Raw genomic sequence first — 63,236 nt, forward strand, 5'->3', positions numbered from 1 at the left:
AGCAGAAGCTCCTGCCTTGTTGGTGCCAGCCAGTTATGCTGTTTGGTAAGGTTGGGGGTTTTTTTGCTGCAACTCTTGCAAGTTTAGCATACAGCTGCAGTTAAGCAGTATTTTCAAAGGATGTCTTGCTTGGTGGTAGCTCTCCTTTTCCTCTTTTACGAACTGGGACAGGAATAGTTACTGCAGCTCCTCTCTGAGTATGTTTACGGTCCCTCAGTGTTCAGTCAGGGCTCAAGTACAAAGGATCCAGGGTCACTTCAATCTTTTCACCACCAATGCAGAAATAAAGCAATTTATTTTTGATAAAATTGTCATTAGTGCAATACATCTTAAAACAGAAGAATGAAATGAAAGTATTTACACATAACTTAAGCAACATAACCAACTGTGGTCTGAGGTCATTTTAGTATTTTTTAAAGTAAAAATAAGGCAAATAAAAACTCCTTCAGTGTTCTTTATCCAAACTAATCAAACTTAAAAATTAACGATTGTCTACACAGACTGTTAAAAAGTACATGGTTTTCCAGACAAGCTCAGACATTTCACAGCAGAAAAAAAATTCCAGAGTTACAGAATTGCTCTTTTCTTAAGTAACACATAGATATTTTCAGAAGGCTGACAGACTTCCATTTCTCCTGGCTGAGAGACTCTCCGTGGATTGTATTTCACCTAGACAGGCAGAACTTTCTTCCTCGTGATTAAAGCAGTCATATGTGCTCAGCAAAGTACCATTTGCCTCTCTGTCATCCTTCCGCAAAGAGACAGGCAGATTTGCTAGGGTGAAATTAACATCTTTGAAGGCATGCAATAAAAAGATCCCCACAATGATAGTCAGGAAGCCACTGAAGGTGCCAATAATGTCATCAGCCGCCATGTGTTGCCATTCCTTGAAAAGGATGGCAGAACAAGTTAAAACAGATGTTGTAAAGATCACATAATAGATTGGAGTCACTATCGAAGTGTTGAATATATCCAGAGCCCTGTTTAAATAGTTGATCTGTGTGCTCACACAAACAATAAGGCTTAGCAGCAGAATCCAAGACAAGGGATGTTTCAGCACTGGTTTTCCTGCAAGAAGTTCCTTTATAGCGATGCCCAAACCTTTTACACAGGAGACTGATAATGCTCCAATTACAGAGCAAATTGTTATGTACACGAGAATGTTGGTCTGTCCATGGCGAGGTCCCACCACAAATATTAGAATTAAAGACACAATGACAACAAGAGTTGCGAAGACCACAAAACCTGTGGTTGGCAGGGGGAAAAAAAAAAATCTTGTTACTTATGTATACTTATGTGTATCAAAAGCATCCCTGAGGTACCAAGAAAACATTAACAATGTGATCGGCTCAGCTTAAACAGAAGAGTTCAGGATGTTTCTCATTTGATGTTTCTCCAACATCAAAGTTAAAATGGTTTTAGAGTGAATTAGCTAAATCAAAGAATGAAACTCTGACATATCATATTACCTTTACCAGTCCATCAGCAAGATGACTACAGGATGAGATTCCTATATTGCCTGCCACACAGACCTGCTGAGGTGTAGATGTCACTGGATCCAGGCTTGTGTCTGAATGCTCTTTAGGGAGGTACAGTTTGGCAGGCTGCTACATTCAGTGGCAGATTTCCAATAATAGGGTCATTCCTTAAAATCAGCTTTTAATCTCTGTGCTGGCTATTTCCTTGAGTTTAAAATGGGATTTGTCTTTGCATATATAGTATTATGCAGATGTATTTGTGAGTGCCTCATCTAGAAGAGCTTGTCTCCAGGATTACACTTCTCAGCAGACACTTATCACATCATCTCCTTTTTCATTTTAAGGATAGCTCAAAGGGGGGGGCTTAGAGACTGACACACTTCAATGAAAACTGTTATTATAGAAGGTGCTGCTGCATTTGTTTAAACTGTCATCTCAGTGGTTCACATCAAGACATCTGTTCAAGGCCAGACAAGTTCACTGGCAGCATGCAAAGCTCCCTATGGAACTATGTCACAGAACTCGAATCTCTACTTTGTTTTGGCACCATGAAGCAGGCATGGGCTATCTTCCTGGAACTTGAAAGAAGCGGTAATGAAACTATAATAAAGAAATTATGGGCTGCCTACAGATCAAGCCAGCATTTTTCTTACCTGGATCACCTAGTTTGTGGGACATTTCGCTCAAAGTTTCTACTTCCTCCTCTTGTGGAGCATGAATTACCATCACAGTTGATCCCAGTATACTTAGCAAACACCCTATTTTTCCATGTAGATTAAGTTTTTCATTTAAAAAGAAGGATGACAGAATGGCACTAAGAAGAAAAAAATGCACCAGCAAACATGGAATTAGTAATATCTTATTCATTTGCTCATCAACTTCCCGGTTGCTTTGACTGTACAGGTCACTAGCATACACAGTGTGCAGCTTTTGGTGAGCAAGAACACATATTAAAGGTCCATAAATCCGTTATGATGAATCTACTAATTAAGCATTTACTTAGAATAGCTACATAGTTGATTTTCTATCTCAAGATACTTGCCATGGACAGAACTACCTGTTAATATTTGGCATCTTTCTCCAAAACCCCTTCTTTATGCTGCCTCCCCCAAAACTCTGTATCTAAGCACTTGTAAAAATAATTTTTAAAAGACAAAAATCTTATCTCGAATTAGGAATTAAAATACTACTCTGTTGAAATGCAGCAGATGACAACTTTTCACAGATCAAGGTGTAGATGCATTGCTAGAACGCTGTTAGAGCATAGTCGCTTCACATCTGGAGAAACTTAAAGGTACTCCTGAGGTTTATAAGCAGACTTTATGTATAGTTAAGAACAAACCACATCTGTTACAGCATAATTCAGCGACACATTTCTAAAGAAATATTTTACTTCTCTCTCTGACATCACATTGCTGTTTGTTAATTTTTCTTACCTTACAAGAACACTGAGAGCCCCTAAAGGAGTCACTAGCGTAGCTGGTGCAAAAGCATAGGCAGCAAAGTTAGCTACTTCGCCAGCTCCCACTGCAGAGTAATAAATAGTAATAAAAAAGGAGTTATACTGTCTTGCGTAACAAACCTGTGAATCAGTGCAAGTGTTCTTGTAGACACAAACATGCAGTAAGGAAACAATGGAAAATTCTAATTATAGCGTTCAGCTAACAGTACTAGACCACCACAAACCCCCCATTACTATATCTTAAAAACAGGCCAGGGGACCAAAACAGGTATTAACATTAATTCAGCCAAATTAGAAGGTGTTTTATTTTGATGTCTATGTCGTAGCTCCCCAACCTGCCAACTTCAGTCATGAACTTCTGCACGGAGAAATCTGCAATAGCAGGATACAGAGCAATGCATACATTAAGCCATAGTTACCTGAACACAGCCAGTAAGTCCAGAGTTTAAGCAATGAAAAAAAAAAAAAGTTTAGAAAATAGACATCATCCCAAAATATGCTTCCCTCTAAACAATCTTGTGTATCTAAGCAGGTCTCTGCTAAGACAAAAACCAGAATGCATATGCTAGTGAAGAGAACCAGGAAGTCTGAAGTCTACCTTGTTCCACTGCCCAAAGAGGAAAATTAAGTTAATGAAAGAACTTCTGGTGTGAGAGATGTTATATTAAATCATTAGAGTTGCACCCATCAAATCACCAGACAGCAAGCATTACCATACATCACAGAATCCCCATCTTGCTCATTTTTTTGTAACCATTGTGCCACCTGTGGCACAGTCATTTAATGAAATTATATAAAGCAGATTATATTTATGATACTTACTTGAAAGAAGTCCAGCCCACCACAGCCACTCCTTAAGGTACGCATGACCACCTTGACCTAAAATTGAAAGAATGTTTGCTACTCCATTAAAAACATACATCGACAAAGAGTCGATGACATCACCCTGTCACTGATGACATCACCAAAATAATTTTTGCAGCTCATGCCCTTAAAAACATGGGCAACCTTTTGATACTTAGGCTTTATAGTTAGAGGGGCTGAAATAAAATCTTCACATTTCTGATGTGTATGTCTCTTACAGCCTACTCTAAAACTAGTTATTTTATTTCTTTTGTATTAGAAATGGCACTACATCTGTATTACCCTGAAAAGCAGATCTTTCAACTCATTGTAATGACATGAAAAGCCAAGTTTTATGTCTCTTATGAGAATGCTACTTTGTGGAAATCGTGTGTGGCTTATGTGGTTGATTACATGTACAAACCAGGGAGCATGAATTATTTATCTTGAGATCAACCATCTTTTAGAACCAGAGATGACAGGTACTGAATTAAAAATACTCAGATTCAACACTCTGAATCATCTGAGGATGCTGCAACTGTCCCATCTAAATCTATCTTCTTTCAGTTTAAAGTCATTGCCCCTTGTCCTGTCACTACAGGCCTTGGTAGAAAGTCTCTCTCCACTTTTGAGTCTCCTCCAAGTATTGGAAGGCCGCTATAAGGTCTCCCTGGAGCCTTCTCTTCTCCAGGCTGAACCACCCCAACTCTCTCAGCCTGTCCTCACAGGAGAGGTGCTCCATCCCACTGACCATTTTCACGGCCTCCTCTGGACCTGCTCGAGCAGGTCCATGTCCCTCTTATGTTGGGGGCCCCACAGCTGAACACAGTACTGCAGGTGGGGTCTCACGAGAGCAGAGTAGAGGGGGAGAATCACCTCCCTCAACCTGCTGGCCACACTCCTCTCTATGCAGCCCAGGATACAGTTGGCTTTCTGGGCTGCAAGTGCACATTGCTGGCTCATGTCCAGTTTTTCATCCACCAGTTACCCCCAAGTCCTTCTCTGCAGGGCTGCTCTCAATCCCTTCATCCACCAGTCTGCATGATCCTGGGGATTGCCCCAACCATGTGCAGGACCTCGCACTTGGCCTTGCTGAACTTCATGAGGTTTGCACGGGCCCGCTCCCTGAGCCTGTCCAGGTCCCTCTGGATGGCGTCTCTTCCCTCCAGTGAATCAGCTGCACCACTGAGCTTGGTGTCATCAGCAAACTTGCTGGGGGTGCACTCAGTCCCACTCTCTATGTCATTGATGAGGATATTAAATAGTACTGGTTCCAGTATGAACCACTGAAGAACTCTATTTGTTACATGTGACCATTACATGTGATTTTATTTTTTCTAAAACAATCTCCTGACACTCAAACACAGTTAACATTCTCCCAGATTCACTCATTCAGGAGAACAGATGTAGTTAGGAGTGCTGGTTCCAAGTTCAATCTGCAAGTACAATTCAGATTTAACTGACATGTGAAGGAATCAGCAAGTGTCCCTAGAGGGCATTACATGCAAATTAAATAGTATGTATCACACACAGAGTGTATGACACCAGAGAAAAAACATATCAGCTATATGTTTTAGGTTTCAAATACCTTGAACAAACAAAAAAAGTCAAAACAAGATCGTAAGTTTAGTAATCTTCTGTTAAACAGCAAACTTAACTATCAGCAAGTTTCTTAAACATGTATTTACCTGCTCTCATGGAACCTTTCCTAGCTAACCGGAGAAGGCCCTTCTTTTTCAGGATGAAACTTCCTCCAATGAAAATGCTGGAGCTCATAGCCAACACCAGACCAATACAGAAGTCATATCTCCCACGAGTTTGGCTCATCGCGTAAACTACGAAAGACTCTCACATTGATCAATGAACAGTAGAACTTCTGTTACTCAACACAAGATGATGCAACACTGAAACCTGAGCAAAATAAACACATCAGAATTAAACTGGGAGAAACACATACTGTAGGAAGGAGGAAAATCCTCAACAGCTCATCTGACTAGTTCTCCTGTGAATGTTCTCTGATATGAATGTTTAAAAAAAAAAAAAAAAGGCAATCTTTGAAGCATGTGTAAGCTTGAACCATGGAAGAGTGACTAACAAGTCTGAACACAGAAGGAAGGATTTCTGACCTGGCATATAAAAACTGAAACCCAAACAAGTAAAAGTTCTTTGAAAAAAGTTAAGGAAAACTTAAAGATGTGTGATTTATTTAATTTATTTTTGTGATTTATTACTTTTCATTAAGTACACAAATCTATGTCTGGCACACCATGTAACAGACAATACTTACATGGAAATCAGTTAGCAAGAGTTTTAGAACAGCCACAGCATTTCTTCCATATAAACTCACTAGAAAAATGAAAGACAAGGTTAGAATTGGTGTTTAATCATATAGTAATTTCCCTAAAACAAACAAACTTGTGATGCATGCACATGCACTTATCCTCTAACCAACAGGCAAATCTGGAACAAGAAATAAGGCATCTGTTTGTTGATATATTTTAGTTTCTTATACCTGTACAAAGCATCTTTTCAGCTTAGCTACAGTAATTATTACGAGTTTACAGTTTAAGAGCCTTCACCTAGACTGCCAAGACTTCAAATTTAGTTAGGCAAGACTTTCAACAACAGCTTAGCAGAAGATGATAATTTTTAGGCTAGAAATCAAGATTTTACATATTCAACCTCCAGCTTAACATGAAAATTTATCTCAGTGCATCTTTTCTCCTCTTACCAGCTGCAATGAGGATATCCTGGATTCCATCTAACACACAAGATTTTGAATTTAAGGTACCTCTACAAATAACTTTGAAGAAAAAAAGCTCGAAGTATTTTCAAGGTGATTAACCTCTCTATAGTATGAAGGGAAATTAAAACTATTTTTAGGCTTTGATTTCAAGACAACTGATAATTATGACAGTACAGAGAACTGTTCTAAAGGAAGAAAACACCCATAGATAAAACATTTTTTATTTTCTGGAAACACCAATCAGAGATGTGCCAAGAATAGCATTTAATTCCCTAAGCAATTATTTTCCAGATACTCGGAAGCATGGCATATGACGTAAGTTGCATTAACAAGCTTTGATTTAAAAGTAAAAAGGGGGAAAGAAGAGGATAAAACGTTTCCATTTCAGTGCTTACTGGAATCTGAATTCCACAGCTTTGATGTTGAGATACAGCTTCCCCAAGCAGGGGTACAACGCTGGTGTCAAGGCACTGCAATGTCCAGCACCCTCTTTCATGCTCAGGCAGAGATGGACGCACCCACTGGGAGTCCAGGACTAAATAAAATCATATTCCGATCTGCCATGGGAGTTCACAGTTCCAATTCCTGCACCTGTTTCTTCAAAACCTGTTTTCGTCCAAAACTACCCCTCCCTGTATGTTCCTGCTTCCGACTTTGATTAATTTGCTACACGCCTAGGAAAAACCTAGCAGAGAGCTACAGGTAGGTTAACATTAAAACTGAACACAGATCCTCTAACTTGCATTCAGTTACGCTGTGAACAAGTATAGGAAAACAGTCCCATTTAATAAGCACTCAACACGACACCATTCAAAATGCTGCAAGATCCACAGTGCAAAATTCTCAAATCCTCTTCCCTTAATCCTTGCAAAGTAATTTTTAGTATTTTATTTTGTAGGAAAAATTTAAGCAAATGAAGTGCAAGGGTCTGCTTTAATTTTCTAGCAACTTTTAAAAATAAGTAGATTCTTGCATGATACAAAATCACTTATCAAACAAAACCAAAAAAGACAAATCAGTGTGGGAGACAGATGGGAGACAGACCGGAACGAGGCACCTTACTAACTGTATCAAATAGTTCGCTGGTTTTGAATTCAAAGCAAGACTTTCAGTCCCCTGAAGGGTAAAGGCATTTTTTTAATGCAAGGAAAAGACATCAAGGGACTTTTGCAACCATTCACTCTATCATCTTTTCTAGCAGTTGTAAGTCACGCTGTTCAGGTAACCAAGCTAAGAGTTTTCTTCCAGCTCCAGCTGATGCTAAATGTGATGCTGGTGTAGCATCACCTGCAGGAGGGGGGCTTCTTTTGTTGAGTTTGTGTTTTCAACAGTTGCTACTATGGTCATATTACTAATGGGAATATTTTTACTAGTGCAGCTTTTTGCTAAAACAGAACTCACCGTACTGGAAAACCACTTTTTCTTCTCTCCCTGGCTTGCATAGCTTCCTCTACATTTAAACATTTCTGACAGAGGTGAAGAGCATCAGTTAGTCCCGTCCTGACACCCTTCATTTCAGAGACAAGGGAAGAAGCACAGACTGCTTTTCTTCAGAGTAGAGGAAGAATTTGATTGCAGAAGAATAGCGAAAACTTGCAATCTAACAGGCAATTTTCTGAATGTAGACTTAAAAACACCCTAAGGATGTTACACTTCAAAACTAGTAGTTCTACTCTCCCCCGTGGCCCAAATACATTAGAGGAGTTGATTCCCTGTCGACCACTTTGTTAATCTTGTAAACAACTCAAATCTTAACTGCTTCTTCACATAAATTACTCCTAGCTCTTCTTGCCAACTTTATTTGTCCTCACAGACACGGCCAGTCCCATTTCTGCTTGGGCTGGACTGCCATACTTCCATCTAAGGTTTATACAGATGTCTGCATTTGCTGACCATTTCTGCCACACAGTCATGGTGAACCCAACTTCTCTCTGAAGAGATTTGGTTCACTCTGCATACAGTGCAGATGTAATTTGTATGTGTAGAAATTACACGTACAGCTTCAAAGTCAAAGCAATAGCAGGCACAGGAAGTTCTACCCTTCAGGAAATCAGTAGTTTAACTCTAAGACTTAGTAAAATAAGAGGAACTAATACGTCTTCATAAATATCATCAAGAAAAATTATCATCTTTGGAAATAAGAAAATGCCACAAAATGAGCAGTTTCTGGAATAAATACTCCTCTCAAGTTTCAGCTTTGGGACGTGCCAAAGCTGCCCCATTCCAGCACCCAGAGCCAGTACTAAGTTATAAACAGGAGAGAAGCTAGAAAATGTAGGAGTTAAAGCTAGCAGTGGTTTTAGCTGTATTTGGTGTAGTTCTGCAAAGGTTCTTTAATCAAGTTCACAGCTGATTTTAACACAGAGAATATCTCATCCATCCAAGACTAGCAGTTTCATGGAGGAATACTAGTTTGCTGCTCTGATTTCAGAGATGTAATGAGGGGATAAGACTCTCCTATCCACAGAAGCTACAACATTTACAATGCCTTGAAGAGCCACTCATTTATGAACTTCCTGTGGATCTTCTAGTATCATGAGTCATAACTCTCAGTGTGCAACAGTACGATGACAGACAACACAGGAAACGTATATGAGTTTGAAGGTTATCAGACAGGGAGAGATGGAGAAAAAGCTTTCTGAAAAAAACAGCAGGACATAAGCAAGTCCAGATTAGTCACAAAGTTTGTTTGCTTATTTCTAAGATATAATCAAGAAGTATCACAAATGCTGATAAGACACAGTCTCTCTGGCCTAAAACACAAGGAAAGACTTCTTCGTGTCTTTGCTCAAAAGTCCTTTTTTCCCAAAAGCAACACACACACAGAGCTCAAAAGATGTTAAGTATTTATTGTAACAATAAGCTATCTAAATACTCAAAACCACTAAAAGTAGTGTCATGAGATGAAATAATATTTTATATTTAAAAGCAGATAAGCATAAGTAGGAGGGAGTTATCAGCCAAAGAAAATTAGTATCACTTCCACAAGTCGTACATTGTATGGAAGCAATAATTACAGTCAGTGAAAGTTAATACGGTGGGTTGTTCCAACTTTGCCTACTTGGCCACCAGTCCTCAAGAGTTCAGTAGACAGCCTTTTCTCCTAGAAGTAATCTAAATATATGCTAAAAGATTTAAATGTTAGAATTCATGATTTTCTTGTCTAAAACTGATCTTAACTGTGAAAAAGATGATGTCACTAAGCTAAAAAGGACTTAACAGGCCATTTACTTCAACCCTTTGCCATGTGCTGCTCCTCATTACAGACAATTCAGCCAAGCTTCTCCCAGGAAAGAGTTATGAAGGAAACTTCACAAACACTGCAGACATGCTTTGATCCTGTTCGGAACTCTTCATTATCTAATGATCTACTTCTAGATTTTCACTTTTACCACCAAATGTTTGTCCACCCTGGACCTGGAAAAGATACAACTCCCTCTACCTTTACACCCACATCTTAACATTACTCTGCAAGTTAGGTGCTTGGCTTCTCCTGCCCTGCCACCCTCTGGGTCCTTTCCCCAATAGTAGACCGTTTTTTTATGAAGTGCAACTCCCAGAGCTGCATACTGTATTTCAGCTGAGTTATTAATGCTTCCGCAACACAGTGGAAGACTATACTTCTTTTCATACAACCCAAACCGGGTGGTTTTCTTTGCCCTTCCTGAGCAATCATCTACTATTGATTCTCCAACTTCTCTCTTGGTATAACCTCTGAATTCTTTTCTACAGAACTACTGTTCTCTAAACTGTATTTGTATAGCAAATTATTCCTGCCTGGGTGTAATAACTTTCATTTACTCCTATAAAAAGCATCTCTTTTTTCCGGAAATGTTTCCTGAAAATATTCATCTGAGTTTACACACTGGTGACCCTTCCCTGCTCGATGCCCTTATTTCTTTGTCCTTTCAGCCAGATCACTAATACTAAACAGCACAAGATTCAGGCATGATTCACACGGAAGGATTTTTAAACAAAGGTCTGTTTTGACAAGACATTAGTAATATTTACTCCAGGTACAGCCATTCAGCATCTTTTGAACTGCTCTGTGGTATTTTATTTTCAATTCTGCTTATTTACAAGAGCTCCATGAGAAGTTTTATGTTTCTAACATTGAAATAGCACCTATTTGATGCCCTTCTAGCTATAAAGCTTTTAATGAAAGAAAAAGGGGTTGAATCAAGTTGCTTTTAACAAATGCATGCTGACTATTACATGTCACATTGACTATTACATGTTCCCTTCTTCCCTTCCACAGACATAAAGCCACAGGAAACAGAAACACTCCCTAACAACAAAAATGCAAATGTTCAGTGATGAGTCTTTCAAAGGCTCGTTATACATACCAATTTTGTTCCAAAATCCAGAGGCGTTCGCTTCTTAAATATTTCAGTGTTAGGTTTCTAAAATGTAAGTTAAAATTATTAATTGGCATTTTAAGAATTCAGCTAAAAAAATGATGTCCATCATTTCAAGTTAATCTCATTTTCATGCATGACACACAAAACTGCACATTGTCTCACCTGTGCTTTAAAACGGGAATTTTTGTTTTAAAAAAACACCTGAATGATGAAGCAGTGTGATTTTAAATTTGATCTTCCTTAGGTACGTCTCACCTGAAGCGTTACAGTTATTTCAGCCCTTTGCATTTCACTTCATTTATCAAAGAAACCGACTTGCGATCTAAGCTATTCTTGAGAAGGTAGCATGCTAAAGTTAAACTGAAATACTATCCAAGTCCTTTCAGTTTTGTTCTGTAAATTAGGTGCTAAGGCACTTTCATTACAAAAACTAACACAAAATTTTAATTACTGGCTTCGGTACAGTGAGTTTTTAGAAGATGTTTATATACAGAACTCCAGGGTGGCAGGCAAATAGTCTCAGTAAGATTACTAAAATCCCCAAAATACAGCTAACTTTAATCGAAGTCTTTTTCCTCAGTTATGTTCTGTCAACTCATGAGCATATCTTTTAAAACAGAGGTATAGAGAGAACACTGAAAGGGCAGATATAGTATAGCATTAAGATAAAAGAGCTGCTGGTTCGAAACTTAGTCACACATCTTTAAAAAGCCAAGATGCATGCATACTGTACCCAAAGATTCTATGTACATTTTTTAGGAAAAAATACCTTCAGTTTTGCACTGCAAGTCTATCCAAATACAGATGTAGTTTTCCAGCTTTATTGAAGTTAAACAAGTGGGCAAACTTATATTTACATTTTACACCAGCAAAGTAAAAAAAAATTTGTTTATAAAAGATAACGTTATGTATATGCATATATATAATATAATGTTAGAGGCACTAGCACAAGTACTCAGAAAGCAAAACATACGTTAACAGTTCTAAAGCTACCTATTTTAAAAGCTTTAGTTAAACTGTAGTGAAACTTATCCTTTATAGCAGATTTCTATTAATAATGCAAAAGCAACAAGCATTCCATTTTAAGAAACTGGGAAAAAAAAAGAAAAATGCCACACTAAAAATTTTTGTACATCTTATTCTTTGTATTTGCTATTTGTAGTTATTATCCTCTATAAAAACGTGACCTTCAATTAAAGCATTTTCACATAAAACTAAAAAGTATCTTCACTAAAAGAGAGTGCTATTCATTAACTAAACACAAACTACAGACAGTGCTTTACAGCTGATACTGCACTGACTGTATTTCCTAGGAGTCTATCAAAATAGACTCAAGATAAGAGCAGATTACATGACTTGCTTCATCTTTGCTGTACCTAGTACATTAGCTCCACTCTCAGCAGCATGAGTCACCAGTGCAAGTTCATGGAAGTTCTAACTTTAGTATTTAAGACAGGTAGTTTCAAATTTTAAATAATAAGTTAAAAGTTAATCTGCTATAACCCACTTTCTATTTGTCAGGATTTTATCCTGAGAATTAATAACTAATGAAAGCAGAACCAGTGAGACACTGGTTTCTAACTACAATGATTCTGATGAAGACTTACGCAATAATTTCCTATCAACAAACTTGTTACCTTTCAGGGGAAAAAACCCTTACTGTACACAGTGAGGCACATCAAAAGCAGTCAGAAATAGCCACGATAACTTATGTTTATTATGTTTTAATGGAAAAGAATGTTAAAGATATTGCTGGAAAATGGTAAAGTTGACTGGTTGAAAAAGATCAGAAAAAAACCCGGGAATTAAAAGCGTCAGACCCAGCCAGTATCTTCACAGTATGAGAACGAACACAAATCATCATTGTGAACTACAATGCAAAGCTAAAGTTACTTTTTTCCACCTCAAAATGCTGCCAGGGCTCCTAAGTTCTGCTGAATTAGATCTGGAACCAAGCTGCACAACCCTCAACCGCGGCTAAACTCAATCCTGAACCAAACCGAAGACAAACTGGTTTAGCTCCTTGACTAGCAGCACGCACGCTCCATTAAGAAGTACAACACCTCCGGTAGAACGAGCGGACCATCACTCCCCAACCTGCCCAGCTAGAGCGCCTAACAAATACCTCGATTTGTATTTTTAATCTCGGCCTGCAGAGCCCAAATCACAGCACGCTTCCCACTACGGAAAAACCGACACGGCGAAGGTCTCCCTGGGTTTCTGCAGTCAAGGTGCAACACCCGGCGCCGTGACTGCCAGGCCAGCCCCCACCCGCCCGGGGGAAGCACGGCCCGCCCCGGCCCGCGCCCTCCTCACCCGCAGCCCCAACCGCCGAAGACCCTGCGCGGTTCGGGGGCGGGGAGCCGAGGCGGGGCGAGAGGCGCCCGGGCACCGGCGCTCCCCAGGCAGCCTCAGGAAGGCGGGCGGGCGGCAGCCGGAACCACAGCGGGGGCCCCGGGCGGCGGGACCCTCGCCCCGGCCGGACACGCCTCGCGCCCGCAGGGACCGCCCTCCCCCAACGTCCCGAGCGCCCCCCTCCCCGCCCCGCCCCCCGAGGGGCCGGCCGGGCCCGCCGCCGCCCCCGCCCCTCAGCCAGCCCGCGCACGGCCGGGCCCCCTCCCCCCGGCGAGCCCGCCCGCCTCTTCCCGGTTACCTGCGGTCGCCGCCCCTCACATCCCCGCCGAGAGGGGCCCCGCGGCCGCCGCCGCGCGCGGACAAAGCGGAGGAGAGGAGGGAGGGGGAGGCCGGAGCGGGCGGTGGGAGGGGCCGGTGCCCGCGCGCTCCGCCGCCATGAGGGGAGGGTGGGGAACGGCAGCGGGGCGCGGCGGGCAACAACGACGGGAGGCGAGGGCCGGCGGTGTCCCGAGGGCGGGCGGTGTCCCGGGCCCGGCCGCCCCCTGCCCGCTGGTTCCGGCAGCGCCCGCCGGAAGGGGCGCGGCCCGGCCAGAGCGAGGCAGGGGCGGGGCGGGCCCGGGCGCCCCGCCCGCCCCGGTGACGTGACCCCTCCCCCAGCCCCGCCCCCTCCCCGCGGGGAGCGCGGGAGTCGCCGCCGCCGTTAAAGGCCGGCAGCCACTTCCCCGCAGCGCCCCCCAGCGGCCCGCCGGGGCCCCGCCACCGCCGCGGGTAGGGCGGGCCAGCGCCTCCGCTCCCCCCGGGACGGCGAGCAGCGGGCCGCGGAAGCGGCTCTACCTGATCCAGCGGCAGCGGCGGCTTTTCACCACCCCGCAGCGGGGGGCGGACGGTCTCCGGGCGACGCCGCTTCCCTGCGGCCCGGCCTAGTTCATTCGCGCGTCTTGCCCCAGGCCCTGCCGCCACAATCCACGTTACCCGGTTTTTACACTCTCACAAAAAAGAAATACTTACACTTACAAACCATATGCAAGAGGGGAAAGAGACGTTTCAGGGATGGGAAAATGGCGTGGTTTATTCTATTGAATTCAGGTCCCACGTTCTTAACTGCATGTTTTACAACCAAAAATACTTCAGTCTCGTATGAAGTAGAATTGATCTGTATGTCTAGACAAGTATTTCTCCTCAGCTTATAGTGAGACAATCGTAACAAGCTTCAGATTCAGAGGGCTGTTCAGTTTCTTCAAGACTAAATAGGCTTTACACAGCTGCCTTGTAACATTAGGTTTAGATAAACCAACCCTGCCAGAATACCTGCGATACCTCCACATGGAAGACAACTCTGCCTTTTTCAAATCGGACAAGACTGTTTTGTCATGTCCCTTAGTGACAACAGTTTCTACTTCTTTATCCTCCTTGCCTCAGGATTTCTGATGACGTTATCATGGTCTGCAGCTTCATTTTTGCTAAACTTGGAAACAAAACCAGAGAAGCAACCTTGGCTTTCCCTCATTGGATACCCATAACAAAGCTATGCCTCATCACATTACCTGCTGTGTGCTTCCTCATTAAAAATGGTCCCTCTGTCACCAAAAAAAAAATTCTACACCACTCTAAGCAAACGGATAAACTTCAGGCCTATTTCATTCTCTAAGGCAACATTCCATTCCCCAATTTAAAACTAGTCTAGTATTCATAACACAAACTTTGCACTTATGATGTAGCTTTATATATATGTGTGTATATAAAAATATATTTTTAATATATAAAACCCACTAAGCAATATGGAATTATTACCTATGTAACTACACAGTAGGAAGCTGGCTTTTCTGAGTTTTATGAGATACCAAAACTGTGAAGTCTTTGAAAAAGTTCAACAGCTAGTGAAAAGGGTTCCTCAAATGCATTAAAAAAAATAAAATTAACTGTACCACCTAAAAAGTACAGTATAAACAGGAGCATCTAAGTACCAATACATAAAACAGTACAAAGTTTAAAGGAGCTAAAGAAATTAATGTGCCTGTGATCATGCCAAATGCCAGAAACACATTGCCAAGTTAATCAGTAACAACGGCTGAAGTGAGTGAGTTTAGTTTTCTCCTTCCACTCTGCACTCCTTCTACACTCCTTCCTTCAAAACCACCTCTCAACCAACCTAAAGCAATAATGAAGGGAATAAACACCTGAAAATACTAACTGGACTCATTTAACCATTACACACTCTTTGTGGGACTTCAGTCATCTGTTAAGTCTCTTCCTCATGTTTCTTCAACTGCAGTTCTGCTTATCATACTGTCATCTGTTCACACAAAATACGAGTTTTAAGTGCTCTCAATTCACCACAAATCATTAAATCTTCAAAGCTAGGGGTTGTGCTCAGTAGCACAAATACTCAAAGCATCTCTGAATAATTTACCACAGCATGGTATTTCAGCCATGTTTGCTGAGTATCTGGAAAGAACTCCCAAGTATCAGAACAGCGGTAACCTGCCTAACCTAACCCATTCTTGTAGGGTAACTCAGCAGCGCAAGCCGTCTTTGTGCTCAATGAATTTCACAAGAGAGGTCAGCTAGCGTAGCTACTTTTCCAAGGCTATGGACAGGGTTTTTCAGGGCTTAATGTCTACTACATGTATAAACAGCTCATAAGGTTTAAAAGAACAAAGAACAAAAATACCACCCATACAACTTCAGGAAACATTACCAGGTGAGCAGGTAGTCTAGCTTGCGTTGCATACCAACGGACGGACTCTTGTGCAGTAATTTCCAACCGCGTGCGCACAGTGCAGGGGTTGTGAAGAAAGCCAGCACACGCCAGCTCCCAGAGCTGCTCTCTGATACACAGTCCCCCAGCAGAATGGTGCCAGCTGGCAGGGTTTTAACGCATCCCACCAGGGTGGTAAATCCAGTGATCTCTATACCTCGCAGAAAATTGGTTAGGGAACCAGGCAGCTGTAACAGGGTCTCTGGTGGCCACATCCCTGCTACATTTCACAAAGACAGCTGAGCAGAACAAAGAAACCATGTCTGTGAGTCTACTCATACAACAGTTGCACTGTCACATACAAGGAACCTAGGAGACTCTACTTAAGCTCTTAGAATAAACCTCAGAAAAACCAATGAGAATTTTTTTTTTTTCTTTTGGCACTATCAGATTCTGGTCTTCCAACACTTCCCATATGAACTGTGTTGTGGACACACATATGCTCAGGATTGGTTATGTCCCAGACATTCAACAATAACAGTGGTGTAAATGGCATAACTGCCCTTTCTACAATGCTGCCTTGGAGGCCTAACTCCAGAGATGCATGAGAACAGAGAGTTTAATTTTCCTGCTAAAAATGTGTTCTCAAAATACATACTTCCTTATCCTATTTACTTAAAATCAGAGAGCTGAATGTAGAAGGGAAAACCTCTCTAGTTTTCTGGCCTATCTTTGTACATTGCATTAACATCAACACCTTTAAAAATAAAAATGCAATAACGTACCCAGTAAAGAATCCATGCCAATCTTTTTCACTGCATACAATATTTTATATTGGAGAGGAGCTAATTTCCTTGTTTAAAAATAACTTTCAATTTTGACCAGCAGTAATACTGATGCATTCCCTAAAATATAAGCACAAAGACTGAAAGAGTTCTTAATCATAAATCCCACCATTTAAAACAAAACCAAACCCTCCCCATGCCTGTAAGTCATGTATTTGCCAGTACCTGATACAAGGAGATAGGAATTTACGATGAAGGATTGGATGGGCAGCCACTGTAATTTTCCAAGTGATTCTTTCTGCAGGAAGCTCTTGTGACAGTAAATTAGACTGGTGACACAGACTTCCTTACAGCTGTTGCCACTCGATGCACACTCAACTGTGGAGTAGTAGATCTTGAAATAAAAGCTCTAGCAAGTAGCTAATGTACAGCAATGAATGAACAGAGCACGTGATAACCCTTAAAACACAGTTTGAAGTGACTCGGGCCCCAACAAACATTTCTGCCAGAGAAGTGTTCATTTTACCTGTGAGCAAACTTCACTACAATGAAGACATTAAGACTACAGCTTGCTGGTAGACACCACTATATGACAACTGAGCCCTTTGTGTGGTAACTGATCTGCACCCAAAAGCAAGGCTGCTATTTTGTGAAAGTGTAATGAAAATAGTTTGGGCTTATGAATTGGGATTAGGCTGTACAGCAGCTAGAGGTGTGGGAAACTGATTGCCCCCCCCCCCCCCCCCCCCGTGATAAAGAAGAGTCACAAAACAAGCATTGAGCTAGAAATAAATCATTTATTTTAAAACAATACAGGTTAATAAATAGATTAGTTATCAGAAAACTTAATAAATAGCCTTTTATAATTTACACAAGGCAAATACAACATGCCTATAACTATTTTTTAAAAAGCAAAGAGAGTAAGCTTGACTTGTAAGCCATTAACAAATCTATATATACATTATTTGGAAGCTAATAAAATAAACCATTTTTATGTAATTTGTAGTAACTATATTGCAATAGCATTGAAGCAACCAAACCTGACACTGTATGTTTGTTGCCATCCACCTTTTCCCCATATTCCATTAGAACTATTTTTTACATTCCAGGAAAAAACCCCAAACAAGTAAAAAAACCAAAAAAAACCCAAACAAGAGAAAGTTCCACAGTTGAAAAAAGATTTAACTTAAAAATAACCCTTTTGTGTAATATTTTCCACTCTGTAGAGCAACAGTTTGAAGCTTTTTAAAAAGATTTCTTAATCCCTAATATTTCAACACTGCTGTCTGAAACACTTGGGCACTAGTAATAACAACTGTTGACATCATTGGTGCCTAACACGGTACACGCTAAAATTCTGCATCACTTAAGCCCATATTCAGTAGCACCAAAGAGTTATTACAAAGACTAATCTCTGTAAAGAAAAGGTAACAGGTAATAGATAAACATTTGATAACATCTGATTTAACAGTAAAACTTCAGCAGTTACACCATCTCAAGATGACTGAGGAAGATCTGTAGAACCCTTGATATTTTATATTTATGAAACAAGAAAGTGAGAGGGGTACAACATGCAAACAACTGCCCATTTAAAGCACCCCGTATTTATTAACCCCAAATCTTCCTTCAAATACAAACCCTCTAATTTTTTACATAAAAAGGAAAGCTAAACCTTAGTTTCTAGTGTTTTAACAAATTAATCCAGTGTTTTCATTTTTCAGTGCTAGTTACTTCAGAAAAATACATGTTCAATGTAAACCAAGATTATTATTAGGAAGCCTCACTTGTCAAACTGTGATATGACAGGTTCTTATTAATGTTAGTTGCAGCTCACTAATAAATAGGCTCTATTTACACATAGAGTGTCCTGGAAAGTCAATACAGCAGATAACTTGTTTAGATATTTTTCTTTTTTACATAAGTATTTAAGGTGTAACAAATTTTTTTTTGGTTGTATCAAAAAGGTTTCTATTCTCCTACTGAACATTTGAGGGATTTTTGTGTTTGACACCTAATAAAGATTGTGACATGTAAATCCTCCATACACTGAAGGGATGATGATCAAAGAGCTATCTTCAAGTGAGTACCAAGTAAATATGTTTAACAAGTATAATAGAAGCCAGACATACAGAGTGAAACGCCTTTCATACAGATTTGAATTTAATTCAAACACATCCCACCGCTGTAATGAGTCCACTTTTTGTATGTATAGCCTCTCCCACTTACTTCTACTTTGGAATCAGAACTGAAGTCATCTGGCTTGTAGCTATCAATAGACATAATGCAAAGAGAACATGAAAAGGGCAGACCCGTGAGGGACACCAAAGCTCAGGAGACAACTATGCACATTTGCTCCCTGAGATGATGGAACTTGGATATCTGTCTTATTCAAAGTGCTTACTTGTCAAAGGGGTGGGCAAAAAAAAAAAAGAGGGAACGGCTAAAATTCAGCTTCCACAGTGCCCCCTCTTAAATGGACTAAAAAAGGTAGGACACCTAGAACAAGGAGGGCGTGGCATGGAGAGGGGAAGAATCATACCAACAGTGACAACAGAAAATGCTAATACATTTCTAAAGTTAGAACTGAACCAGCTCCAGGTACAGCAGAACTCAAAAGAACACTGCCACATACTGAACAAAGTAGCAAAAATAAAGGTGTCCATTATTTAGCATTCATGATGTAAAAGGCTGCAGATGCAAATGACGTGTGCAAGGCCACGAGAATTTCTTTCACCTTATGTGCTGGCTTTTGACATCTCTGTTTTAAACAAGGTTAACTAGACATTTCTAGAAAGCTCATCACAGATGAGGAGCAGCTGGGGAGAAGAAACCTATGCAGACATTTATCAGCTGTAAGGATGGTCAGAGGACCACAGAACATGGCTGCTAACTTTATTCTTACTCTGCATAGTGAGTGCTTATCAAGTAAACTTGTGTGTGTGGTGCAGAAAATGGCAAGGTTTAGACAGGGCAGTCAAGTTCTTTTGGATCTAATAATTACTAACAATTTGCATACGCACCTAACGTACTAGGATAGGCACTTTCTAAATAAATAGGAATTAACTTTGAAACAAAACAAAACAAACGAATATGGCCAAAGGAGGACTAAGATGAGACCACAATCATTTCCATTCTGAACTCAAGATTTTCATGAAGTCTTTGGAGATTAAAGGCTAGTACAAAACCAACACCAACTCATGAACTACAAATATGAATTTTGAAAAGACAACTTGACTGCTTCAGAAAACAGTCAATACTGTTTTAAAAAGTAGGTCACTACAGGTCTCAATCTCTGTACAATTCCAGTTTCAATCAGAAAAAAGGGAAGTAATATGAAAAAACATAACTGTCTGCTGAAAACCAAGATACCATCTTCCAATCAATAATGGACAGAGGTTAGTTTTAACCAGCTTTCATAGTCCAATTCCCCTCATCTACAGTTCTCAAACTTTATAGAAACCATACACAATATTTGAAAAATCTGTAAAGATGGACTTTTCTCTTTCACCAAGATACCCAGTTTCCATGCTGGCCTATAACAACATACGTCTCTGCTAACTCAGAGTCATTCCCCCCAGTTTGGAGTTATCAAACAAGCTTCCAAATAACACAGTGGGGCTCTTACTCCCTCAGAACAGTCCCTTCAGAATACCACATCTTTAGGATTCACTGTTCGCAATTATTGCTGCCATCAGAAGGGCTTATAACATCCCTTTCAAATGAAAACTGAGGCTGAGTTTTAAGGTAACATTAATTCAGGTTAACAAAAAAACATCACAAGAGTGGACAGTATTACTCCCCATTAATCAACATCCACATTCCTGTCAGCCAGCCACAAAGCTACATTCATGATTTCTTGATAAATACTGTCTTGTAATCATGTTGGGGTTTTTTGTTTGTTTCAAGAGACTTTCTGAAATAGAGATGTTGAGTTCTACTGTACCCTTCTATTTTTGTACTTGAACGGAAACCAACCTTCATTACTTTTCAAGCTTTCCTTACAAGTTTGACTCGTGATGTTTTAAATACCAAATATAGCTAGAACGTGAAAATTAATTTTTCTTTGACATATCAATATTCTCTAAATGATTTAAACTGAACAGTTCAGAACCATTCCAATCATAGCTTAAGCTATCTACTACTTGTTAAAATATTATGGCTGAACTGTTCACACCAGTCTGTAAATTACTGGATCTCAATGTATACCCCTGTCAGTTATCTGAAACCCAGCTCTCTGAATGCCTATGCTTTTTCAGTCCTTAATCTCCTTTTCTCATGTTGACAAGAAGATCAGACCATTTTTTTTTTGAGTGATGAGAAATCTCATGCTCTTCAATTTCTTTTTTTTGGTGGTCCTTGCTTATTAGCTACTTCACAAAATGATTTCCTGTATTTAGTCACTTAACTAAAATAAAGGTATGCTGGACTGCTTTAAACAAGTCCTCCCATAGATTACCTCTTCCCATTAGGACTATGGGTCTTTCAGAAGCTGTCAAGGCATCTAAGGGTTTCAGTTCAGGTTTGTAAATGCTTCCAAAAATGTGTGGCTCCTGGATGCTTTACATGTTTAGAATTTGAATACAGTCCAATATTATAGTCAGTGAAATTGAATTATTAAACTGGTATAAGCCATCTGAAACAAATACATTCACATTTATGCAGTATTTTTGGATTACAAAGGCACTGAAATAGTTCCGAGCTGCTTACAAATAAGCCACCATATAGGCAATGAGTCTGTGCATCATTTCCATATCCTTCACAGTCTTTCTGTCTGCTCCCAATTAAAAACTCTCAGATGAATGCGGTATGTCTTAATGCACGTAAGTTACAAAGAAAAATGCATACCTGGACACTACCATCAGCTAAGTAATTAGTGAAAGATCTTTAAGGGTCCAGTGCTCTGTATAAAGAATTCAATTTAAAACTCCCCAGTGTCTTCACCGCATGGCAGACCAAGTTGCCGAGACAGTCACTAAAAAGGACAAATCTGCAGTCCATGGTTCAACCAACATTAGTCTCAGAATTCACAGCCTTGACGGTGAACACATTGCTATATTGAGATTAACAAATTGTTCCACTTTTTTTTCCCCCATATTTTAAGGTATACATCACTCATGAAAGGTGTCAGATTGAGTGCATTAGAAACTGATGTTCTCTGCCCACAGGAATGGTACCTCAGAAGCCACAATACAAGCTTTCACACACAGGTCTGTCAGAATATCCCCAAATCTTTTCTGATGGATTCCTTTTACAGTAAGGAAATACATCAGTCTCTATGCTGACTCAATCAGTGGTTCCAATTAAGGTCATTTATTGTGTTGACTGGGGTACATGGACAATTGTTCCTTTGAAACTGGATGGAGGCCCCCAATTCATTTCACATAGGCCACCAAATTGTCAGAGGGTAACTACAAACCTGAACCATATTTGAATCAGTGACCTAGAAATGAAAGGCTCTGCATCCTTCCCCGAGCCATCCAGTTTCCCCTCAAAAAATATTTTAATCTGTCTTCATGTTAGGTTTATTTAAATCTCCGATATTGAAGTTGAATTCCTTGAAGACTTGTATAAGAACAATTCCAATAGATACTGTGGTGAATCCACAAGCCATTCCCAAGAAATCTACCACTCCTACATTACTCCATTCCCTGAAAAGGATGGCTGAAGCCAGCAGGACTAGGGTGGTAAACACAACATAGTAGATGGCACCAAACACAGAGGAGTCAAAACATTCCAGTGCCTTATTGATATATCTGAACTGAATGATAATGCTACATCCTAATACTGCCAGAAGTACCAGACAGAGGTACAGAGCCCTTTGACTCGATGGGTTATTGTGAAAGATATCTTGAGCAGCCAGCCCAATGCCTTTTGTGCTGGGAACAGTGAAACTGCCCAACAGAGAGCAAATACTGATGTAAACCATGATATTAGTAGGTCCATGAGCTGGAGCTATCCAGAAGATAAGCAGGAGAAGCATTAGCAGCACTATGCAGAGATAACCCACAAAAACTGGAAAACAAAAAGAAAACAAGATAATAGCAAGGTGAAAACTCCTGGTCTTCTAAACATTCATGTCATACCAGTGAACTTCAGGTATACACCACAATTAAGATTTGCTATTGAATATAGATACAATCCAGATGTTATGGGCATTTGCAACTGATGTTGTCATGTTCTTTGGGTAAAACAAATCATCATGTAGTAAAATACACACTTGCACAAGTGAACCGGATTTAAGATGGCTCTTTTTTTTTTTTATTGTCTCTTCCATCAGGACGATACTCCTTAAAGGCTCCTGTGACAGACAGCAGTGATAACACCTCATTCATAACCAGTTCAATAAAGCATGGTGTGTGGATATAGCAAAGAGCTTAAACATAAAGCTAGATCCCATTAAGGTGAGTAGGGAGAGTTGGAAGACCTGGGAGGCCATATCATTTACATTATAGCATCAGTACACAGATTAGACTGGTGAAAAACAATTCCTGCTTTACAGTTTTAAATAAATGTATTTCCAATTCATTTTGGTCAGATTGAAATGGTAAATTTAGACCAGGGTATTTGTTTTCTTTTCTTTCTTTGCAAATTTTTTGGATAGCTGATGTTACTAGGTTTGAGTTTCTCTCATCTAAAGCAATTAAAGGAAATAACAACAGCTGGCAGTTTAGCTCTTATGCAAGAAAAATAAAAGTGGGTCTGGCCCATATTAGCACTAGTACGTGTCCCCCAGCAGCTGGTGGGGCTTCAGATTCTCTGTGAGAAAGAACAGGCATTTCAGCATATGTCACAGCAGCCTATTTCTACTATTTATTGTGCAAAGAAATCTGCTCGGAACACACCTGGTGTCTAGTATAAACTTTTAATTAAAAAAAAATGCAGAATTAAAGACAATCGGTATTTTTTGTTTTGTATACAACAGCTTAAATTGAGATCCTAGAATTATACCTTTCATCTCTTAACTAGCAAGATACACTTTTTCGTAATATTAGAAAATTACAAGTTCAAATGGCAATTGTTCTGAGCTTGCCGTGCAGAAGAATGTTTTCAAAAGTATCCATATTTTCCTTTCTGTACACATGTATCAATAAATCTGACAAGTTCCAAGTACAACAAGGCATAGTTTTCCTACACAAAAGCTGTACTGGTTTGCCTCTCATATCACGGCTTCTTCAGAAGTCAATTTTCCTACCTGGTAAAAGGGGTAAGCCTCTTCATCCTGCATGTTCTTGATCAGTCTCACAAAATCATTATGAGTTAATAAAAGAGCAAAGTACCTGGATTTGTAAGTTTCTCTTCAAGCTCAGCCTGAGTCGTTACACTCTCGGACTTCGGGGAATGGATGATGAGAACAACAGACCCAGCGCAGCTCAGCAAACATCCCAGCTTGCCAAGAATGTTCAGTTTTTCTTTCAGTAAGTAAGAAGCTAAAATGGAGCTTTCACAAAGAGGAAGGAAATAAAAAGTTTGACTACATTCTGTTAATAATACTCCAAGAGTGATGTGCCACATGAATTTCCCTCTTAAAGGAATAGTATCAAAAGTTGGTGGATCTTTGAGCAAATGTCAGTGGATTCTCAGAAATGCATTTCTGACTTATCTTAGGAAAGATTCATCCAGTCTCAGTCTTACTCAAACCTTGATGTCTCATCTCAGGGGGAAAAAAAACCCCACACCAAAAACCCAACCCCAGCACCCCAAAAACCAACACCAGATCACCCCCTCACCAGGCATCTGGCACCCAAGCCAGATAGCTACTCATTAACAATTTGGTGAGATCTCAGAGCCCCATTTTTATAGGTGCTACACAGCCATAAGATAAAAGTGACCTTTGGTTAGAAAGATCAAAGGGCTCAGCTCAGACATGTAGCTGACCAAAATACAAAAAATTATGTGACCTAGGATAAAATAATAGGTGTTAAGTAGAGCACCATCAGTGTGCTTCACAGTGTATAAAACTAAAGACAGCCGTGAAGCCCATACAAAGCAATCTACACTCTGAAGTAGATGACCAGTGCTGTCAGATACACAATGCAGCAGCCAGCAGTAGGCAACAGAAAAATCTCGAGGCAATGCACAGCTTTGTTTGTAAAGAACTGTACTTTTTCACTGCGGTAGTTTCACAACTGTAGCTTAGCTATTCACAAAACATTTAGCTGCATATTAAACTCCTTTTAGGAACACTCACTGCCTTTTTTGTTCCTCCCCCACCATGAACATAACATTGAAGAAGCTGGGGTCATGCATATGCAAGAGAGTCCCTTGCTTCAAGAAAGGGGTCAAATCCAATTAAATGAAAATCAGCATCAATAAATACATGTGGGCTGTGGATAGCAGGGGAGAGAAAGAATGTGAGATAAAAGGAAAGATCTACATAGTAAGGGAACTGTGAATAAGAGAATAAACAGAAGAGTCCAGAATAACCAGAGTGAAGGGGAAAAAAAAAATGTTTATCTGTTCCAGATCATAGTGATAGTTAAAGCAGAAGGTACTCAGGAACCCTTTCATCACCATTGCCTTCCACCCCTCCCCCTGCCACTTTCCTGGGGAAAACAGGAACAGATGACATTATAAGACACGATTAACAGACATCTTCAGAGGTGACAACTTAGTAGAGCCTGACACCTTCTCAGTGGACCTTCAGTGATCACTGAGTCTATCTGACATTTTATTAAGTAGTAACAACATTCAGATAAGAACAAGAAAAGCAAACTCTTACCCAAATGGAACGCCAAGAGCTCCCAAGGGCGTCACTAGCACAGTTGGGACTGCAGTGTAGGCCAAGAAATTCCCTATTTGACCCAGAGCCACTGCCAAGAGAATCAGAAATAAGCCTTTGTAAAAGAAGTCAAGAAAACTTACCCAATACTGTTTGGGAAAGACTGACCTAACTGGAAAACAGATGTTACATATTTGCTTAGTTCTGTTAATTTTGCACTTAAACAAAATGGCTGTAATTTTTCTATATTTTAAAATTATTTTTTAACATAGGATTTATATTTGCCACACAAGAAGATCCAAGAGGGCACAGTAAATAATCTCAATTGCAAGTTCTCTCAGTTGAATATAAATAAGATTATGAATTAGATACACTCATGGATTATACTCAAATATCTCAATATTACACTCAAATATTTATATGAGGAGGGCTAAAAGTATATATAACCCATTATTTCATTTTTAGAACGTGCATACATGTAACACGAACGCACTTGGTTATAGTTCCTAACAGCCATGTTACCTTTGGCGGGGGGGGGGGGGGGGGGGGGAGGTGCGGGGAAATAAGGACACTACTGAGGAAAGGAATCTACTAATAAAATACGAAGCACATGCATAAGGGCTCTTCAATACATAGCAGACCACATCAGATTTTTCACAACACTATATAACATCAAAAGTAATTCCTGACCACTTCAAAAAGAACAGATCCCTGGCAAGTCACAGTAACAGCCTCACAATCTTATTTTTTTCCTTTCTGCCAATAAAAGCAAATTCCAAGATGTACCACACTATTGCACATCACATCTGTGATAAACAGGTCATGCGTTCAAGTTTTCAGTTAAAAAATAAAAGCTGGATGGTTTTGCAACTGCTGGCAAGTTTGTAATAGGTCAACATGATGCTTGCAGTTACAAGGTCTGTGGTAACTGGCAAGAACGTTGAGATTGAACACAAACTAAATACAGCTCAAATTTCCAGTTGATGTTAAGAGCCATTATCAGCATTTAAAAACATTTCAAGAATCCAAGCTGTCTTTATGCTCAGGCTGGCATTGCCCTCAACTATCAAATATCGTTACCATTATCCTGTTCTTTACACCTGCAAAGCACTGTGCAAACATTAATTAATTTACCAAATTAGCTCACATTACCAGTAGAGCTGAAGACCTGTGTAACCTACAGGAAACGCGAAGACGACAAACAAACCTACAAAACTGCAAAGTGTGGCAAAATTACACTAATTCAATTCACTGGGGCTTTCTCTACATGAAGAAGTGAGCCAGAGAAGTTAATGAGCAGCATTTCTAGAGCACAAGAGTCAGTGATGGTCTCACTGGCCCTGGGAACAGACTAACTCAGCTATCTGCCTCAGGCTTGGTTTTCAGCAGACATATGTGGCAACCCTGGCATTATCTTCAAGGCATCCGAAGGCACTTGCACGGAGGATGGGGCACAGCTGGCATGCTCTGTTTCTGCAGATGACATACATTTCCAAGTGACTCTGACAAAAGGTTGCTTATTTTGATGGTCAGATGCCTTAACATTCTGTTGGAAGAACCCTAACAGACGGCAACAACAGCGATCCATAAATTAGGTCTTTGAAGCTTGAGTCAAACTGCACGTATTGTAAGACAACTGAACTTACCAGAGGTTTTCAGTATCACCATGGAGTAATAGTAACAGTCTCCTACCACCACAAATGAGAGACCAGGACTAATTAAGCCCAATTAGAAAAAGGATCTCAGTAATTGTTACCATCCACCTGATGTTGAAGACCTTTCCTGTCAACCTATCCAGTTGTCTCTGGACAGAAGTCCTCTCCTGATACATCAATGCTGTAAGTCAAGACATGGCTTCAGTTTTTGAAGGCACACCAAGCTTGCTAAAGGAGTACCAATATCCCTGAAGTTATTGGAACACAAAACTTGATGTACACTGACATGTCTACATTAGCAAGGAGACCAGGAATAGATCCATACAGCAAAAGATGTCTGCTCTACGCATGTCAGGGGTTTTATTTCAGACTAACTTCAGGCTGCTCCCACAGACTGAAAATCTATTTGCAGCTGGTGTGCGTTAGCCATGTTCCTGGAGTGCATCTTCCAGCCTACTTTCATCTTAAAGGCCAGTTCAGGAGCTCCAACACCACTCCACAATGTGAAATAAAGCCCAATTCATGGAGACAAACAGATTTGCTTCACAAATGTATTTTGCATCTGCAATAAAACACTAACATAGATGTATCCACTATAAAAAACCAGCCGCATCCATACTGCTATCAAAACCTGCACTGAAACTAATTAATTAGCCAATTAATTAGTTTAATGCTCATTGAAATACCTGTACACATGCTGCAATCACTCTTTTGACTACAGTGTAAGAAAAAAGTCCCTTAGAAGAATCTGTAGCCTTTCCTTTGAAGTCTTCAGTAATCCAGTGGATCCCAAGGCCCCAAAATGGTTAGGCAGTGTTACGCTCAGTCAGCATGTCAACACAGAAATGCTTGTTCACCATCTGAACAAATATTGTGAAAACAAGTTGATAGAGTTTATGTGGGTTTTATTAGTCATCCAAACTCCAAATTCCCTGCTTGAAAAAATTATGTGAGATAACTGGGGATACTGCTAATTTCCCAAACATCGCCTTTCTCTGCACCCCATAGGCGCCTACCTGGCTCTTGCTATTGCTGTTTGCGACTCTGTTGCAATTCTGAATCTGTAATATCCTTAAGTAATTCTTCCCTTGGTTCCTTTGTAAACTTACTGGGACTTTGTTTTGAAATACCTGCACCTGGCTACTGGACAAAAGCCAACTGATACCATTCCCTTCAGCTGTTTTGCCTTCATTCAATTCAGTCAGCTCTTTTAAGCATGAAATCATTTTCTCTGATTCACCAAGATAAACTCCTGTAATAAAACCTCTCTTATTTTAACTCCTCCTGCTTGAAGATTCAAGATGGGAACTCCGTGAGCGATGAACAACAGTGATTAATGCACAGATTTATCGCTACTTATGCAGTAGCAATAAATCCTCCTGGCAAAGGAGGAAGCTGACAAAGAACTACTTAAACTCAAGCTAAATTAGCTGAGGAGTTTCCTCTGAAGCAATGTTGGCTTCTACACTTGCTGTGAACTTAGCTCTTCAAGGAATTTATCAGTTTCTGTTCCTTTTGCATAGCTTGAAGACGACAAAAACAGAGACTTACCTTGCTGCCATGAAACAAGGGGCACAACTGGACTCACATACTTCTCAGAAACAGCATCAGATCATTTCCAAATAATTCACAAAAGGCTGGGTTAGAGTCTAGAAGTGGGGTATAATTTTAAGCTTGGGGGTACAACTAGGGCTGAACTGCAAGAGGAGAAAGCTAGCTGCTCCCCATGCTCTAGATTCACATCAGAGAGTGAACTTGGTGTGAGCAGGGTTTAAAGAGACACTAAGAATAAAATTACACTGATCTCATATCAGCACCACACAAGGCTTCACATTAATCTTGTAGATTAAAAGCAAAACTGAAACTGTATCTGTCAAACTAGAAATCAAAAAGGAGTTTTATTTTAATTGAGGCTGGCTAAGTGCTTTCTGATCTAAAAAATAACATGTGCTCAATAAGCCCTTTTGTGCAGAGCAACAATTTCTTATTCAGCTTTGACTTTTATTAAAAACTGAGCAGACCAGCACAATCCAGAGACCCAAACCATGCAGGAACCCAGAATCAGAGCAGTGCATGGCTGCCAAGGGCTGCAACTACCAAATGGTTTGGCAATGTGGAAAGATGTCTGATTCAGGTTTGTCCCAGCTCTTTGCCTTCTCAAACATCGTCAGACACAGTAGCCAGAGTGAGAGTTTACTAAAGGTGGGATATTTCTGAGGGATGGGAATTTTGTGACAAGTGAGCGTGAGATTCAAGATGAGAACCCAGATTTCCTGATGTCTCACTTCACCACCTAAGCGCAACTTGTCCTTTCAATAATAATCAAACATTTTAAGATACTTACTTGCAATAGTGCCAGACCACCATACTATATCTGTTAAGTACGAAGTACCTGAAAGAGGAAGTATAGGAAGACGTATTAGAAAAATATGACATTGCAATATTGGAACTACGAACAGCAAAATTTCAACAGTCTCAACTATTAAGGATGTTCACCTTAACCCTGTTCTTCAAGGCAATGAGTGGGAGGAAAAAAAAAAAAAAAAAGAGAGAGGGTCCTCAGATTTGGCCTAAGTGTCCAAGTTAATGCGATGCCTTAAGACGGTCTAAGTCAGAAGTTCTGATTTCCAGTTTGAAGTACCTATGCTAATGTGGTATTACATAGAAAAGCATCCAAAACATCAGCAAATGCTTCTGAGTGTGACATTAAACATACCATTAGATTAGAACCATTACTAGAATGGGAAACCTATGGAAACAAAACATGATTTGGATCAATTTGATAATATGGCTCAATGAAATTGTATCAGAGACACTGCAGCAGAGAAATTGTTTTGGCACGCAGTTTTGGCAGTACTGTAGTGTGGACCAATCCTCCAGCATTTGAGTTTTGGAAAGCGCTACAACTGAAGCCTCTCAATTCCTGATGTACTGTCCCGATTCAAAGAGAGGGATTAAAAACTCTGGATTGTCCCTTAGTGCCTCCCAAACTCAGGGATTATTATTTTCACTGTCAGATTACAGGCTCTTGCCTTGGCATGTGCCAGGGAAGCCTGTGCACCACATTTTGTAAATTGTGCTTCTGCAGAACATCAAGGCTAATGACTGCTTACTAAACTAAAGCATGGCTTCCACCAAGTGACTTTGGCATCACGTTACACTCTTACGTTCTGCTCTTTCTAGCAATTCAGCTCTGCGTTTATATGGGAAGATGCTCTCTCAAGAGCTGCTGAAGCAATAGGCAATATTGTACCAATTCTGAAATCCCAAATGAAAGAGAAACACAGTAATCTATAACTCCAGAGATATATAAAATACTAAGCACTTGGAAATCACGCTATATAATTGAAATGAGATGGAAAATGACTAATGAAAATGGCCAGCTTTAGAGTGGGTGTAATAATTTTTTAGACTTTTGTTATTGCATATAAAATAAAAACACTGTTGGGGGCACAAATTATAGAAAATATTGACTCAAGTAAGATAACTTTGCAAAATATTTGTCACCCGCTGCTGTTTCTAACTAAGCAAGGATTACTAATAGCATTGATACTATATTATTGATTCAATAGAGAAGACAGAAAAGAATTGAAAGCGCTTCCTTGTTAATTATACACCACCTACTGAAGCCAATGGAAAAAAGACATCATCTGACACTGATGATCTCGGGCTCACAGTTCCAACTGCTAGATTCAAGGCAGAACCACCCTGCTTCACAACATTAAATCGAGAGAAACTTAGGGTATTTGCCTGGATGTCTCCACACTGAGCACGGCAGTAAGAAATACTACAAATCGCTCAGCAAGACACACAAATAAACATCAGTAATACCTTCAAAATGGGATGTTTTACAGCTAGCTGCCAGGGCTGAGAAGGCAGGCACACACCCATCACCCACTGAACCCAGTGCTCCACTGAAAACTCTTCAAGAGTAATTAGACCCAACTATGCTGCAAAATGGAAACTTCCTCCAACTGCCTTGGGATGGCAAGTCAGTCCTTTCTCCCATGTTTTCTCATCATTTCCCTTACAGAAAAAAAGATTTGTATTTATGACACAAACATGATCTCTCTGTGGACAATAAAAATGGATTACAGCCACCTTGGAGGGAAAGGGACACTATGCTTGCAAAACAGTAGTTTGTCTGAGTTCCTTAACTGTAAGGTCATTGCAGAAAAAGGCAAACTAAACTTGTTAGATCAGGCTGCCAACTGGTAGTAACATCATTGCAAGCTTGCTGTGCTCCCCTGCATCTACCCTGAACACGCTCGATGCAGCAGGCACTGGAAATGGCACTGCTGCTCCAGCCCTAACCATCTCAAATACGTGCATGTGTATACATATATTTACATACACACATATATACAGAGGAAATACTCAGCATGTCCTGGTCCCTAAAAAGGATTTTTCATAAGAGAGTTCCCAGAACATCCTCATACACACACAGACACCATCACCTACAAAACAAGTGGCTATTGACCACAGAAATACAAATAAAAGGCCTCATGCAACCTCTGTTTACAACTTCCCCCTCACATAAAAGCATGATACAAAGAACAAATAAATATATTGCATTTTCCTATATTCAAAGCAGCAAGATGCAACTAGCAAATGCTATTCAGAGGCTGCATGCTTTGAGGAGCTCCAATTTCAGAATAAAATACAGAAGATCCTCATACTCTGTGAATTTATGGCTTTGTTTTGGCTAAACTGTCTAGATAAACATATTCAGGGACTGTGCTATCTCAGAAAACAACGAGGTATGGGATTTCAAAGTGAAAAATAAAAGAAAAATTATTTCATGTTTCTGGTGTGCCTGACTTCCCCGCAAGAAGAAACCACCACGCGACTGATGGAACTGGACGCGTATGTCCGCGGAAGAGCTGGAACAAACAAGTGACAGGTCGTGCTGCTGCTGTTCATGGCAAGACACTATCTGAGCCAAAGAAACGGGTAGGAAAGTCCCACGAGCACGTGAAAATGCCGCAAGAGAAACCTATGTCCACACGCACACGAGCTCAGAGTCCTTCATCACAGCCCTTACGCCGCGCTCCAGGCAGCGACCGCTGATGTCAAACACGCTTAAGGCGACAAACTAAGGCCGAGCCCCCCGGCCTCCCCGCCGGGAAGGTGTCCCCCGCTCCAGGCGACACCGCCACTCCCCCAGGCACAGGGTCCGCCACGAGCCGGAGGTGCCTGACCTCCGCGCCCGCCGGGGCTGGGCCCCGCGGGACGGGCTGGGCCCCGCGGCAGCCCCCCACAGCCGCGGCCCTTCCGCGGGGGCTGCGCGGGGCCCAAGGGAGGGAGCGGCCCCGGGGGAGGCCGGGCTGCTGCCGGGGCGAGGGGGGGTCGGGACCGGTCCCGCACGGTGCCGGGGGCGATGCTCCGGAGACCTGCGAGGTTACCGGGGTAAGGCGATGGTGCGGAGCGGTGAAAGAGGCTGGGAAAGCCCCGGGGACGGAGGGGGATGGGGTGGGGGGTGCGGTCCCGCCCGCCGCCACCACCGCAACGGCGGGCCCCTACCTCGCCCGCGGGCCCGCACGATCCCCTTCTTCTGCAGGACGAAGGTGGAGCCGTTCACCAGGCTGGAGACCACAGCCACGCTCAAGCCCAGCGACACGGCGGCGGGGCCGGGGCTCTGCGCTGGCCCCTCGCCCGCTGCCGCACCGACCGCCATCCGCATCGCCCCGCCGAGAGCTGCCGCTGCTACTGCCACGGCGGCTGCCCGGGCCCAGCGCACCCGGCCGCGGCTCTGCGCCGGGACCCGCCCTGCGCCGCGCTGCCCTGCGCCGCGCTGCGCCGCGCTGCGCTGCGCGCCCCGCCCCGCCCCGTCGGGGGCGGCTCCGGGCGGGCACCGGCGGCAGCAGCGCTGCTGGCGCTCGGCCCGCGCGGGGACGGCAGCACGATGACGTCATACCCGTGGTATTTCTCCCCCACCTCGCCGACCGCCGCTCTGACGTCACGGCTTTGTGCCGCCCTTCTCCGCGCTGGCACCGCGGGGGGCGAGGCGGCACCGGGCGGAGAGGTGCCGCGCCGGCCCCGGTGCCGCTGCTGGCGGCTTGCAGCGTTGTGGGGCGGGGGTGGGGGGTTCCTCGGCGTGGGGAAATACGTAGCAGAAGCTGCGGTCCCCGCGGGAGGGAGCTGCGACCGCTCGTGGGCAGGGGAGCGCGGGAGGACGTGCAGGGGGATGCGGGAGGACAGAGGGATGCAGCAGGACAAAGGAGTGCGGGAAGATGTGCGGGGGGATGCGGGAGCACTGGGGGATGCAGGAGGATGTGCAGGGGGGTGCAGGAGGACAGGAGGATGCAGCAGGACAAAGGGGCGCAGGAGGACAGAGGGATGCGAGATGTGCAGAGGGACGCGGTCTGCAGGAGGAGAGAGGGAGCCAGGGTTTCTGGTGTGGGAGCAGCGCTGCTTTGCAGCGCTCTCGCTTTCCCTTGGGGTTTTTAAAATTTGTGTCAGCTCCCCGGTCTGGCCGAGAACACGGTGCACTGTGGTGGCAGGGTAGGAGCAAGCAAAGGCCAGGCAGGGGCTCAAGGCCACCACTGTAGCCCCCACCCGTGGCCCAGAGCTGTGGCTCGATCCACCCCTCCACCAGCTGGGTCGATGTGCTGGGCAGAGCTGGAGAATCAGCAAGGGAGTATGTGGCTACAGACTGGGAAAGTTCAGCCGCTGCCAGGGGTCATGCACATTGCCTGAAAACTGTGGGATCCATAATCACCCTGGTTTTGTCCAGCAGTAAATCCCAGAATCTATGTTTATTTTCAGGAAAAAGTTCGCTCTCTTCTAATGGCATAGGGCAAGTTCAGCTGCTCAAAATCATGAGTCTCCCAGCCTCTCTCAGCTATCCTTCAGCAACTTCCATGTTCTGGGAGGGCAGAACATAAGTCATCCCACCATCATGGAGAAGGGCTGGAGGTTCCTCTAGTAGCAATACCTCTGGGCCATCACAGGGATCTCTTTTAAATCCGGTTGGCGGCCGGTCACGAGTGGTGTCCCCCAGGGCTCGGTTTTGGGGCCACTCCTGTTTAACATCTTTATTGATGATCTAGACGAGGGGATCAAGTGCATGCTCAGTAAGTTTGCAGATGACACCAAGTTGGGTGGGAGTGTTGATCTGCTCGAGGGTAGGGAGGCTCTGCAGAGAGATCTGGACAGGCTGGAGCGATGGGCTAAGGCCAACTGTAGGAGTTTCAATAAGGCCAAATGCCGGGTGCTGCACTTGGGCCACAACAACCCCCAGCAGCGCTACAGGCTTGGGGAGGAGTGGCTGGAGAGCTGCCAGTCAGAGAGGGACCTGGGGGTGTTGATTGACAGCCGGCTGAACATAAGCCAGCAGTGTGCCCAGGTGGCCAAGAAGGCCAATGGTATCCTGGCTTGTATCAGAAATAGCGTGGCCAGCAGGGACAGGGAAGTGATCTTACCCCTGTACTGGGTACTGGTGAGGCCGCACCTCGATTATTGTGTTCAGTTTTGGGCCCCTCACTACAAAAAGGACATTGAATTACTCGAGCGTGTCCAGAGAAGGGCAACGAAGCTGGTGAAGGGTCTGGAGCACATGTCGTACGAGGAGCAGCTGAGGGAACTGGGGGTGTTTAGTCTGGAGAAGAGGAGGCTGAGGGGAGACCTCATCGCCCTCTACAACTACCTGAAAGGAGGTTGCAGAGAGCTGGGGATGAGTCTCTTTAACCAAGTAATAAGCGATAGGACAAGAGGGAATGGCCTCAAGTTGTGCCAGGGAAGGTTTAGACTAGATATTAGGAAGCATTTCTTTACAGAACAGGTTGTTAGGCGTTGGAATGGGCTGCCCAGGGAGGTGGTGGAGTCCCCATCCCTGGAGGTGTTTAAGAGTCGGGTCGACTTAGCGCTGAGGGATATGGTGTAGTTGGGAACTGTCAGTGTTAGGTTAATGGTTGGACTGGATGATCTTCAAGGTCTTTTCCAACCGAGAAGATTCTGTGGTTCTGTGATTCAGAGAATGTAGTCTCTCAAAGCATGAAGTGCTGAGCTGAAAACAATCTTCTTTGCTAGGCAGAAATATTTCATATCATGTATTTCATTGCAGTTCTTACCATTCCCAGGTATGTGTTGAAATAAATCAATTCATAAATGGATTACTGTGGTAATATCCATCGAAGGAAATGGGATATAGTATCTTGGCTCGGTGTAAATGGAAGTGGACATTTTTGTCATTTGTAACTATTGGGCATTCTTCCTAGCATAAATTTTAGCATTCCCAGGAAATACGAGTTTAGAGAAGAGGCAAACTCCTGAAAATGTTTCTCTTGTTAGCATATTTCTCAGTTTGCCTACACTGCTTGAGGCAGCTGTCCTAGGAGGGTGCAGGAAGGCTGCAATATACTTTTGTTAAGGTTTAACAGCAAGAAGATGTAATACTTATTGCAGGATTGCCAATATTTTCACCTAGATTGCTTCATCAGGTCATTGTATAAATATTGAATGCTATGGGAGAGAGGATTTCATCCTTGTGAGGCTCACAGGACCTGCAAAATGAGAACACAGGAGGTGGAGGAACAGTTATCCATAGCAACCCTTGGAAGCAAAGATAGAGGTGAAGACAAATACAGGCTAATTATAAATATCCATTTCTGATCTATATACAGCCTAGTAACATGTACAGTAAAATTTATTGCAGGAAATAATTTATGCTTGCACAGTGGAAAAATGATACGCATTTAACAGCCTTTGCATCTAATTATCAGGCAAGTTTCTAAACAAAGCTCAAACCTGGCCAGTTTTTATACTCAAGATCTCTGTCTGGTGTGGTTGAACCAAGATGAAAACAGGTGCCAGAGATCCCAAGAAAACAGTTTATTTCTCTCTAGCCATGTCATTTTAATCTCCTAACTGTAAAATTTACATATGCCTTTCTAAATTATGTATTTGGATAGGTAATTCTAAGTACACTTAATCTGCCTTATTCAGTTAGTTACTATTATATTTGCTCTATAATAGTTGTGGTGTTCTTAAGGATTAGTCATGGACTAAAATAATAAGCACAGCTCTGATAAATATTACATTTGCAAATATCTTGAAAAACAGAGCCTGACTTCTCTAACGTCTTATAAGATCACTTGATGCAAGAAAATCTGCACTATCTCATTTACAAACATTTTGGACCAAAACATAAAGGTATCTCAAAGATAACAGCTGTTATCATTACTTGAATGGAAATTAGATGACCTTTCTTAAACCATTACATACAGTATATAAACTCCTAAGGTCCATCTAGTCTTCTGAGACTGAGTTTTATTGTGATAGCATCATTCCTCCTGCCAAAGTTGTGTCACATGTTTGTGGTATTAGAAAACAACATGCTTTGGGTTAGTTTGGATTGCACATTGCAATACTGCAGTATTGCTGATGTCACAGCGGTCTGATGTCTCATGAACACAGAAATTGCATAGGAGGAACCTCAGATTTATGTGGCATTTCCTCCAACAAACTCTGCTTCTCTCCAGTCTTATCCAGCTCCGATGTAAGCACTCATAGTACTAGTTGGCCACTTACTGCTTAATTCAAGCACTATGTGAGAGCTGGTATAAAAAGTGTACAGGTTGCTTTATCAAAGTAGCTAACTCTGCTCTGGTAGAGTATGGGTGTTCAGAATTAGTCAAAAGGTAGGAGCAGTATTTAATAGACTTATGTAGAGCTCCTACCCAGAGGAAGGGATGAGCGATTGAGGTAAGTCTCTTGGAAGTGAGTGAGCAAAGTTGGTAGAGGTTCCACCATTTTGTTGCAGGGTAATGGACCTTTTCTGGTTAAGATGGGTTCTTCCCTGATCTGAAGGGGAAGAAAAATGCTTCTGCCTGATCTAAAGGAGTGTATTGTTTTGTCTGTAATGGCTTGGATTCCTCTGTTAAGTTTGTTTTATGTATGTAAAATATTTTTTTTTCTTTTTAATGAAAGCTGGTTGGAGTATTTTATCTAGGTTAGAGGGAAACCTGATCATTCTGTATCAGACATAGAATGAGAACACTATCTGTGCCCTGAAGATAATCTGAAGCTCCTTATAGAATAGCTGGGAGAGCAGGGTGGAAGTTTACCAACAGCTGTATCAGACCCTGAAGCAACAGCAGTAATTCTCCTTGGCAGAAGCACTATAGAGATCCACTTTGCCAGCAACTGAAGCAGTAAGAACTGAGACTGCAAAGAAAACAGCAAGAAGACAGTGGCAATCGTTGCTATTTTTTCCAGCTCTTGAGAATCAAAGACCATCGTAAGGGCAGTTATATGAAAACTTGTGTAATGGTCCAATGATCCTAGGCCTGAAGATGATCTAAAAATCCTTTCTAAGGAGTCTTGGGCTGTTGCCTGGAGTATAAAAGTAGCTTTGATATAAGTGGGCCATCACTGGTATAAGTGGGTCCTGCTTTGGCAAGGAAGTGACTTAAATCTTGGTTGTAATCTAGCACTTGATTTGCTATGGGCATCCATACCAGTGGATGGGAGAATGAATGGAAACCTGCTGAAAGGTACCGCACTGCACTGATGGGTCCTGTCAGCTTTTTTCCTCTCTACTCCATTAATACTGTCAGCTTTTTTCCTCTCTACTCCATTAATAAGGACTTTGTTGAACTGAACCAGAGAAGAGAGTGTAGAGTCTTTGGGCCCAGATTTGGGCTTTTAAAGTCCGTAGTGGCCTTTGTGAAATGAAATTGTAGTGCTGAGCTCTACTGCACTGTAAACAGTGGCCATGAGACTCCTGAAAACATCCTCTGGAGCTGGAATTAAAGAAAGTCAAGCTCAGCCCTAATGTCTGAATGTCTGAAACTGCAACAAAATTCTGCCTTATATCCTATCTGCAAAATGGGTTGTCACACAAGTTTCTGTGGTCTCTCTGTCCTATAGGTTACAAGAAGAAAGGCAGCCCTTGGGGTACACCAGCTCTTTTCCAGGGCAGAACAACAGTCTACAAATCAGCACAGTCCTGAGTGGAAAAGTGAGGGCAGCTTAGGTTTCCTTTGTTAAAGGGTCCAAGGTTCATGCCATGGAGCTTGTTATCAATGTGCAGTTTCTTAAAGTCTGGTCTGAATGAGTAACAGAAGCTTGCTGTCACTTTTGTCCATGGAAAACAAATTCTTTGCTAAATGACAGTGGCCACATATAATTCTGGAGTTTTGGAGAACTTCAGCATCCTTCCTGAAGAGATGGTGCAAGACTGATGTTAGATTATTGACACAGAAAGCATGGCAGGTATACTGCAGACAGATCATACCATTTCAGCTCTCCTGGGAGGAAAACAGATCTCTTCAGAGAGAATCTGTGCTTTGTGCAGCAGGCAGAAGCTAGACAGCTAGTTCTGATGTATGTTCATGATCACGCTGCAGAGAACCCACATTAATTAACATTGTGTCTACTCACATTTGCTGTTCAGAAATCACTTCTAGACCCCCAGTGACTAGGGACACCGGAAAAACACAGATTTTCCAGTTAAGCTTGCAGCAGATGGTATAGTCCACCTACATTAGCTGCAAACTCTGACCAGGGCATACTCTTCTGTGCTGATTTCCAGCTACTGAGTACATCGTCTTAATGTAATGAATATAGCATATGTATATCCAGCTCTTTGTCTTCATATACTGAAAGGGTGGTGAAAGCCAGCACACAGTAGTATTTTAGCATGAACCTTTAGAACAAGTCTTCCAATGAAGGCATGGTCATCACAATCATCTAAAAAAAAAAGCAGGCTCTATCACAATCTTGCATGTGAAGAATTTGCATGTCTTTCCCATACCTTGGCTGTTAATTAGCCAGATTAATCTTCTGCGTGAGCTAAAGGGAGTTCTGGACCATGTTTCAGACTTACAGATGTTGTTGGTATGTTATTATAAGCTTTGACATGGTGATCTAAATCAGTTCATAAGCTGCATACCAAACTAGTGTGTAGTAATCATTGAATCACCTATGGTGGTAGTCTCTTCCCGTTAAGCTGAGTGGACACCAGTTTTAGGGTATACCTTGGAGACTTGGAGAATTCACATTCTCTCAAGTGAAGAACTTTGGAGGAACTCCTACTAATCAAGTAAACTCTCTCATAAGATTTGCTGGGTAGTTCCAACAATATATGTATGGCTTTTCTACTACATTGTTCCTCAGAAAATCATCTTTTCTATCACACACCTCAGAGAATATAGCAGCCAGCTGCCTGCTCAGAGATCAATCTTTGTAAGGTTGAGTGCATCCTGTACTCCAAAGCCTGAGTTTTATTGTAAAGTTTATTTTTACATGGGTGCTTTTGAATGGAGTTTCAAGGCAATGTTGTTGGAAGGCTGGTAGTGCATTGCAATGTATCTGAACTGGATTTTTTTGTCATCAAACTAAACAGTAGGGTACCAATTTCATCATAAGAATGGCCCATATTTAACTACTATCCTCCCGAGGCTTCACTTTCATGCATTTACAAATCGTAAGCCATTGAGCTCCTGGGACCCTGTTATTCAATTCTAGGCGTTTACAATATGCCACCATCACAGTAATATGTTTTATCTGCTAAATATGTGCCTTCTCAGCAGCAAAGCTACATCTCTGACTTCATTCACCATTGCCCCTGAGGGCACAAAGAAGCAGCCTGTCTGCTCTGGGAGAACAGTACAGAGAAGCTGGGGTTCCCAGCTAATGGGCTTAAACGGGGTCCTAGCAGGAGAAATGGTGATGGGCTGATGCAAACTGTTTCTAGGCAGAGTCTACCAGACAATGCATGGTAGAAGGAGGCTTTCCATGAAGTTCCTCTGCTCCAAATCAGAGCAACTGCAGAGCCAGCTACTTTAGTATTTAATATTTAAAACTGAGTTTAATATTTAAAACAGAGCTGATTTGAGAGTTGTAATGGAAGGCAGCTGTGGTAGTTACTTATCTAAGCTGGAAGGAAACCTAATGGCATAAGGTTGGTCTCACTGTGTTTGGCAGATGTCCAGTGTTATCCCACAATCACCACACATGCTGATCTGCACCTTTTAGTAAGACAAGGCTATATTTATATTAAGTGTAACATTAAGATCTTAGGCAATGTCAGAAAGGCATTGTCACCTTCTAGGGAAATTCATTCATTTTCTCTAAATCCTGGCAATGTCTATGCTGAAAAGTAATTTTTCATAGTAGTTAAGGTGCCTGTTATGTGATATGTCAATATTAATGCCCTGTTGTATATCATGGATCATAACACAAAGTGGGTTTTAAAGATGACTAAAAGACTTGGGCTGAATTTGGTCTAAGTTCATGCAAAGCTAACTAATTTAGGTGAAATTGGAAGTCATGTTTCTGGTCCCTAGCAGATGAGGTACTGGTGATGCAGGACAATTATTAGACTGAATTACTGAGCTGCTTCTCATTTCAGCTATTCTACTTATGCATTTGGGGTCTCTTTGGCATACATTGGTCTTAAACATTTCTTTGATAGTGCTTGTCCTCAAATACTTACTCTGAAGCGGTCAGTCTCTCTTACAGTTCTACTGCTAGTTGGCACAGCGTTATGTGTGGATATATGAAGATTGTCATTACTGGTACCCTGACAACAACTGACTTGTGCACAAAAGGTATTAGGGTTGCTACACTGTCAGAATGAGATCTGAGAACAGGAATCCCTGTGCTTAGCTGTCACTAACTTTGAAGTGACTAAAAACCTTTTCTGGCTATATGAGATGTCCAGCAAATATTGTAGGTAGCGTCAATCTTCAGGGCAAGTCTTCCTTTGTACAGACTGCAGAGAGATAAAGTGGTCTTTAATGTACATCGTACTATCTCTAGTTTTAATGATTAAGAGTATTTTCATTATGATTTTAATGATAAGCACTGCTGAAATGCGATCTTGTGGTTGAGAGTCATGGATGATTATAACAAATAATAGTGTCTCGGGTCTAATGATCTAATCTTAAACTCAGTGAAATGATGAGGTTCCTTTGTCAAATAAATGTGACTTAAAAAAAGAAACAGAACAAAACAACACTTTTTAAAAGGAACCTGCAAACAAAAGAGTATTTTAAAATCTTTTGTCTCAGGACATCTTCCCTTCGAATGAGGCTGACTGCATAATAGCACTCTGAAAGGCAGATAAGATAATTGCTACTTCAGCAATAGAACAGCGACAAGGCCTGAAGTTCCTTCCTCTTTGTTATTTAGCCAGTAGCTGAAACAGAATAATTCTCAACCTTAATGTTTCTTTTGGACTCTGTTTGGCTGACTTCAGTTTTGGCAACCCCCAAAATTGATATTTGGGAGATTTCCCTCTTCTGGCCCTTAAATAAATCATTGTGTTGTCTGTTTGTTTTGTTCTTTTTTTTTTTTTTTTTCCTTTTAACTTCTTCTGCCCCACTCTGAGCTCAGGGACAATGATAGGTGCAGCAACACCTGCCAGGTTAGAGCAGGGAAGGCTCTCAATCACTGTTGAAAATTCAGAGTTCCCTCTCCTCAAAAAGCAAAAAGCCAGCTGGATTTTGAGATGGGCATTAGTCAGATGTGTAGGGAGAAGGAAATATGCCAGCTGCAATATCAAGTAGAAAGACAGAGATCTTAGCTCTGGAATCAGAAGTATACTTCACTAATACTGCAGTGCACCCAGGACTACTGCCTGGCTTAGGAGGAAGACACATTTTGGGTAGAGGCTGGCTCTTTCTGCAAGTTCCTATACGCATGCCCATTCTTTCTGCTGTGGGAATGGCTGAGGAGCACTGTGCCTATAAGGTATCCTGCACAAGTCATGGTGGGCCATCAAGCATTAGCCCCTTCTTCCTTCCGCCTTTGAGATGAGAGGGTGCCAAGTGGTTGCTGACAATATAGCGGGATGGAAAAGTGCTATCCCCTTTGGAGCCTGGGCACCTGTATCGTAAAACACAAACTCTTATCAAATGATCAAAATAATGAGAAAAACAGTAGTAGCAGAATCAAAGCCATGGCTTGCCTTGCTGCTAGAAGGTAGGCTACAGCCATGCAGGAGCTTGAGGAAATGACCACCATGCTGAGATGCTCAGACAAAGTGGATGGAAGGTTTTTTTTCTGTCGAGTAAATCAGCCTGCTATTTGCAGTAGTGCTTAAAGCAAATACATGAAAACACTTGCTCATCTGAACTGTGAAATGAATGCATTACAGTTAGCCTCTGAGATTCAGTACTGAGCTCTTCTCAGTACGTTAGATTAAGCACATGGATCTACTAAAACCAGCATGCTGAGCAGGAAGTGTCACACCTAAATGCCACCTAAGTGTCTGGGCTGTGAGCCTTCTTTTCAACTGTTTCACTAATGTTTGGGCATCTTTTTCCATGCACAGAGGATTGCAAGCAGGAGTATACAGGTTTTTGAGTACATAGCAATTATTCATTAGTGATAGCACCCAGAAGATAGCCTGGCATGCAAGACTCAGCACCGCAGGGCGGCATGTTCTCGGTGGCCACACAGTTGTCAGTCATGTGAGAAAATACCAGTCTTTGTTGCTCCTTGGAGCAGGCTAATCCTCTGTCTTGCTGACTTGCAGTCTTCTAACTACCTTCTGGGTTTTTTCCTCAGTTTTCAAACTTTCACATTAGCAGTTTTCTCTTGAGGCCTTGAGTTAATAACTAATATGAGTCAACAATTTCACTTCTCTCTCTTTTTTTTTTTTAATGTGTTTTTCTTATCTTGCCTGGCTCTCTCACTGTCTGACAACAATTTTCTTCTGTAAAGCCACACATCTTAATTAATTAATTGGACCCTGGGCTGTGGGCTACTGTTTATGATCTTTGGAGAGGACATGGCATTTTAGCACAGCTATTCTTAAATTGATAATGGTTGCTCCATTAGAGACCTGGGGAATACATCACCTAGTGAGGAAAGGTGGCCTGTCCCAGGGGAGCTGCTGAGAGATGAGTGGGGGAGAGAGGAAAGCAAGAAGAATGCCTGGGAACAGAGCCAGGATGTGAAGAAGTGCTTAAAAGGTTCCCTCTGGGTGAGGGGACAGGCAGCACCAAGAAGCGTGGCTGAGACAATCTGTGGATTTTAAAAGCTGTTGGAAAAGCCTTCTTCTCCTGTTGTCTCTGGTCCTGGTGTTCCTGCTGAGGGGTACTGGTTTGTCTCTGTTGCTTGCAGCAGTTACAGACTTCCTTTCTCAGCCTGGCTGTCAGGAGCTCCTTCACCCCCTTCTCTCTCTGCCTGCTCCTTGCCATGTTCCCTGTTGCACTCCAGCCAGTACTTCCCCTGCACCCATCCAAACCAAAAGCAACTCTTATGTGGGAAGAGCACCCTAAATCCAGAATGTACTTATGGTGAGGGGGATGTAGAAAAGCAATCTGAGGACTGCTGGCTCAATGCATCTTCTCCCACACTGCTGAGGAGGAAGTGGCACCTCTCTGCATCTCAAAATAGCATGACAACATTTGAATGCCCAAATGGCGCAATGTGCATATATGACAGGGGTTTCTCTGTCACAGGAAATATCTCTGTAGGGGCCAAGTCATGCTAGTACCTGGCTGGCTCCCAGGGTGAGAGCTAGGGAACCTGTGGGGACAGATGCTCACTCTAAAGAAATTGCAGGTAGCATCCATCCATCTTCTGGCCCTTCTAGACAGATGTCCAGCATGTCAGCCCTGCCTAGCAGATGCTTAGGTGTAAATATTTCAGTGTGTTGTTGTTGATAAGCTCCCACTGTCCTTTGGGATGGTCTCAGAGGTGCTTCCTCCATCAAAGGGAGCCTTAGGTCTATCTCCTGTCATCATGTGACAAGAACTGCAATCTGCGTCATTCATACAAAACCTAACAGCTGGGAAAACTTTCCTTTTGGCTGCTGGTTTTTACTTGTTATTTGAGTGTTGACAGAGTCCCTCTCCTTCTCTGGAGTTTCCTCCCTGCTGTTTTCTTAGTGGGTTTTGTTATTGGATTTTTTTTTTTCAAACGTCAAACTGTTCTGTTCTACTCTTCTAAGTATTTTCTGGTTGGTTACCTATATTTCAATGACTAATGTTTCTGAAGGGGCAAAACTTTGTGCCTTCTATCTCTTTTCTAGTCAGACACTTAAAAATTACTCCAGTAGGTCTCCTACACTGAAATGAAGTGCAACAGTAATCATTAACTTTGACTCCCTACCTATATGCTAGAATTAAATGAAGAAAGTCCTTGCTGTGAAACTATTTTTCTTCAGTATAAGAAATAATTGCAAACTGAATCAGCAACTTAACTGTAGCATATGTATTTTTATAGTCAGTCATTTTTTCTCAGTCTGGCCAGTTTAGATGGCCCAAGTGAGTTAAACACAAAGTATGCTTAAAATGATGGTTCAGACAAGAAATGCCCAAATTCAGCCTTCCCATGCAATTTTAGTATGTCCCTCTAGTGAAAGTATATGCTGATATAGCAGTGAATCACTGCTGTGATTCACAGTACCTGTACAAGAAGGGTAGAAGACAGGAAGGAGGCTACTATGAGGCAGAGGTCCTCAGCTTCTTGGAATAGTTGAAAGATGTCAGATGACTTAGGGGTCCAGATGGAGGGGACTGTCATTTTCTTCAACAACTGAATACCATGTAGGACAGCTGGACTGTATTACTGTCAGGATCATGAGGGCCCTGTAGGTATGATTGCCCTGACCAGCCTCAGCTGGGACTCCCACTCCCACTCTCTGCCCACTGATGCAGGAGCTCCTCTGAAGCATGGGCCCGAGTGTAAGCTATGTCATAGTGGTGTATGCTCCCAGCCAGGTCCCTGACATGCCTGAACTGTTGTTTGCACCTCCAAGACTCAGCTCAGACCTTACTTGTCCCCTTGTCTTTGCCTGTCACCACCCTGCTCTGCTTGCCCAGCTCAGGGACTGTGCCCTGTTGGTGAAGGCACTGCCTGTGCTGTGGTGACCCTCAGCTCCTGACTTGCCATCCCTTCTAGAGTAGCTCTGCTGCTGCTGCTCCCTGGCAGTTAGCTCAGGTCTTCCAGAGCCTGGAGCTGAGTACCATGGAGCCTGTTCCCCAGACTGTGCCAGAGCCTGTCCCCAACAGCTTATCCACCCGGCTCCCAGGCTGCACATGGGGGCTTGCCACTGTGGTTCCTCCTGCTGCTCCTGGCTGACCTCCAAAGCCTGCAGGAAGCTGTGGTCAGCTTGCAGAGGCAGACAGCAGCCCATCAGATTTTTTTCACATTTCCAGCACGCAGAGCAACCTCTGTCCTCCAGCTCCTTGAACCCTTCAGCTAGAGTTAGGCAAGGTGTAGTGGTCTTGACCAGCAGACCACTGTACACTGGGGAGTTAGTGATCCACATAACAGTCAATCAGAATAGGCCCAGGTCTGTGCTTTGCTGCATATACAGGTTGGTTTTCAGGCTTGTGCTGTGCTGCACATACCCCTTGGATGCAGGAAAACCTCAGCATGCTTACTGCAACAGCTCCCACTTGGTACCAGTGATTACACCACTCGGTCCATGCCCTTATCTAGCAGTGCAGCAAGAAGTTCTCATGTGAGCATCCTTTCTGTTTGACAGTAGAAGTGATGAATAGAGTTGTTTGCTCATAAGGGAATACCATAATAACTTGAATGATCAAAATGGTGTAACCTTTTCCAAGGGTGGTGTGGGAATACAATGGAAGATTGGTGAGGAGGGTTGTAAACATGCTCAAGTGATTTGGGCTCGGGTGTCAAAAACCACATATATCATACTAATTGTTGTTTAGCTTTGTGTGCTTGACAGGTAGAATGTCTGCACTTAGATATCATAGGCCTGTGAGAGACTCAAAGGCACCTTATCAAACATCCTTGAGATTCCTGCTCTGCTGTGGGAAAGATCAAAGCACAGTGGAAAATTATGCCTGCAAAAATCCCTGATATACACAGGTGAAAGCAGCAGGTTTGAGATCTTTTTTTTCTTCTCCTTTTTCTGGCTAGCAAGGACTGAGCTCTGCAGTGCCTGCATCCTGGCTTGCATGCCTCTGTCCGAGTGCTGCTGTGTAGATCCACTGGGTCGCAAGGTAATGAGAATAAATTTACTTTTTGCATTTCATCCATGGTTTTGTGGTTGTTCCTGTGTCCTGCCTGTGCCAGCTCACACAGACAGGGTCTGCACAGTGTGCTGTGTGTGGATCAGAGGCTCATTCGATGCTGCGTGACTTGGGGTTTCCAGCATCTAAAGGGACATAAGATTATCTATACTACTCTCTCTTTCTTTATAGTGTTAGATTTAATAAATAGGATTTTATATGACACTTTACAGAGTCTGAGGGACTTTCTTACAGTATGATCATGGACAGGCATCTCCAAATGCAAAACATAAGGATACAGGAATTTACTAGTCAGATGCAGCTAATCTTTACTGCCTATCCAGGGACCCAGATACCAGCTGTCAGTCATGGCAATCACTGCACCAGAGAGGAGCATACCTGGACCCTTGGAGGAGCCCTGCCATGTCCTCCCTTACTACCCCCAGAGGAGGACCCCACAGAGGTAGGTGATCATCCCAGAGATCTTCATCCCAGAGACAGGATGCAAACAGAAAGAAAGGGTGAAGAGGGCCATTGTGCTGGTAGAAACTCTGCCACCCCATTGCCCATACTACTGCCTCATTGACACGATGGCAGGAAAGGAGGTGCACTTCAGGCACATCTATGTCTTGTTGCTCTGAATTAGCAAGGACAATCTGGCACATGGGTTCACCTATCCCCCCACCTCCCTTGCTGGGGGCCCTATGCATTTCTTATCAAGAAGAAGTATGGGGTCTCCGTCCCTCTGTAGATAGCTAGTCTATAGTATTAGACTAAATTAAATAGCTGTGAAAGTCAACTGATTTGTGGATAGTTTTAAAGCTATCATCCTTTAAGACTTTGGGAGAAAACATAACATTACATTAAATTTCTGTTTTAAGCAGCCTGACTAAAAAACCTTTCTTATACAAGCTTTTTCTTTCACTAAAGGCTCATCTTATTTGTAAGATGCTGCCTCAGTATCTGTTTTTCAGCATATAAGCACACTATGAAGTGACAAGGAGATGGGCCCAATCTCCAGTGTCAGAGTGGGAAGGAGGGAGAGGCTTACCACTCACTAAGTTTTGATGGAGTATAAACACGGAAGATTAAAGGGCAGTGAAAAAGATGATGGCTAGCTTGTCAATGGTAAGGGAAGGAAAGTACTGTGAGCGGGAAAAGGATGATTAGATTGGCCACTGCAAAAGAAGCGAGACTAAAAGGCAGCGAGAAAATTTGTAGGTCAGCAATGGCTGTGAGAGGGGGTGATTCTGAGATTAAAAATTGTGCGCCACCCAGGAGTGGCAGAACTTGTCCTCAAAAGGAAAGGTGTCACAGAGAATAGACTGACCACTGTCACTAACAGGGTGGAAGAATTTTTTTTAAATTAAAATATTTGCCAAGTACAAAATTGGCACAACAAAATGTCACACACAAAATTTCATGATATGAGCAACTTCATTTTTAAGGGTCATGGCACTCTGATTCTCATATCCTGCCCTTCAGGCAACGAATACACAGTGACTCCTTTATTACCTTTTCTTAAAAATAAGGGAGGTAAGCATGTGCCTTAGAATAAGCCAGTTTAGATTTGAATGTCTAAAATGGATGGAGAAACTAAATAGGTGTGAAATGACAGCATAGAAAATTCTAGTACATGCACTTTCTGAGTAAATCATCACCCCAGCAAAATGAAAACATTTACTAGCTTCAGATTTAGTTGCTTCTGGATGCTGAACTGTGCCTCTGATTCCAAGACGTCTAAACTTACCATCAGCTTAGCTGGGTGTGTATTTAAATAGCTGGTTGAACTGTGATGACTCTCCCTTTCCCCATTTCTGTGCTGTATCTTAGTTTCTAACAGCTTTGACATGCTTGGGAAGAGTAGCATAAACCAATGTTGTTATTGTAAGTCTATCCCCTTTGAAAAAGAGAGATTAGAGTTTTCGTCTGACACTCCCACCATGAAAAAACGATTAGTGAAATAGCAGAGCAAATTTTCTGTAATGCATTCTCTTTTCAGCATCCCTTATTTTTGTTGCTCACCGTGCACGTTCCTCCCACGATGGGGAGCTCTCTCACCAGGGAAATGGGAGGATGGGCTGGTATATCTTAAACTTGCACTGAAGAGCAGCACTATGCTAAATTCTTGGGCAGTAGGCCATCCCAGGAGAGAAGAATGGTTATTAAAGAGGAGAGCATCAGTGCTATATTTGACACCTTGTTCTAATGCCTTAAATGATTTTCTATTCACTTAGTGAAGGAAATCTAATGTTTAAGATAAGCAATCAGCTGCAAACCATTAGGTGAATACTTCCAGCTCTCAGGGTTGCTGCCCTTTGATCCCAGTGTCCCCTTCCCTTCCTTGCCTGGCACTGAACTGTATTTTTATAAATTATGGCTCACTCTAGGGCAAGATCTTGGAAAGCTCAGAAGCTCAAATACATAGGCAGCTCTTGTGAAATACACAAAAAATAGGTTCCTGAATGCATATCTGAAAGGAACACTTTATGTTTCTTTCAGAGATAACTTACTTAAAATCCTTTGGAGCTAAGGCAAGAGCTGACCCCAGACCCTGACAAATCTCATTTGTAAGCCATTTCAGAATAGCTTAGGCCAGAGACCATCTCAGTACTGCATGGTTTACTGTACCTGTATAGACTGATTACACCAGCGTGTAGGTTTCCTCCACTCCTTTATGGCAGAGGAGGGGAAAGGTGTCTGAAAGATTTTGGCTGTTGTACAAGTCTTGATATATTTTAATCTTGTGCTACATGGCTACAAAAATGGAGAATGCCAGGATGAGTATGAACTAGTATCCCCGTGACAGAATTATTTTTAACTTGCCCATGATTCAGCATGGGATTATTGCATGTTGTATACCTATGAAAAAGTTGTGTCAGTGAGCAGCAGGGAGAAAAGCTGCCTGTTTACCTTCTCCCCAGCTGCTGAACTTTGGTCATGCTGGACCTTGTGGAAGCGAGGCAGGATAGACCATGGCTCCTGTGGAAGGACCAGCAGAACTGACTCGCTGACAAAGTGAGGAGGAAGGGAGTCAGTAAGAGGGGAGCAAGTATGAAGAAGAGAGAGAAAGTCTGGTCAAAACAGACAGCCTATCTCTGGAGAAGACAGGCCCCCAACCATGCTTCAGAGGTCATGGAAAAGAGAGTTTCCATACACTCTTCTCTGCATACGCCTGCACTCGGTTAGCACAAAAACCAACTGTGAAGCGCTTTTAGACTTGGTGGACCCCACAGGTCAAGGGACATATTTTCAAGTCTTTTTAATATGGGTCATCCAGCAGATCTGAGGCTGCGTAATATTGCTCTGCTACAACACACAAGATTCACATAGAAAACCTCTGACGTATTTACTTTGGGAGAAAGGGAGGAAGGAGGGAAATCCAGCACTGCTCTTGGCTGACTCATGGTCCTCTGAGTCATGGAGAAAGCTGTGGCCCCCAGACGGACTGTGCATGGTCCCACAGCCATGACATTCAACGTTCCTAATCCTGTGAATCTCCATACCAAAACACAGTGCTACTTGTACCTACCCTTTTATTTTAAGGAGTGCCATTTATATGAAGATAGTGGAGTCTACAGCTTGTTATTTACATTGCATGCAGACTAAGGCTATTATAAGTTAGATCTTTTATGTTCAACTACCCTACTAATGCTTAAACCAGTAACATTTATTCAAAGGACTTCTCATTCACTGGAAGTTGTAACTGGTGAAACTATGCTATTGCAAACATTGTTGAAGTTCAGATGGGACTTAAAGCCTTAGATGCATCTGTGAGAAGATAAAGGCCTGGAGGAGAAAAAAGGACCTACTTGTTCCTCTACTAAAAGAGCTCCAGGGCTTTACACTGCCTGCTGCGTCCCCGGGCTTTTGCTGTTTCAAGGAGAGGCTGGGTAGGCTGTCACGCTTAACTGGTACTTTTGTGAGTAATCTTCATGAAAACAGAGCGGAGTGTTCTTAATTCTACTATCCACTATGTGTAAGTGCTCACTAATGTGCAAGATGCTTATGGTCTAGTCTGTGCTAAAAAAATAATCGACTATGCAATTTCTCATACAATTGTTAAGATGTGTGCTGGGTAAACACTTTTCACTTTCTTATAACTTTGAATGATGTTCTTCAGCTCAGACTTTTCATTATCAGTCTTAACCCAAGGGAGACCGAGTTAGAGTGTCATATTGTTTGGTACAGATTCTTGTACTGAGAATCTAACCATATGCAATATTACTGTGATGCTATTTCTGCCTTAAAGAAAACTTAACAGAAGACCTCTGTTGTTACAGAATTAAGGCTTAAAATATTAATGCGTCAGACACTGAGACAGAATCAAATATGTATGCTTCCTTATAGTATTAACCTATGTGTAAATATATGTGTAGCCTGTTATTCTTAAAGCCTAAGGGGAAAAGATTTAGGGAAAGGAAGTGTCAAAAGGGAATTCTCATTTGTCCAGGTTCCCTTCAGGCCCTTCCCTGAAGAGAAGAGCACAGGCAGCAGGAAGGAGCCTGGAGGCTAAAGGCCGGCAGGGTTAGATGACAATTAATTATCCCCTCGCTGCTGAAGGACTCTTTGCTGCCAGTAAATGTGGAAGCAGAATTATCTTCTGGAGCACTTGCTTGCCTGTTGAGGAGCAGGATTTGCAGGAGGTTTGCTTTTAGTAAACGAGCGGATGCTGCTGAGGAGAACGGACGTGCCTTTGAGTGCCTCAGTCTATCTATAGCAGAAGCTAAAAACAGCACTGGCAGGTGAGTTCCTGATAGCACAACGTGGGGGAACCACGCTGACTAGAAAGGCAGCCAGTGATGGCCTGTGCTGCTTCTTACTGGAAGGCAGAGTCAGCACATGTCTCTAATAGCCCTTTCCTCCCTTGGAAAAATAAAGCTTGAGGATAATCCCTGTTAACACAGGCAAGAGTCCTTTCCCTGTTCCTCACAAATAGTCTTCCCTGCCCCCCAAATCCATTTCCTGTGAAATTATTGTATGAGTAGATGACTTGGAAATAAGACCTAGCTGGCTCTGAGGCATTAAATAAAAAGGGACAAATGCTGATTCCATTTGTATAATTCCATTTTTTCCCTTTTTTCCCCTCAAATTCCAAGTACAAACAGAAGTTGATTTTTTGGTTTTTTTTGCTAGCATAATTCTATTCTTTTTTGGACTGGAAAAGGAGGTGGTCATCTCTGAGAGGATGGAAGTAAAAAATGAACTCATCCAACAATTTTAGTAAGTCTAATGCTGACAGAGGCACTGAATAATTTGTTTGCTTGTTCACAGTGGTAACCTACATATAAATCAATAGTTATATTTCTTGACTCGATCTTCTAGTGTGATGACGAAGGAGCAGTATCTGATGCTGCTGAAAATGCGCTGCATTACGGTAACAACTATAAAGTCAAGGAGCATGAACTGTGAACAAGAGGTGCCCAGAGCAGCAGCCAGGCTGGGATTAACACCGGTCACATGCTGCTCTCTGCTCTGCCCCTTCATAAAAGGCGAGGATAAAACCTGTTAGCTTCCTCAAGTCAGAGAACAAGGTACCTTCCCTTTCTGAGGCCCCTTCTGGGAAAAAAGGTTGTCCAGTCAGCTCCAGAGTGGTTTTGGGGCAAACATTTGCCACATTAGAGACATTTTACATGCCAGTCAGCCAGTGGAGCAGCAGGCAGGATCTCAAGCTTTTTTCTTTCATACCAAAAGTGGATCCAGCCATCTCCCAGTTCAGAGGCTCAAGATAATTTTGACAGTAATTAAGAATACTTTGTCTACTGTAAAATATGATTTTAGGCTGAGGCTAATAAACATTAGAACAATGTTCAACGTAAATTTTGCAATTGGCTGTTCTTTTTTGATTAACTCTTAAAGGCTGTTGCAGGAATAGCTGCAGTTATGCGATCAGGAAAAGATGAACAACAGCTAGATTTAAATTTGGAGAACACTGAGCTCTCAAAACAGTTCCAAACAAATACATATTTCTGAAAAGCATGATAGAGAAATAAAAGCAGGAGGACAAGATGTGATATGACTTAAATTCATTTCCTTAGAAAGACAGTTGATACTGGCATCGGTCCAGAAATGTAGTTTAAAGAGGCTGAAAGAAATATTAAGAAATAAATCAGTCTGAAACATAAATGTGTGGGTGTTTTGATAAAGTGGAAGGGATTCTTGGAAGGATGATGGGTGGGGGAAATAGGCTGAGCTTCTGACATTATGAAGAAAAATTTAAACCTATTTTTCATAGTGATTAAGAGTCAAATCTAAGTCATAGTGGGCAACAGGTGTGGATAACTCTATTAGCCTTGTCTCTATCCAGTAGGTAAGGTGCTTTCCTGCTATGCCATGGATGAGTGGCTAGTGCAGCAGCACCATTTCTATCTGCTCTGGCACAAAGAAGGAGAAACTCTTATGAGTTACCCCCAGATCTCTTCATCATACTACACAAGCCATTTATCCTTGTGTAATAAGTTCATAATGCATGTAGGAAAGGGGGCACAGTCTTTGGTAGTCTCCAAGCTTTTGAAGACTCTGTGCCCATGCCCTGTGGTGTCAGCCTGTCAGTGGTGCAGACACGAGGTGCATAATGATTATCTGAAGTCACTGTCTTACAGGCTTTGTATGTTCAGCGCTTTGGGGCTGAAGACTTAAACTCCAGTCTTTCAACTACGTAGAGCCCATATGAGCAGTTCCAGCCAACAGCAGTGTGTGTCCCATCGTGCTGTATGCCCTCTCCAGTGCTCCTCTGGCCTCATGACATCATTAAAATCCCTATTCTTCTCTTTCAGGAGCCAAAGGATGTGGAATTAGGCTGTCTTCACGATCACCTTTCCATGGACACTCTGGAATCAGCAGGTCTAAGTAACTTCCTACAGAGATACCTGAGATGATCTCTGCATTGCTTATGCTAATACATCTGAGAATACTGTGGAAATAAAAGAAAGATGGGGTGTTAATGTTGGTCTGGCCTTAGGACATCTACCCTTTTTGGATAATTATGTTTCTTGGATTGACATTGATCCTAGGCAAAATAAAGGGGGGAAAACTGATATAGCATTACACTACAGGAGTTAAAAGAGAAGAGATCGATGTAAGGAGATTTGGAAACCTTCCTCGTTAAGCAAAACAGATAATCTTTGCTGAATGACAAATTTTATTAAAGTAATTTTATGTATTTAATAGACATAGCTTTCTTAAGACATTAGATTGTTTTGACCAGAAGTTAGTTTTGTACAGCATTAGGCAAGTACGTATCAGATGAAATAGTTGGGGGGTAACTAAATGATACCAAGATCATGAATATACACTAGTATAGCTGTCATTGTGGAATCACTGAATAGACATGCTCCAGTGGGGCTCTGCACTATTCCCAACGTGCAGATAATGAACCTTGCAGATGACACAGGGACAGGAAGAGTGCCCCGCTCTCATCATGCAGAGAAACCTGCACTGTCACATAATCTGGGTTTTATCAAATTCGGCCTAAGAACAAGGAAGGTAAATTACCACTTGCAGAAGTGGGGTGGGAGCTGAGGAAGAAGAGGAAGGGGAAATGTATCCTCAAAAGCAGTTTGCTGTGAATAGGATTAGGCACCTCAGTGGACAAGAACCTGAACCTACAATCTTGATATATCAGAGCAAAGAGGACATATGGAAGTAGGTAATGTGACACAGAATAGAATCTCTGTATGATGTACTGTATATGGCATACTGAAATAGGTTGTGCAGCTCTGGTCACAATGTTTTAAAAGCATGTTGAAATGCTAGTAATGAAGAAAAAGCTTGTAAATTATTTGAGAGATAAAAGAAAATGTTTAAGAATGACCAACTTCAAGAACTTGGTTTACATCTCAACAAACAATCAAAGGACAATTTGATCAAAACATACAATCTCTTCCTTCATGGTGAGGGGGTGTTGATGTTCTTCAGTTCAGTGGGAAAAGCAGCAAGAATGAGTAGTTACTAGTTAGAAAGGAGTGTATTCTTTGAGTTTGTTTAGCAGTGGTGATGACCTGCTGGAGCAAACTCCCAAGGGGAATAATGGAAGATATATGGTCAGGGAGCTCCAACCATGAGCTGGCCAGTGAAGGAAGGGGAGTGAGGTGTGAGAGCAGGGCAGGTAGGGGCAGTGACCTCATTGACAAGGGGTGCAGTCCCGCAGTAGGGTGAGTATGACCAGGTTCATCCAACAGTCCAGATCACTGAAAAAGTCCAAAGTGGTGAATCAGGTCTGAGATCAAGCTTGGAAGTCAAGACAAGTAGTCAAGGTCTGGATCACTGGTACATGCCAGGCGTGGTGGAACTGCACTGTAGCTTAGGCAGAGACCAAGGGCAAGACTCTTATTTTAAAAGCATCTCTTGAGAGAAGAGGGGTGACCCACCATCAAAGCTTCTTACAGTTCTGATTCAAGGCCAGACAGTTGCACTACAGATCAACCTGGAGCCCGAGCAGCCAAACCCCCAGGAGCTGGGGGAGGATACACTTGGTCCCCTGATAGACATTTGCCTCTTGATGGCTTCACATCTAGGCTGGGTACATATTTTATGCCATCTGTATTTAATCCCCAAAGCATACATTTTTACAGCTTATGCTATACTGAAAAATGGACTGGATGATGTAATAATTCTGAAATTAAGGTCTACAATTGTATACATGAGTAAGCTATAAAAGTTATGTTCATTTAAGATGTGGAAGGTAATAATGCAACACTGTGGGAGTTGATCAGAAAGCATTTAGTGAAGAAGAACCCTTGTATTCTTGTTCACCTATGCAAACAGGTAGTAATTACAGCCACAGTTTCCTTTACTTGGTCCTTAATTGCACTGAAGTACTTTGATTCATATCATGTTAGAATCTGCAATGTTAGGCTTTTGTGGTTCTAAGGCCAGTAGTTCATTGCCATTTCTTGGTTCATGTTATTCCTTCCTGCTCCGCCGTTTTCAGTAGCTTAGTTCTCATGACTACAGCACCCAAGTTGCTCAATCCCACCTCCCAGTATTCGGGCCACTCTGAAATGCTGGCAAGTGTTTCCCTTCTGCCTCTGCTGCAGAGAAGCCTCCTGCCCCCAGAGCCTCTCCCACTGTGCGAATGAATGCTCAGCCCCTCAGAGTGTGTGTCTTTCAGACTGCTCTCAGGTGGCGTTTATTCAGCCTGTTGGCCATACTTCACACCATTGGGTCTTTGCTCTTGACAGCCTCAGCTGCATCATACAACATGGTCTCTAAGCCAGGGTTTAGGCTAGTCCAACATCCCTTAAATTAAAAAATTATATAGATTAAAAAATTAAATTAAAAATTAAATTATATTAAAAATATACTAAAAATATATTAAATTTTATAAACAGTCCTTGGACAGAGAGGCAAAAGTGGCCGTACTTGAATTCCAGGAAACTTACAGCTGTGACCCTTTCTAATAAAAATACACAAGGTGAGCACTCCAGCTGCTCTTTTTGCACAGAGAGGCACAAGACCTCTTGTACAAGAAAGAATCAAGCACTTAAATGGGGCTCTAGTCACCATACCTCTTACCCACTTGAAGCTAAGGAATGTCTTTGTGCTTATAGTAGAAATATCCTGGTTTCATCATGACGAGAGGTCTGTCAGGTATCCTAGAAACTAACAGGCATTTTGCAATGTATATTTATTTAGTGCATTCTTTTAAACAGATGCAGTGTAATTCCACCTCTAAATATAAGGGTAGAGTACTGGAAATAAGAATCTAATTATCTGTAAGGCACCCAGCCAGTGCTGCAGCTCCTACAATTTTTCTTCTGTTCAGTAATGGTAGGGCGGGCAAAAATCACCCTCCCCTGTCCTTGATCTCCACAATATTCTGGGTATGGTGAAGTGGATGAGTTCCAAAATATGCAAGTATGTACAGTTTCAAATGCAACGGTTGCATAAATCTCTGGCTCTTCTTGCAGGCATTGATCCTATACTCCAATAAGCCTATTCTAGAACAGGAGAGGGGTTTTTCAAGTTCATTGAGATCATCTGGGATTTTTCTTGTAATATTTTTACAAACTGAGATTACAGGGTTTGCTTAAGACTTTTAGCAGTCCAGATGTGATCTCAGCTTCAGCCATGTGGTTGCTGCAGCTCAGAAATTTTTAATTGATTTTTGTCAAAGTACTCAAGGTCATTCATCTGCTTATGCAGTATACTGTAAATCCTGGTGAATATTTTTAGCAATCTAAGTAATTTATGAGAGATTCTGTTCAAAATATGCAACAATAAAATTTTTCCAGACTTAGATGTGATGCAGCAGTACAGTAGGACAGAAAATGCTTGCAGAGTTTAAATTATGTGACTTGTGAAGGCAGAGTCTATAACATCTCATCCAAGTGGATAATTGTCAAACAGATGACTACCAACCTGCTTTTCCTTCAGAAGTTTTGGCCTGTGGTCTTTAGTTCTAATAATCAGTTTTCCTTTAGTGCTGTTCTGATGATCAGGGATGGCTCTTCTGTACTTTTCTTATCCTTGTTGGTGCTCTCTGGTAATACACTGTCTTTTGAATGTATTTAAAAATAGATGTTTACATTAATGTTCATAACACAAATATGAGAAGTCTGGGAATATAATTTTAGTTCAGAATTGCACCAAATTTTAAAAAATCAAACAAAAATTGGGTGATATATTATTACTGAAGTCCACAACAAATTACTATACATTATACTGATGAAAATAGTAAAGCTTGTGTGGTCTGTATGGCATTCTAATAGACTCGAGTGAACACAGATAATCAGGACTGCTCAGGATTTGTAATCTTTAATTTAGAGGATGGATTCTGTTAAGTACTTAAGATGGCTCTGCAAGATACTTTCATTATAAATGCCATTGATCTGAGAAAAAATGTATCGTTTGTTACTTTATTTAACAGTTGGGTTGTTAATGGGGACTAACTGTACACCATTTGTCACTTCTTTTCATGTCCAGGGTGGGTGTGTCAAGGAAATACATGGGATGCTGCTGAGAGCTAAATTTGAATGTAACATTTGTGTAACAGGCAAAAATGTTTTACAGTGCAAAATTATATTTACTCTGTATCACCAGCGCAGTTCTGAAACAAGACTTTGAAAAGCTAAACAGCAGAGCTGCATTAATACATGCAAAGTAATTTTCATTCGCAGAGTTACTTGTTTTGTACTTTTTCCATTATTATCATTCTTTACTTTGTTGTAGTAATATTTTAGACATACTAAAATTAGTGGCATGTTAATTTTTACTGTGGTTACATGATGGACATTTAATGCTTTAAGGGTCAAACTCTAACTTAATTTAGCCCTGTAGCAGCCCTTTCCTGCTAAACTAATATAACAAGACTGTCATGTAGATTTAATAGCAGGCACTACATGCCAGTGAAGTAAGGCAAAGCATCACTTAGAGTCTATCCAACTGGTCTGTCTTTGTGATCACTGTCAGCTAAAATACATCCAATTTACCAAAAAGGTCTAGTAATATAGAAGTAGCTGTAAAAGAACTGGCAGGAGTAAAATTATTTCCTTTTTGTATTGGAGTAGTGATATATTAAAGCTATATTGGTGCCCTCATTGCTACTAAAATGCCACTTGACCAGGCAGCAGTTAGCAAGCCTTTGTTATGTGCAGAGGAATCAGTGATGTTAGCTACTGAAATGATAGCTGTTTGTTTACATGCAAGTCAGCAAAACTTCTGCCCATATGTAGTTTTGACCACTCAAAGTATCATCTCTGAAGCCACTTATGACAGTTACGCTAGTTGGAGGTCTGTTTGTTGCTGATCTTACAAAGAGCTAAGGTGTTGGCTAATTTTGGCTCCATTGGCCTCTGTCAGGGAAGCCAACTTACAGCTAAGACAGTGTGCGACTCTTGTGCAGAACAGCAAAAGTTGCTAAAATCAGATGTAAAATATGTTTATGCAAAATGTTGAAGACAGTTAAAACTTACACTATTTCTGAGTATGTGAAAATATCTGCCAGAATACATACAGCTATGTATGTGCAGCATCTCCTACCTTACCACACTTATAGGCAGGGTATTGACATAGTGGTGAGGATGTTACCTCAGCATTCTTGCTAATACTTCGGACAATCTGTAAAAGGTGAAAAATTTGGCCATGAGTTGGTTGATGTGAAGCAACGTTTGCATGGGCAGGCCTTTTTAGCTGCTCCCTTTTGTTTCCAATTCAATTTGCCTTCACTCTATGCTAGACAAGTTTTATCGCATCTACTCTCCTCTGTAAAGTGTGTGGAGATGATCAGGGGGCTGGGGGACCTCACCTATGAGGACAGGCTGAGAGAGTCAGGGTTGTTCAGCCTGGAGAAGAGAAGGCTCTGGGGACACCTTATAGCGGCCTTCCAGTACCTAACGGGGGCCAACAGGAAAGATGGGGAGGGACTCATTATCAGGGAGTGCAGGGATAGGACAAGGGGTAACAGTTTTAAACTGAAAGACAGTAGATTTAGACTAGATATAAGGAAGAAATTTTTTATTGTGAGGGTGGTGAGACACTGGAACAGGCTGCCCAGAGAAGCTGTGGCTGCCCCCTCCCTGGAAGTGTTCCAGGCCAGGTTGGACGGGGCTTTGAGCAACCTGGTCTAGTGGAAGGTGTCCCTACCCATGGCAGGGGGGTTGGAACTAGATGATCTTTATGGTCCCTTCCAACCCAAACCATTCTATGATTCTATGATTCTTCTAGTGACATCACTGCATTAAAAGGTGGAGGAACTCCCTGAACTTTGTAAAAGGACCTAGAAAGATCTAAAGGGCTTTTTGGACTGTGGGCTGAATAACTCCTATATCTTGTACCCAGAAGGAAAGATAGAATCAAATTACTATTAATTAGCCAGTTAATGAATAATGAAAATAGACATCAGACATTTCCGTCTGCAGCCTCTTTTTGATTCCACAGACTGAATGAAGCAGGAAGACTTGAGAGAACAATCTGCTCTAATGCCCCAATCCAGCATGATTTCATGCCAGGGTTAAAGGTCAGAATGTGCTAAAGTAATCTGGAAAACGGAGGTTTCTGGAGCTTCTCAGTGCTGGAAAATCACCGTTAGAGAAAAATCTCACTGTAGAACAATCTTCAGTAAAATGTACCTCCAAGTGAAACTCGTGTCAGTTTGAAGGTCTGAGAAAACAGATGATCTGTGGTTATAGGCTTAAAGGATGTGCTTTTTTCCTAGCAAGTTCCCAAGTGGATTGAGTAACTGTTTTGTTAAATATATTGCCATCTTACATTTTAGAAATACTTTTTCTTAACTTGTTTTTTATGTACATGTGAAATACTTTATCCTAGCTTGTTATTTTACTATTAAACAATGAAAATTTAATAAGACAAGAAGCGTTGCATTTGTATTGCTATTTTTGCTGGGGTGGCTTAGGTTAATAATATTTTTTAAAAATTTGGGTGCCATAATTCTCTGCTGGAAAACTATTCTGATACTTCAGGGAGGTTGTAGTGACAATTTTGAATTATTGTTTTCTGAACAGAGAATTCAATATCAACACATAAACTGCTAACCAAATCCAGCTTGTAATTTCCTCGGAGTAAGCCAGCTCATAACATAACATAACATAACATAACATAACATAACATAACATAACATAACATAACATAACATAACATAACATAACATAACAGGACTAACATAACTGGAGTGAGTGGAGTTAACTTATTATCCGAATTGATTTTAGAAATGAGATCAAAGTCCTGTGACCTTTCTTATAAAAAAAAGTATTTCATATTTTTCTTAAAGATCATTGAAAGAGCCGAGACAAGTTTTTATGATTTGAGTAATTCATAGAAGTAAAAGGATCTTTTTACCTATGAAATGTTAATTAATAACATATTAATAAACAACTTCATTAATGTCAGCCTCAGAACTAGTTCATTATAAATGTGACTGGCAGTAAAACTAGATTTACCTTTTGGCTTTGCTTTCAAATGTAGTATGTCACCTTAAAAGCCAGCTCAGATTTTCACAGAGAAAAAAGAATAAACAAGCAACTGAAAAGAATTTAAAATGCCATCAGTAATTAAGATGACTGGTGGTATGAGCAACAAAGGCTAAGAACTTTAAAAAATGTTGCTGTCTCAAATATATTATGTTGAAAGTTAGAGTCCATCTGGCACAGAAGTAGGAGCAGGAATCAGACTCTCCAGGTGGTGGTGGAAGAAGACATGTATTTAGTCTTTTGAAATGTATGTGTATACAGAGCCAACAGTGCACACAATGACTAGGGGCCATTGTGCGAGTGGCAGGGATCCTGTAGAAGAAGGACGCTGAACTTCTTTGTGATAAAGCTGGAGTCTTACCACCACAGCATAGACATCACATTTTTCTATTATAGTGGAGCAGTCAGTCAACCTTATAGCAAAGGTTTCATAAATGTTTGTTAAAATCTTATATATTGTCTGTAAATGGAACAGTAATTTGAAAATGGTACGGAAGAGAAGATTCATAGCAGCGATTTCCCAGGCTCTAATTTCAAAGAATTATGAACAAGACAAAAAAAAAGACATTCAAGGTCTGATTTTTCAAAAATATTGATAACCGGTATGTTGAAATGACAAGGCATAGAGACAAATCGGTGATCTGGTTGAGAGGTGACACAAAACTACGGCTCTGCAAAAAGCACTAAAAGATGGGTCCAACTGCTGTACAGTATTTAGTGGTGTTAATACTCTTGTACTGAAAGCAGAAAAGATAACAGGTGCAAATGCTGTTGGTTGCAACAGTTTATTGTGCTTGCAGCGAACATACCACAAAATCAACAGAAGACTAGTACCAGAACAAGCTGAAGCACACATTGTCTTGGTAGATTGTTTTCCTTCCTGTCTGGACTAATTACTTCATTTTAGATCACTAACATTGTTGGTATCCCCTCCCTAAACTTTAAGGGTGCAATATATATTAGCGTGTCTGAAATACCACGCAATTCTCCTTTGAGGATAAAAGTTTCTGAAATTGTAGTAAGTGGGGTGGGGATTGGAAAAATCGAAGAGGTGCAAAAAACCCACTTTATAAATAGACATGTTGGAGAAACAACAGAGATTCTCCACAATTGTTTTTATACATCTGTGGAAAGGGAGCTGTGGACAGTTGCCTGATTCACAAGCCAAGCAGACTGATGCTGTTTTGGGCTGGAGTTCATTTCACATATAAAGGACAAACCTAACAATTTCTCTTGATTCCCTTCCCTCCTCCCCCCGCCCTGGCCATTATCCATGGGCTTGTGCTTTGACCAACCTGTCTTTGACCTTTCTATTCCACTCCCAATACCCTGCAGCAAGGACAAAACATGGCATAAGCCCAACTTGTTCTAACTTTTTTTCTTAAAAAAAGTAAGTTTTTTTTCCCTTATGAAGCATTTTTGTATGAAAGGATACCATATGGCTCTAGGTTAACAAATCGTTTATAGAAATACCGCTTCCTTTCCTGCTTAAATGAGTAAAGATTCCTATCAGCATTCAGAAAGTGTTTCCCTATATATTAAGCAATGTATAAAAGCTAAAGTGCTTTTGGCCACCTTCCAGGCATTAGGAGAAACTCAATACTTGGTAGCTTCTAAATGGAAAGAATTAAAATTAGCATCATGCTTCCTCCTTATATATTAGGAGATTTTTCTCATGCTCTGATTATTGGCTAAAGGATACTGTTCCCATCTCTGTCTAGTAAAGTTTCCTCCCACTGTATCCACCTACTCTAACTAAAGGGCATAAGACTTTTTTATTTCAGAGATCTAATGGATTTAATGCTTTTCTCATTTTGCCAAATCATTTCCATTTTGTTTCCAAGTGTTCTGCAATGAGCTATGCTTTGCATAATAATTTAGGGAAAAAATACAACATTCTTGTTTATGTGCTTAAACTCAAAATCAAAAATGTTCTTGTTGCTCAAAGTGCCTACTGAACATCCCTGCATCACCAAGTGATTGTGAAGCATGTTGCATTGCCCAGTGATGGGTTAATTTGTAAATGTTAACTAGGCAACTAGTCTCCTGTCAGATAGAAAGTATTTGAATACTGATAATATATTTGTATGGTATTATGATAATAGAGGATCATTCTGCTCTCAAGGTTAGTATAATAGTGAGGATATATTTCAATTTCCAGTGTAATACCATGTTGATTTTTGCTACCTTAGCCTTGCTTTGATGTTTGTGTGGATTTTTGAATTACATCTTGATCATTTTGCAAATCTAGTATTTGTAGGTGAACTGTTTTATGAATGTAGCTTAGTACTGTAATACATCTTTAGATGGTATTATTAGCAAATCTTATACAGAATATTCCTGTAATTGAAAAGGCCTTCTAAATGCAAACATTTTCTATTTGGCTTTAGGTTAATAATTGTATTTAATCTGAAAATGATAGAGAGCTTATGGAGGTTGATATTTTTTAGTATATGGAATATATATATTTTGCATCTGAATTTCTGATATATCCCTTACTGTATACCAAAGGCTTTTAATTTCAACAAGTCTGTAATGGATATCTGAATATTTATGTAGCATTTATTTCCAAAGTCTCCTGAAGATCTGTCTAGTGAGCATACTCAAGCTGGCATTTCCAAAGCTACTTTGCAAGTCAGAGACCAACATCCATCTTGAATATTTTATGAAGTGATTATTTTGGATTGATAATTTAAAGAAATAACAGGAAAAGCCACAGAGCATTCATTATTGTTGTTGAGTTCAGAGATGTAGGATGAAATCAGATCAGACTGGCTTGGGCTGTAAAGCAAGAGACTCCCTTGATAGAAACACTGGGGCTGGCCTGGGGGGAGCAAAACAACCTTTCTCCGCTGTAATGGAATAACCTGGAAAGCAAGCTTTTGGGACTGTGTTTTTGTGGGAGACTAAAAACTAGTGTGGTCAGCACTGGATGAGTAAAACAAAGAATATATGAGGCTCAATTTCCGAGCTTAATGAAGTCGATGGAAATGTTACTGCTTGCTGTAACAAGGACAGGATTCACCCTAATTTTAAAAAGAATTAATTATGCAAAGTGTAATTAACAGTGGATTCTAATTAGCTACCTGTGGAAATTGTGGCTTTATTGTGACAGTTTTTAGTTCTTCCATCCTTCTTTTTTTTTTTTTCAGTTCTCTGTAGTCTGAATTGCTTTTCTAACACCACCTCTGCAATTGAGCTGTGTCAGGATTACAATATATTGTGATTCACACAAGACTGTTTTCGCCAAGAAAAATTGTCA

The 63,236-nt window shown here is 41.6% G+C and overlaps 2 protein-coding genes across 7 annotated transcripts; both read right to left on the bottom strand.

The window, feature by feature from the left end:
* Positions 1–276: 276 nt before the first annotated feature.
* Positions 277–13,801, bottom strand: NIPA2 (NIPA magnesium transporter 2). Of its 4 annotated transcripts, none has more exons than XM_074858974.1 (8): positions 13,544–13,801; positions 10,876–10,932; positions 6,071–6,129; positions 5,472–5,694; positions 3,763–3,819; positions 2,915–3,005; positions 2,132–2,292; positions 277–1,245 (listed from the first exon to the last, which is right to left on the bottom strand). In XM_074858974.1, the coding sequence occupies exons 4-8, from the start codon at positions 5,608–5,610 to the stop codon at positions 608–610; spliced, it is 1,086 nt and encodes a 361-aa protein (XP_074715075.1). In that variant the 5' UTR covers positions 5,611–5,694; positions 6,071–6,129; positions 10,876–10,932; positions 13,544–13,801; the 3' UTR covers positions 277–607. The 4 variants fall into 4 exon arrangements, with proteins under 4 accessions (XP_074715075.1, XP_074715076.1, XP_074715077.1 ...); XM_074858975.1 differs by lacking the exon at positions 13,544–13,801 and adding an exon at positions 13,016–13,110; XM_074858976.1 differs by lacking the exon at positions 10,876–10,932 and having other exon boundaries at positions 13,544–13,798.
* Positions 13,802–17,505: 3,704 nt separating this feature from the next.
* On the bottom strand, positions 17,506–38,639 carry NIPA1 (NIPA magnesium transporter 1). Of its 3 annotated transcripts, none has more exons than XM_074858980.1 (5): positions 38,488–38,639; positions 29,447–29,494; positions 25,448–25,538; positions 24,006–24,166; positions 17,506–22,740 (listed from the first exon to the last, which is right to left on the bottom strand). In XM_074858980.1, coding segments are annotated over exons 2-5 (765 nt in total). In that variant the 5' UTR covers positions 29,448–29,494; positions 38,488–38,639; the 3' UTR covers positions 17,506–22,228. The 3 variants fall into 3 exon arrangements, with proteins under 3 accessions (XP_074715081.1, XP_074715079.1, XP_074715080.1); XM_074858978.1 differs by lacking the exon at positions 38,488–38,639 and adding an exon at positions 32,626–32,869; XM_074858979.1 differs by lacking the exon at positions 38,488–38,639 and adding an exon at positions 27,789–27,962 and having other exon boundaries at positions 29,447–29,490.
* Between the last annotated feature and the right edge of the window lie 24,597 nt (positions 38,640–63,236).

The sequence above is a fragment of the Strix uralensis genome, chromosome 2 (assembly GCF_047716275.1).
Source record: "Strix uralensis isolate ZFMK-TIS-50842 chromosome 2, bStrUra1, whole genome shotgun sequence".
Taxonomy (NCBI): Eukaryota; Metazoa; Chordata; class Aves; order Strigiformes; family Strigidae; genus Strix; species Strix uralensis.

Excerpts from the sequence above, each read along its gene's own strand:
- NIPA2 (XM_074858974.1), bottom strand. The coding sequence starts at position 5,610 with ATGAGCCAAACTCGTGGGAGATATGACTTCTGTATTGGTCTGGTGTTG. Across the intron at positions 3,820-5,471 it reads GAAAGGTTCCATGAGAGCAG|GTCAAGGTGGTCATGCGTAC; the intron begins GTAAATACATGT and ends TTTCAATTTTAG. Across the intron at positions 1,246-2,131 it reads CCACAAACTAGGTGATCCAG|GTTTTGTGGTCTTCGCAACT; the intron begins GTAAGAAAAATG and ends TGCCAACCACAG.
- NIPA1 (XM_074858978.1), bottom strand. The coding sequence starts at position 32,785 with ATGCGGATGGCGGTCGGTGCGGCAGCGGGCGAGGGGCCAGCGCAGAGC. Across the intron at positions 29,495-32,625 it reads CGTGCGGGCCCGCGGGCGAG|GTACTTCGTACTTAACAGAT; the intron begins GTAGGGGCCCGC and ends TTCCTCTTTCAG. Across the intron at positions 22,741-24,005 it reads AGAGAAACTTACAAATCCAG|TTTTTGTGGGTTATCTCTGC; the intron begins GTACTTTGCTCT and ends TTTGTTTTCCAG.